Source organism: Onychomys torridus, chromosome 4, assembly GCF_903995425.1.
Source record: "Onychomys torridus chromosome 4, mOncTor1.1, whole genome shotgun sequence".
Lineage (NCBI taxonomy): Eukaryota > Metazoa > Chordata > Mammalia > Rodentia > Cricetidae > Onychomys > Onychomys torridus.
This window is the reverse complement of record NC_050446.1, coordinates 60,890,448-60,962,536: the sequence shown is the minus strand read 5'-3', so window position 1 is coordinate 60,962,536 and position 72,089 is coordinate 60,890,448. Positions and strand designations below refer to the sequence as shown.

Sequence of the window (72,089 nt, the reverse complement as noted above, 5' to 3'; positions counted from 1 at the left end):
AAAGCAAAATTACAATTGACATTTCCCCCACCTCTTGAAATTGGACTTTTGGGGTCAGTGTACTAAAGTGCATTGTTCAACTCCTGTGAGAGATAAACAGGAATCTAAAGTAAGATGGCCAAATTTCTTCCATACAGGGACAGACAATATTGATGGTTAGCTTTGTAGGCTATATGGGCCCTGTCACACTACAGAGCTCTGCTGTCTATCCTACAGAAGTGTGTATATATATCTTTACAAAAATGGGAGTAACCTGCATTGGACCTACTAAGTGCAGTTTGCTGACCTCTGAACTAGGTTGCATTTTCTCTAAATTTCCTCCAAGTGATACTGGCAGCCATTTTCCTCCATGGGCAAAGCCTCCTTCTGTAAATAATCCTTTGCTTTATTATCTTTTTTTCTTAAGGTAGTTCAAATTACAGAAGTCTAATCTGGAAAATTTATATGGGCTATGTGATGGTTCATTTTCATCATCAGATTGACACAGTATGAAATAAGCTGAGAGAAGAGTGTCAGTGAGGGATGATTTAGATTACCTTGCCTTTGTGGGCAAGTCTGTGGGGGATTATCTTGATTGCGTTGGCTGAGGTGGGAGGTTCTGCTCACTGTGGATGGCATCATTCCCTGGGCGAGGAATCCTGGACTATGGGAGTGGGCTAAGTATAAGTATGCAAGTATTATTTTCTCTTGGTTCATGATTATGAATGTGATGTGACTGGTGGTCTTAAGCTTCTATCACTGTGACCTCCCCTTAAAGATGTACTGTAACTTGGAACCCTGAGGTAAGACAGACCTTTTCACCCCTTAAGTTGCCTTTGCTAGAGTATTTTATTACAGCAACAGGAAGTGAAAGTGCAAGTTTGAATGAGAATGGTCCCCAGAGTCTCATGGGTTTGAATACTTGGTCCCCAGTGGTGGAACTGTTTGGGAAGGATTAGGAGGTGTGGCCTTCATGGAGAAGGTGTGTCACTGAGAGTAAGCTTTGACGGTTCAGAAACCCACGCACTCCCAGGTAGCTCCTTTCTCTCTTTTGCAGATAAGGATGTCAGCTCTCAGGTACTGCTCCAGTGCCATGCCTGTCTGTTGCCATGCTTTCCACCATGACAGTTATGGATTCACCTTCTGAGTCCATGTAAGTCCATTGTAAGCCCCAGTAAACTTTTTCTTCTACAAGTTATTTGCCTTGGCTGTGGTATTCTGTCATGGCAATAGAAAAGTAACTAAGGCAGAAACTATGACAGGAATTGGTTCTGAGAAGTAGGGCCTTTGTTGTGATAAGCCCGTGGCTTTAAACCTTGTGGCTTTTAAACCATTGGAACTGTTTTGTGTCTGGAATGTGGAAGGGTTTGGAACTTTGAGTTAGGAAACCCCTTGCATTCTGGAAGCAAAGCTTAATGGGCCATTCTGGTGTGAACTTTGAAGACAAAAATGCTGAGAGAAATGTAGGCAGTGGGGGGTGGGGCTAGTTTGTTTGATTTCAGAGGGAAACATGGGACTAAGGAACTAAGCAAAGGGTTATTTTTGTAATGTTTTGACTTAAGTGTCTGTATTTATTCTGCTCATGTCCTGAGAGCCTTAGTGAACTTGAATTTGAAGATAATGGATTGATTTGTTGGGCATAGGAAATTTTGGGAGGAGAGGGCATTCGTGTTGAAGAAGCAGCTGGAACTGACAGAGAACATCATTTAGAGGAGTTTCCTGGACTGCATTGAGACAAGAGGAGAGTGTGTTCTCAGGGTCAGCACAGAATTGATACAGCTGATGTTCAGTAGAGCTGGGCTACACTCCAAGCTGGCTACAGAGCTTGGCAATGTGGCAAGCATGGTTCACATGGCACTGATTTTTGAGGACATTAAAGATTCAAGACTAAGTGGGCCATGGAGATCAGCCGAGACTAGGTTTGTGTGTCAAGGTCCTGAGAGAACAACTCAGGAAGCTGTGAAATTGCAATGGAGGCACAAGGATATTGGAGATTCCACGGCCATGGGCTAATCCACCAAGGAGAGCTTCAGGGGTGAAGTGGAGCAGGTCTAACCCTGAGAGAGAAGTTGTGTATGCCACAGACAGTAAAACTGGAGAGGTGGGGCTACCCAAGCCCTCTGGAGAGTGGTTGATTACCTTATCAACCCAAATGCTGGGCACAGAATTGCTGGAGTTTGGTTTTCTTTGGTGTGATTGTTTTGTTCCCTGCTTTTCCTATTTTAGAATAAGAATGTTTACTCTGTGCCATTATTTGTTGGAATTATATAACTTTTGTTTATTTTGTAGGAGCTTTTATTTAAGAAACTTTGGACTTTTTTTTTTGTTGTTGTTCTTGTTTTGTTTTTCTTTCTTTTTTTGTTTTCTCCAGACAGAGTTTCTTTGTGTGGCCCTGGCTATACTGAAAGTCACTCGGTAGACCAGGCTGGCCTTGAACTCAGAGATCTGCCTGCCTCTGCCTCCCCAGTGCAGGTGTGTGCCATCACCACCCATCCAAGACTTCAGACTTTTAAAGTGTTGGAATTTTAAAAGACTAAAGGGACTTTTAAAGTTGGACTGTGTTTTGTCAGCTCATCACACTAGAATCATTGGGAAAGGAGTCTTAATGGAGGAATTTGTAGATGAGGTTGGCCTGCGCTTATGCCATTGAGACTGTCTTAACTGGGTTAATTGAAGTGGGAAGACACACCCTGGATGTAGTCAATGCCATTTCCTGGGCTGAACTTTGGACTGAATGAGAAAAAGATGAGGAATGGTGCATTTGCAAGAAGGTATACATTCATTTCTTCTGCTCTTGACTGTGAATGTGATGAGCTGCTTCTGTCCGTCTTGGAATTGCAAGTCAAATAACCCCTTTCTTCCTTAAGTTGCTTTTATTATTACTATTTTTTAACCACAACAGGAAACAAAACTAATGAAGTCTATAAGAAAATGATGTGAAAAGATGTGAATCTTACCCTATCCCCTTAATTATACTCCAAGAGCTGGACACATCTGTAATCCTGCACTTGAGAGGATGAGGCAGGAGGATCACTGTGAGCTGAAGGTCAGCTTGGCTTGCACAGCAAATCCCTGCCCCCCCAAAATTAAACAAAACCCCCAAATATCCTTCAAGAATAGTCACTGTTTACAATTTGAGATTTATCCATTTTACATGTATGTGACTGTAATAAAACACATATTTTATTGTGTGTGTGTGTGTGTGTGTGTGTGTGTGTATTCAGGAGAGAAGTGTTCATCTCCTTTTCTGACTTTTTTTCTTCTCTTCCCCCATCTTTGCTTCTGCTTCTATCTCTCCCTTTATCCCTCTCTTCTTTCTTTCTAGCATACAAGATGTCATGCGGAAGGACTATTCCATAGTTTCCTTTTCCACCTTCAGTTACATCATTGTACACCTTTTGATTTGAGAGGCCCACCTTCCACAGTGGGAATACTGTTGCTGCTAACTGCTGTGACGTTGTTGATCATATCTACCTACACATCCCTCCCTCCAACTTTCCCCAAACTACCCCCAATATATCTTCCTCCTAATGTCATATCCCATTTTTTTTTTTCTTTTTAAATCACCCACTGAGTCTAGGGAGCATACCTATATGCCCATGAGCTGGAGCATGAACCTACCAGAGGCCATAATCCAAAGAAAAGTGACTCACCACCCCCCCTTCAGCACCACCAACTGCTAGTGGTCCTCAGCTAGGGGTAGGGCCCCGTGAGGTCCTCCCCTGTTCATGTTGGAATTTTCAATGGTTTGATCTTGTGCAGGTAACCACAGCTGGTGTGAATTGATGATTGTAATGACTGTAATGTATTTGAGACAGTATCTCATAGCATTCTCTCCATCCTTCAGCTCTTAACGTTCTTTCTGATTGCTCTTCCATGTTCTCCGAGCCTTTGGGGATGGAGGTGGGGATTTGACAGAGATATCCCATTTATGAGCAAGAGCTCATTGTCACTTATTCTCACTATTTTGACTAGTTGTGAGTCTATGCTAAGTGCTATCTATTGCAAAAAGAAGATCCTTGGACTAAGGTTGAGAGTAGTATTGACTAAAGAAACCCACTCTGACCCTGGAGCCCAGAACTAGGGAAAGATGGCTCAGGTCAGGGCAGAAAGAAACACAGTTTGGCTCAGTCAGATCAGAGCCATCTCTGTCCCTGGCCAATCACAGAGCAGGACAGTAGAACCCTGGGCCCCAAGTCAACCCCTGGTTGACTCCACCCCCAAGACATCCTGTGTAAACTGCCATGCCTGGTCAGTTAGAAAAAAAGTCTGTTCTCTCCACCCTGGTAGAGGCAGCTACTCTCCTGGACTCCTTCCCAAATAAATCTCTTTTTTAAAAGAGTTTTGGGTGTGAAGATACTCATTCACTGGCGTAGAGAATATCCTTGCTGAGATGTTCCTCAGTGGACAAAACAAGAGAGAGCTGAAAGAGCAGAGCAAGGAGTAGCTGAACAGATCTTTGCTGAGACATCCCTCAGTGGACAGAGCAAGAGAGAGCTGAAAAGTAATACTTTTTTTCCAGAGTTGAGTCAGAGGAGATTGCTACATTTCTGCAGGGGTTTCCCCTTTTGCAGAGTGAAGTAAAAGAAGCAACATCTGCTAGGAAGCCCCCTTAAGTGGGGGCTGAGCAAAGCTCAGCTGTAGAGGCTCTCCAGGAGGGGAGCAGCATTGTTATACCGTGCAGGGAGACCATCCCCCATCACACCAGGTGTACCCTGACTTTCCCAAACAGTCAGGATACCCTTCCCTGATGAAGCAGTTCCAGGCCTGACTTTCCCAAGAAGTCAGAAAAATTTCCCTTTCAGGATGCTTCTTTTCAATTCTAGCCACAGAGCTGTGCTAAACAGCTCTAGGTATCTGGGACACCTTCAGGGCATAGCTGTTTTTCTGAGCAGCTCGAGGTGTCTGGGATACCTTGCTCTCTAGGGCTGAACTATCTCCATGCAGTTCCAGGCATCAGAGCTGTCCTAAGCAGCTCAAGGTGTTCCTGACTCCCCAGGTAGTCAGGACACCTTTTCCCAGAGTTGTTGTAACCAATTTGCTTATATTGTTGGTGCTGAAACCTGGGACCAAACCCACAGAGTTGCAACCAATTTACTTACAAGTACTATTTTATGTACATAAATATAATTTAAAAAAGGCAGTTTGTCAACATGACCACTTAACAAAATAATAATAATAATAATAGTAGTAATAATAATAATAATAATAATAATAATAATTTTCCCCTAGAGTTCATGACCTTCTCAGGCATGGACTTTAGACTAGGTTTCAAATACCAGGCATGAATTCTCTACTGTGGAGCATGTCTCACTTCAAATCCATTTGTAAAGTGGTTGGTGATCCCCATAATAGTCATGCCAGTTATACCGGTGGACACATTTTGCCTGGAAAGTCGATATACCGAATTTTGAAATCTACTTATCTGTAGACTGATGTAGGAGTCTAAGTGTTTATATGCCATTCCAATGTAAGCTGAAGCATTAAGATTCTTTACTCTTCTCTCCCTTTCGGAATCTGGACTCGGGCTTCTTTGTGGGGTCTCCTGGTTCCACAGGTCCATCGTTGTCATGGTGAAGCTGAGCAAAGAAGCCAAACAGAGGCTGCAGCAGCTCTTTAAGGTCAGCCAGTTTGCCATCTGCTGGGACTTTATTCCTCTCGTGATTTACCTGGGATTTACCAGGGGTGCAGATCCTGGAATGCCTGAGCCATCAGTTTTAAGCCTACTTTGGGGATAAAGGACTGTTTGGTTATCTGGATTTGGAAGCAATCCAACATTGAAGGTGTGTACTCTGGCTGGATAAGAAAGACATCGTTTCAACGCATCTGTGGCAGAGTGGAGTCTGTACTGACTTATGATAGACTGTCAAAATAAATATTTTTAACAATGTTAAAAAAATTCTTTACTCTTAAAATACTGAGAAATAAGACATTCTTTTACATAGCCATAACTATATAATCAGTCCCAAGAAATTTAACTTTGAAATATTGTCATTAATATACAGTCTATATTAACATAAAACTTACCCAATAATGCCCTTTATACCCATTAATTTAAATCTATGATCTTTCCTCCCCTACTCTCCTTCCTTCTCTACATTTCTGTAATGGGGATCAGATTCGAGGGTCTTATAAATACTAGGTCAATTCTCTATCATGTAGCTCTTTCCCAGCCCTATACTGCTCTGAATTTGCTCTACTTTAATTAAAAAAAATTTTAAATGATTTGTTTTTATTTTATGTGCATTTGGTGTCTTACCTGTGTGTATATCTGTGTGATGGTGCCAGATTCCCTGGAACTGGAGATACAAACAATTGTGAACTGTCATGTGGGTGCTGGGAATCGAACCCAGGTCCTTTGGAAGAGCAGCCAGCACTCTTAACTTCTGAGCCATCTGTAGATGAATTTCTAAACAGTCTTATTAAATAAAAAACACAGAGCCAAATACAGGGGTGAGAGCCGTAGAGATCAGAGAAATAGTGAGAGCCACCAACTAACCTTAGCTCACCATGCTGCCGTAGCTTCCCAAGCAACAGCTTCTTCCTGTCTAACCCGAGCCTTTATTGCCTTGCTGTTCTGCCTTCTCATTGGCTCTTAGCCCAGCTACCTCATTTCCTCATCACTGCCTGTCTGTACAGACCTCCAAGTCTCCATGATTGCTACTGCGATTAAAGGCGTGTGTCATCACGCTTGGCTGTGTCCTTAAACACACAGAGATTCTGCCTGCCATGTGATTGGATTAAAGGTGTGTGCTACCACTGCCTGACTTTTGTTTATGGCTGGCTATGTCCTCTGATCTCCAGGCAAACTTTATTTATTAACATACAAATAAAATATCACCACATTTCAGCACAAATAAAATATTACCACAGCTATCTCTCCAGCCCCATGCTCTACTTCAATTAAATTTTTTTTTTTTTCTGTGTAACAACTCTGGCTGCCATGGAGCTCACCAGGCTGGTATCAAACTCACAGAGATCTGCCTCTGCCTCCTGAGTGCTGGGAGTAGACTTGTGCCACCACACCCAGCTTAAAAAATTTTTTTAGACAAAGGGAGTTTTTAATAATCCAGACCAATGATTTTACATAAATGCATAATTTATGCTTTTCCAGTTATGTATATTTATATTGATCTAATTATCAAATTATGATTAGACCTAGGAAAAGCATTTTCGGTAAACATTCTAAATAATTATCTTTCTCACCCACAAGACCCAAAATGTCAGTTTGTCCAATTCCTAGTTCTGTTTATTTATTTGTTAGGTTGGTGTCATGTCAGTTTAATTTATTTCTATTTGCAATTAAATAAGCAATCATGGGTGATATTCTGAGACTGAATCCCTGTTACCCACCTCTTTTACTCAGATCTAGCACTCATCAGTTATCCTAGCCTGGACCAGTCACTATCATGGTGGTTCTCATAAATCACATCTCTTAAACTCAGCATCTCCAAATAAAGCTGTTTCTAATTTTTCTTATGTAATTAGACACTCTTCAGGAAACAAAACATTAATTTATTCACACATGCTACATTGCTTATCCTAATGGAGGTCTTGGTAAATCACTGGGAATAAAATTTAGAGTCTATTTGATCTATTTACTTGGTGATCTGAAGCCATGGGGCTTGAGTTGTGCTGGGCTGAAAGAAAGGCTTCTGGGAGCGAAGGCTCCACAGCCTGCTCTTCTAGCATCTTTAGAACTCAGCAGATATTCTGTAAGACTGAGGCAGTTTCTACAATGATCCATGACCATTTCTAACAGCAACCTTTGAAGTCTCCAAAAGGATGATGGGGCCCCAGAATGATGAATCCACCTGGATTCTGGTAATGCCACTAAGCTCACAACCACCATACAAAGATCAACTTTGGACTACAAACTGCTCAGAACAATTTCAAAGCAGCTAGCTAAGATGGTCCTGTTGTGGAATATTAGTTGAAGATATGTTACATTTGTTTATGCTGTGCAACATTGGTTAAATAATTCCAAGATATATTGTATTCTTTAATGTTGCATTTGTTCAACTCTGTGAAGCTGTGTTACTTTGCCTGTCTAAAACACCTGATTGGTCTAATAAAGAGCTGAATGACCAATAGCTAGGCAGGAAAAAGGATAGGTGGGGCTGGCAGGCAGAGAGAATATATACACAGAGAAATCTGGGAAGAAAATATTGAGGAGCAAGAAAAGGAGAAGGAGATGAGGACATCAGAGGCCAGCCACTCAGCTACACAGACAGCCATGGAGTAAGAAATATATAGAACAGAGAAAAATAGAAGCCCAGAGGCAAGAAGTAGATGGGATGATTTAAGTTAAGAAAAGCTGGTTATAAATAAGCTAAGGTAAGGCCAGGCATTCATAAGTAAGAATAAGACTCATCTCCTTTTTTTTTTTTTTTTGGAGTTGGGTAGTAGGCTCCCTGAAGAGCAAAGAGCCAAAAGAGTAAAAAAACAAAAACAAAAACAAAACAAAACAAAAAAACCCCAACAACATGGTACAGTCTCATAGTCTACTCCAGTTAGGAATTCAGATAAGCCTGCACTTTCTCATTAAACCAAGACTGGACAACAGATAGTTCTCCCAGGACTTGATCTTTATCTCAATTTTTTCAGGGTCCCCTAAAGATGCTATGACCCCCAGACAACAGGAAGTAATTTTAAGAACTTGATGTTCACATTCCCAAGATGTAGGATGTGTGGTTATTTTGGTCATTCAGTGGATTTTTGTCATTGTTTAGGGGGTTGGTTATAAGTTGTTATTGGTCATGTTTAGGGAGAAAATTAAGCAAAGGAAATTAGATTTAGGGATCTTGTTCTGAAAAGAAAAAGGGGGGATGTAGTGGATAGCCATCCCAGCATTGGCCTGGAAGTTCCAACATCCACTGAGGCTTCAGTAATGATCACGCCCACAAGGCGGGGCAGAGGAGGGAGTGGAAGATCGAGGAGCAGGAGGAGGTGGCTCTCTTGGTTCCGGGACGCTGGATGCTGGAAGTAGACCGAGCAGAGTTCTCCAGAGAACACCGCCGGACTGCCCTATACCTTTGCCAGACCCTGCAACCTACCCCTTCATTTGTAAGTTACCCCACAAAATAAACCTCCCTTTTAACTACGTGGAGTGGCCTTAATAATTTCACCAATAGGGGGATATAGAAAAAATAGGATAAAAAGGTAGATTATTGAACCTACTATCAAACTAAAAAAGCAACTACTAGTCTCAAATATTTTATGTTGGTATAGATTTTCTTATATTGATATAATTTTGAGTTAATTTTTGTTATAATGTATATATGTTTCTACTCTTAAGATACTTTTGTATATTGATACATTTAAGGTTATTTTTGCTATACTGTATTATATACTTCTCTATTTCTTATTTAAGATATTCTACCTATGCAGCTCATTTAAAAAATGTAATATAAAATTTTAGTCCTTATTTAGGATAATAAAGAAAGATAGGTTAGCAGTTAGTCATCTACAACAATCAAACTTATAGTCATGCTAGTATGTTTTCAAGGTCAAACAGAGATATATTTTAAATGGATAGTCTTCAAACACATCAGAGACCTACAGAATATGGCATTTAAAATTATTTAACAACATAAAGCTTTTTATGACAGTGAGACACATCTGCTCTTGGAAGCACCAATTTACTTCAAAAAAGGATGATGGTCATTGAAGAACCTCCATATGGAGTTTGCTTTCAATGTGGCAAAGCTAACCATTTGGGCAAGAAACTGCCCTTGCCTCCACTGCTGTCACTCTTGGGTCTCTGATGGGGTTGAGGACTAGACAGTTATAGTTATAGCTTTCCTTAGTTATGATAGAAAGTAAATTAGGTACAAACTTTGGACTCATCAAGAGATGATAGATAATGGAGTATTTTTTCTGAATTTGCCAAATACAAATGGACTGGACATTGCAAATGTACTTCTTACCTGATGATTATTCTTATTGTATATAGTTCCATTTTGTTAGGGTTAATATATTTCCTTTTTATTTATACAATACCTGATAATTGTTCTTATTGTACACATTTTTACCCTGTTAGAGTTAAATCCCTTCTTTTTTATTTGGACAAAAAAGGGGAAATGTTGTGAGAGATTTGTTTGTGTTGCTGCTCCAAGACTGCCAATGGAGTTGGATCTTGGTTCAGAGGGTGGAGCCTACAAATAAGCTGGCCAGAGTGAACACACAGGAGGAAAAGGAGGGGCCTAAGGAGATTTGAGGCCTTTTGATCAGAGAAGGTGGAGAAGAGAGCAGAAGATTGTTTCTCTGTTGCTTTGTGGACCTCTCAGTTTCATTCCCCAATAGTTAACTCCTGAGTTTTATTTTTTGATAAAACAATAAAAGAAGTTGCAATAATTTACACAGTCTTTACAGGCATGACCAGAGGTTAAAGAATTTCTTCCAGATCTGTTTAAGTTGATGATTAAAAGCAAGCATCCTAAGTCGGAATGTTTGGAAACAAGCTTTTTTGTTTTGTGGCATAGATAGTGCTTTGGAATCTTTTCAAAGACACATCAGAGTATGTTTTTATTGTCTTCTCAAACCTTGTTCTCCTAGGGTATAAAATAGAAATAGTAACACCTAAACTTCATAACATAATTAGGAAAAGTATCAGGTTAAATAGAAATATCTAATATAGTAACTGACATATAGTATTTGCCTCATTCATCCTCATTTCTTTAGGTAAAACTATAATCTCTGCCTTTATGGAGTTTGTAGGATGTATATTAGTTAGCTAGGCCTCCCATAACAAAAGTTATGGCCACAATCTGCTATAGCTTAAGCAATAAAAGTTTAGACACAAATCTAGAGTCTAGAAGTCTAAGATCATGTGGTTTATAGATAGTTGATTTTTCCCTTGTATTCCCATATTTATGTGTATGGATGTTTTGCCTGCATGCATATCTGTGTACCACATGTGTGCCCCTGAAGACCAGAAGAGGGTGTTAAATCCCCTGGAACTGGAGTCACAGACAGTGGTGAGCTACCATGTAGGGGCTGAGAATCAAACCTGAGTCTTCTGGAAGAGCAACCAGTACCTTCTTACTACTAAGCCATCTCTTCATCTCCAAGGAGACATTTTTGATTGCTATGTATTGGTTGGGGTAGGAGGATGCTGTTACCTATGTGCAAGAGGCAGATGTCAGAGACACTACAGGGCTCAGGATGGCCCCCACAACACCTATCCCAAACTGTCAAGAGCCAACCTTGAGGAACTATGTTTAATTCTAGACAGCTTCCTTCTAAGATGAGTTGGCAATAATTTAGGGCCACCTATAAGAAAAGTGAAGACATATGTTCTCTTGTTACATTGATGCTCACAAAAAATAATCTTACTAAAAGTAACAAAGAAAGAGGAATGGATATTGAATAGCAATAAAGGAAACTTCAGCTGCATCTTAGATCTGTGCAAGCAGGCTTGCCCATGAAAGACACCAAGCCTGGATGGTGTGTAAGAGATTGCAAGAGAGTGATGTCAGGGCCACAGAAAAAGAAACTAGAGCAACTATTTCTCAGAAACTGATCAGAATCAGCAGAGAGATAGCCTGGTGGTGAACTGGTGACTGCTTGCTATCTGTGACTCAGATGTTTTTATTTCCATCCAACCTAGGGCTCTAACATTGAACATGGCTTTAAAAAAATCCCTAAAATGGATTGGGAGGTTCAGTGATTGAGTTTAGTCTTAACTAACAAATCAATGGACTGTTTAAGCCAGGCAGGATGCTCTTTTGGTGTACTTTCTGGGTTTTGCCTATATCTTTCCTCCTCTTGTTTTTCTTGGGTTGCTGAGATTGTCTTCCCAGGGTTTCTGTTACTTATGTGCTCTTAGAACCTGATGTGCAATTTGTGAGCTCTTGTTTAAAAATGATTAAGGATTTCAACGGGGCTGGATGAAGTTGCTGATGTGCTTGTTGCATAAGCCTGAGGATCTGAGTTAAGATTCTCATTACTCAAATACAAAACTATAAAAATTAGGGTGTACCAGATGTGCCCAGAATGACAGCAGTGGGGAGGCAGAGACAGGGGGATCCCTGGGGTTCCCTGGCCAGCTAGTTTAGCTGAATTAGTGAGTGGTAGGAATCCTTGTCTTAAGAAAAAAGGTGAATTAAGACACCTGACATTGATCACTAGCCTCTGCATGCATGTATGTACACCTGTGCATGAACATCTGTGTGTGCCTATATACACATGTACAACACACACACACACACACACACACACACACACACACACACACAGAGAGAGAGAGAGAGAGAGAGAGAGAGAGAGAGAGAGAGAGAGAGAGAGAAAGAAGGCTGTGATGGCATAGGGAGGCTATGGAGCACACTCATAGGGACATGCAAGAGCAGTGACAGTGGAAACTTGTCTCATTTGCATTTAGTAATGATGACTGAAGGTGGAGTTGGGGATAGGGAGCACCTGGTTCTGTGGGCTGTTCTAACACACTGACTGGAGACACAAGTGACAACAGAATTGTCTCAAGGCACTTGGTGGTAATGTTTCAGATGACAAGGGATAATAACCGGTAGAACAGCCATAGAAGAAATGAGATCACAACAAGATGACTGTAGCAGGAATCTTAGATGGTCTTATTAATAAAATCAAACCCAAAGCCAGTTATTGGGGTGAATGCTGGAAGATCAGAGAAGCAGAACAAGCCACAGCTACCTCACCTCACCAGTTCCTCAGCTAGTCTTGTTTCCTCAGACTGGAAGCTTCTGAGTCCTCATCCAAATGAATCTCAGCTGAACTGTGCTGCTCAAAGCCTAAAAGCTTAACCAGCCAAATGCTGCTAGTTTCCGGTCTCCACGCCTTATATATCTTTCTACTTTGTGCCATCACTCCCTGAGATTAAAGGTGTGAGTCACCATTCTTGGCTGTATCCTTGAACACACAGAGATCCAGGTAAATCTCTGCCTCTGGAATGCTAGGATTAAAGGCGTGTGCTACCACTGCCTGTCCTCTATGTTTAACATTGTGCCTGTTCTCTTCTCTGACCCCAGATAAGTTTATTAGCATGCATAATATTTCGAGGAACACAATACCATAACAGATGACTGTGTGAATGACATTGTACTTCTTACTATTAGCACTGCAATTAGCATGTAGTCAAGAGTGCTCTGTATACTCAGTAAAACCAGGAAGCTTATGTGGTTTAAATAATGATTGAGAGGAACAATGCTGTCTGTCCGGACAGGATTGTTGCACTCATGAACTCAACTATGGGTGCTTGCAAAAGTCCTGCATAAGATCAAGCCAGTCAAAATTCCAGCATGGAACACAGAGAGGTAAGTGAACCTCTACTGAGATGATAGCAGCAACTGATGGCTTCTGGGGAAAGAGAGTCAGTCTTCTTTAAGGATGTGGCCCCTCCGTAGGTCTACCATGCTCCAGTGGGTGGCCCCATGCCATTGTATATAGAAAACACAAATTAGACTGTAATTTCTCTCTCTCTCTCTCTCTCTCTCTCTCTTTCTCTCTCTCTCTCTCTCACACACACACACACACACACTGGACATTAAGTTAGTATGTGAGTAGGGGTAGATCTGAGAGGAATTAGGAGTGAGGAGGTGAATATAAGTGAAATATATTGCATGCATACATGAAATTAGCAAAGATTAATAAAAATATATTAAAAGAAGAATGTTTCTCAAAATGACTCTGAGATACCATCTTACAGCTGTCAGAATGGCTAGGATCAAAAACACTGATGACAGCTTATGTTGGAGAGGATGTGGAGCAAGGGGAACACTCCTCCACTGTTGGTGGGAATGCAAACTCAGACAGCCACTTTGGAAAACAGTATGGTGGTTTCTCAGAAAATTGGGAATCATTCTACCTCAAGACCCAATGATACTACTCTTGGGCATATATACCACAATTACACCACAAGGACACTTGCCCAACTATGTTCATAGCAGTATTATTCATAATAGCCAGAACCTGGAAACAACCTAGATGCCCCTCAGCTGAGGAATGAATAAAGAAAATGTGGTACATAGACACAATGGATAATTACTCAGCTGTAAAAAACAATGACATCATGAAATTTGTAGGCAAATAGATGGAACTAGAAAATATTATCCTGAGTGAGGTAACCCAGACTCAGAAAGACAAACATGGCACGTACTCACTCATAAATGGATACTAGATATAAAGCAAAGGATAATCAGACTACAACCCACAGCTCCAGAGAAGCTAGGAAACAAGGAGGACCCTAAGAGGGACACATGGATTGCATTGGGAATGAGTAAACTGGGGATGGGGGTGGGAAATAGAGGGGATGGGGGATGAGAACATGAGGGAACAGGATGGTTGAGCTGGGGGAGGGACAGAGTGGGAGAGCAATGAAAAAGATTACCTGATAGAGGGAGACATTATGGGATAAGGGGTGCTAGGGAAATTCCCAGGAATCCCCAAGGATGACCCCAGATTAGACTCCTAGCAATAGTGGAGAAGGTGCCTGAACAGGCCTACCCTGGAATCAGATTGGCAAATACCTGAACTGTCATCTTAGAGCTTCATCTAGTAACTGATGGAAGAAGATGCAGAGATCCACAACCAAGCACCAGTCTGAGCTCTGGGAGTCCAGTTGAAGAGAGGGAATAAAGGATTATATGAGCAAGGGCAGTCAAGATCATGATGGAGAAATCTACAGAGACAACTGAACCAAGCTCCTAGGAGCTCACGAACTTTAGACCAACAGCTGTGGAACCTGCATGGGACCAGACTAGGCCCTCTGCATATGGGAGACAGTTGTGTAGCTTGGTCTGTTTGAGGGGCCCTTGGCAGTGGGATCAGAATCTATCCCTAGTGCATGAGCTTGGCTTTTTGGATTCCATTCCCTATGGTGGGATGCCTTGCTAAGCCTTGATGCAGGGGGAGGGGCTTGGCCCTTCCTCAACTGAATGTACCAGGCTTTGCTGACTCTCCATGAAAGCCCTTACCCTTTTGGAGGAGGGGATGGGGGTTGAGCCATGAATGGGGCGGGGAGGGGGGAAGGCTTTTGGGGAGCAGGAGGAGGGATGAGAGGGGGATCTGTAGTTGGTATGTAAAAATGACTATTTTTTTAAAATTAAAAATAAAAGAATGTTTCAAAAGCACGAGGTCATAAAAATGTACCTTTAGGCATCCTGTCTCAGAGCACTGCAGAGAAAGTGGAAAAATTAAGAAATAAACTAAGAAAGAGGAAGATCTTAGATATAACAAGAAGGATTCAAAGAGGAGGAAGGAAAAGGAATTCTCATCCTGAGAGCCAGGGAGAACCCAGTCCCAGGGAGACAGAGTAGCAGGGCCCTAGTGGGTGTGCAGCTAGCTGACAGAGAACAATGAGTGAGCAGGTACCTGTGTGAAGATTTTTTTTTTTTTCTTGAGACAGGGTTTCTCTGTGTAGCTTTTGTGCCTGTCCTGCATCTCACTCTGCAGACCAGGCTGGCCTCAGAGTCACAGAGATCTGCCTGGCTCTGCATCCTGAGTGCTGGGGTTAAAGGTGTGCATCACCACCACCTGGCAAAGAAAGTTCTGTTTGGAGGTAGTTTATGCACTAATTGTAGGTAAAAACAAAACTAAGCAAATGTGGACCAAGGCAATTGAGAAAAAAATTCAAAAAAGATATATGATTATAACATACCAAATGACTTAGCTGTAAATCACATTTTATAGCCAGTGATACAGCATTAAATATTAACAAAGATTTCTACTATGACTTTGTTGAGAGTATAGAGAGAAATAGTGATAATGATGTGTTCTGCAGATTAATACAGATTAATACAGCCAAACTTTGTTTTTCTGAAGTCAAAAGTTAAAATCTTAAGAAACTGCTTAGAAAACCTGTGAGCATATGACCTAGACATATGATAAGAAACAAGAGGAGAAACAAATGCTGGATTTGAAAGTGACTGTGGAAATGGTGTCTGGGCTGAGGGAGGGGTAGGCTGGGGAGGTTTCTTGTTTTAAACCTCATGGTATTACTCAGCTCTTCAAAATGCATAATTAAGTCTTTGACAGTAAAAATGAACTAAGTATAAATCAGTATGGTAATGAAGTGGTGGCATCATAAACCACTTCTGTAATCAGTTGGTCTCATGGTATGGTGATCACAGGAAATGGCTTAAAGGCTGCAGGCATCGTCAGATGGACTGTGGCTTTTTCTTTGAAGTAGTCACAAGCTTATCATGTTCTCTCGGCTGGACCAGAAGGTCTGGGAACCGAGAGTCTCCCACTGTCCATTTGAGTGTAAATAAATATGCAAATACTGCACACATATTGGGTTATTCCTCTCACTGGACACCACACACACACACACACACACACACACACACACACACACACACACACACACACACACACAGAGGAGGGGGGGGGGGGGCAATGACTGAAATGGGGGAGAAAGGTAAAAAAAAGTTGTGTGTGTACAAGGAGACCAGAGGACAAACTCAGGTGCTATACACCTTTTTATATTCTATTTATGTAGTGTGTGTGTGTGTGTGTGTGTGTGTGTGTGTGTGTGTGTGTGTGTTTGTCTCCATGGTCTGCATTTCTCCTTCTACTTTGTGGGTCCTTAGTATTGAACTTAGGTTGTTAGTCTTGGCAGCAAGCATTTTTACCCAATGAGTCAACTTTCTGACCCTATTCACTTTGTTTTTTGAGGTAGCATCTCTCACTAGCCTGGAGCTGATGTCTGGGGAACTCTAGGAATCCACTTGTCTCTGTCTCTCTAACTCTGGTATCATAAGCTTATGACACTATGCTTATCTTTTTGTATTACTATTTTAATGTAATATTTTAAATAATTGTTGATAATTTTGTATGTATTTTGGTCATATTCCCCACTAATTTCTCTCCATAACTCCTACCAGAGCTACTTCTATATCCCTCTACATCCTCATCCTACCAACTTTATGTTCTTTCTCTTTGTTTTTTTAAACAATCCAGAGTCCAGTTTATTCTGACCACATACTCACGGGTGTGGGCCATCTATGATCCAGTCTACACCATTAAAGAAAACAGACTCCCTTCCCTCAGAAGCCACTAGCTAGTTTCATTACCTTTTAACGTGGGTTCTGAGGATCAAATCCTGTGCTTGCAACTGAGCCATTTACACTAACTTGTAGTCACATTTCTCTGTAGTGGCTCACATCATTATCCCCAGTTCTTTTCCTTGCGTTCTCTTTGAATCTACTCCAGGAAGCTTTCATTCCTACCACCCTACACAACCCACGTCTTTCTAAAATCTTTCCCAATCATAATTCAGTTTTCTTAAGTTATTATTATTATCTTAAAATCTTACTTAATGCACTGGCAACCTTCGGCACAGTTGAGTAAGATTTTTCTAAGACAACGTTTCCACTGAGCACCCGAAGAGCACGTTTTCCTACTTTTTTCTTAAATCCACTGCTCCTTCCCATCTCGCTCATCAATTTCTTCTGACCTCGCTCATCTCAAAGCAGAAGTGTTCAGAGTGCAGGTACTGGCCAGGATCACCTTTCTGTCTATGATTTCTCATCTCTCAGGTACTCATAGATCACCATTCAGCCTCAAATATAATCAATAAACTGATGAAATCTGAGTTTCTATCTTCATTTTAGATTTTTCTAAGGACTTCAGGTCTATGAATCTTGATCTTCTACTTAGATGTGTCCCAAAGGAAATTTATTAGAACTATAATTAAACCATTTATTAATTTATTAAACCATTGCTTTGCTTGGCAAAACAGCTCTTCTGTAGACTTTTCTCAAGTACGTGTCTGGCTAGTCCATTCTCCAGAAGGTTCAGGCCAAATTTTCTGGCATCTCACAATCCATAGTCAGTTAACAAGCTCTGTTGTCTCTACTACTTGGTTGTAGAACCTTCTTGCTGAAGACATCAGTCACACACTTTGCACACAAAACACAGAAAAATCAAGCTGTAACTGAATTGGAGACCTCCTCCCTGCTGGATAGCTTTCATGGTGCTGGTTATGAGGGTAACCGACTGCTTTCTGATTCAATCAGAGGCCTGCGCTGTCAGAGGGAACCGGTGCTTGTTACTATAAACTTGGTTAAGAGCCTGGTACTGTCAGCCTGGTTAAAGCTGGGGAGGTCATGTGCCCTAGAGGGGACCTTATTACCAGTTTTTGCTATGTTAGTCAGCCTTCTAATATTCATGTTCACAACCATAGATTAGTGTTTCTCTTCGACATTGTCAGAGGAGCCTCTTAGAGCTACAGGTGGAGGCTGATGCAGAGGCTTATAACTGGTCAAAGTACCAAGAAGAAGTGATGCTGGGATGATTGGCTCTAAATAGGACATCTACATCACTCTCCCAGGCTCCAGGAACATGGAAAAAGAGGGATGGGAACAATGCAAGAGCCAGAGGAAAAAGTGGCGTGCTGCAAAAAAGATGTCTCTTGGATGTGAAATGGTTATTGTATTCAAGGGCTCACTGCAGCTGTGTGTTGGAATACATTGCTGGCTTGTTAAGAGGTCTCAGTCTGCCATAGCCTGGCAGCTTTCTCTAAGCTCGACAATATGGAAACTCCCTCCCTCCTCAGCAAGGTTTCCTGCTCTCTACCTAGCCTTACCTGGAGGATGACCCTGAGCCTGGAGGACTGACCTTATCTGAAAGCTGTCTCTAAACCAAATGCTTTTCTCTAAACCAGATGCCTGACTTATCTTTAGCTTGAACCCTGGCATAGATTCCTGCTAGAAGGCTCCCTTGCTGCACACATGATAGCTAAGACTTGTGCTAACAGCCTTATGATAGGAACGTACCACTTAATGCAAATTAGAGTTTGTTCTCAGGCTTCCCAATCCTATGTATTCTTTATATGCCGGAATAAAATTGATCTGATTCACTGAAATCCATCCCCCAGACAACTGACTCTGTTGGTGCCCATGGGCTACATACAAAGTTTTCTGTTGCCCCTTTGGCCAGCAGGACCCCTGTAGCTGTGCTTCCATGCAGAAGATCTGCACATGGTTGGGCCTGTCAACATTTTGGTATGACTTGGGGAAGAGGTCCTGTCTGTTCCTGAGGAAGTTAGTCCATGGTTGCTAGGGAGAAATGGGTGTCATTTTTCTTAGTGGTGTACCCACTGAAAAGCAACCCATGCTCCAGTAAATGTCACCCTGCCATGCTTGTGTAAGCAGAGGTCATGACATTCAGTCGGCCACACACACATCAAAGATATAAAGGTTAAAGGTGGCTTCCTGTGAAAAAGAGCTTCACAGAAGAGGGAGGGGGTATGAGAGAGGGTAATGGAAGTGAAAACGAGTAAAAAAATGCTATATATATGTATGAAACTTTCAAAGAGTAAATACAAATATAAAAGAAATTAATATGTTTTCATCTTTTTTTCTGCTCAAACTCTTTGACTTCCCATGTGGTTGTCAGTTTTTTCTTATTTTTTTTTTTGTGTGTATGTACATGTGTATGTGCATGTGTGTGGATGGATGGATGTTTGAGCATGCATGTGGAAGCCAAGGTCAACCTTTGGTGGTATTCTTCAGGTGTCATGGACCTTTAAAAAATTTTTTTGAGACAGAATCTCTCTCTGGCCTGGAGCTTACCAAGTAGGCTGGATGGTATGAGCAGTGAGGTCCTGGGAGCTTCCTGTTTTCCCCTCCTCAGTACTAGGATTACAAGCATGGGCCACCATATTTGATTTTTTTTTTTTTACATGGTTTCTGGTCATTGAACTCAGCTCTGAATGCTGGTACAGCTAGCATTTTGCTGACTGAGTCATCTCTTTAGCCCTTTCTTATTTCTTTGAACAGATTTTCTTTTGAATTCATACATTTAAAGTCATAAGATGTCATGACACCTTATTTTGATGGAGTGAGTATAAAATGATAATGTAAAATTTAATATCCTTTTTGGGCTATATAAATCCTATCACATTAGATTATTATCATCAAACATGCTTTCTTTTTAATTTCTTTGCTGTTGCTGTGTTGAGATAGCTTCCACTATGCTGAAATAACATGCAGACCTTCCATTTCTCATCACACAGCAAAGTTCTGTTTCTTGTTCATATGCATCCTTGGAGGGTTTTGGTCTAACAAATGCTTCTGTGGCACACAAGGGTAGAAACTGAAGGATTATCTAGGCCCCAGGTGATTCTCAACCTTCCTAATGCTGTGGTCAACCTTCCAATACAGTGTCTCATGTTATAACCCCCAACCATAAAATTACTTTGTTGCTACTTCATAACTGTTAGGAGTCATAATGTAAATATCTGATATGCAGGATATCTGATATAGGACCCCCAAGGAGGTCTCAACCCACAGATTGAGAACCACTGACCTAGGGTCTTTTTTTTTTTTTTTTCATTCAAAGATTCAGGCTGGAAGAGACATCTCTCTCTCTCTCTTGCTTTATTATGAGAGTTAGTCTTCCTGAACAGAGGAAGTAGGAAAACGAACAGGATCTAGTGAGCAAAATGCATGGCCTTTTCCTCATGTTTCAGGTTGCATTGTCTGAGGTTCAAAGAGAATAAACACACCATCACCAAATTGTAGCCTTACTTTGGTCATAACAGATGGTTTATTATTTAAACCAATTTTATTTATGTAACTCTTCAATCATCTCTCCTGTCTTCCTGCTTCAGAGTTTGGGTTTGTTTGGTTTTTACTTCTGCCCTTAGGTTACCTTGCTGCAGAACTCAGCTAATTGAGAAAAAAAAAAATCTTTATAACAGTCTTAGAGCTAGGTTTGACTATCTCATTTCGGAGATTGGGGGCCACGGCTAGGGAGGTGATGTGCCTTGTCTAGGTCACAACACACACAATGGGAGAACTAGGGTGGTCTCTTGGGGGACACTGGATCCTGACTCGGCTTTAGACCCCATCCAGCATTCTAAAGGATGAAGACTTCTTTTTCATGATCTTTAGAGTTCTTCTCGCCCTAAAGCTCTTTGCTGCCCCCTCTCTACTTCTTTCTGTAGCTGCGACCATGTGAAATGTCAGAACTAACCCTTGCTGCTCTTGTAGTGTTAAGATTCAAATTGAGCCCACACTTCCCGGTATTTTACAGGTCACCCCCATGCCAGAGCACTGAGCAAATAGTAGGAATTAGAAAGTATTGATTAATATGTAAGATGGGAATGTTAAGAGCGGCGTAAGGAACCTTGGAAGCATGCTCCTCAGTGGATTTCTACCATCCGGGGGGTGGCTGAGAACAGTGCTGAGGACCGTTCTGTCACACCTCCTTTACAGTGAGAGGCTTGAGTGCAGACAGAGTAGAGGGATGCGCTCTCCTGATCCTAATTTTGTGAAGACTTATTCCAGCCAAGCACCACACTAGATGCTGAGATAGAATTAAGGTCTGTAAGACGAGTATCTGAGCTTTGAACCCAGAGTTAGTCTGCTTGTAATTATTTTTTCTTTAAAAATTTTTCATAACACTTTTTAAAATTGTGTGTGTGTGTGTGTGTGTGTGTGTGTGTGTGTGTGTGTAGGTCAAAAGACAACTTGCAGAAGTTGGTTCTCTCCTTCCACCTTGTGGGTCCTGGGTCTCAGGCTTGGTAGCAAGCAAGTCCCTTTACCTGTGGAGCCATCTTTCTGACCTCCTTTTCTTCTTCTTCTTCTTCTTCTTCTTCTTCTTCTTCTTCTTCTTCTTCTTCTTCTTCTTCTTCTTCTTCTTCTTCTTCTCCTCCTCCTCCTCCTCCTCCTTCTCCTCCTCCTCCTCCTCCTCCTCCTCCTTCTTTTTAAAATAAAGCTAAGTTACACAGTATTTGCCTTCTTTAGGACATTCCAGTCACTACTTTGCTTGAGAAGTTCTTCCTGGTTTGGCCTCTCTCCCTCCCATTTCAGACATTAAAGAACAAAGTCTTTGTTTCTGGAAGTCTCTACAGTTACAACAGCAAAACTGGGTGCTCTGGCTTGTGATAGTTTCATGTGAGACTACACTTCCCAGCTTCCCTTGTGCACTGTAGAAATCATTTCCTGATGGGGTCTATCAGGAAACTATCTGATTGAAACCTGAGTCAGTACCATTTAGCAGGTCCTGGGTCAAAAACTTCCTGAGTCTGACTTGGTGGTTTATTTTTCTTACACATTTAAACACAGTAAAATTTTGGAAAAAAGTCTCCACATGACAGCACAATGAAGCTTCAGAGATGACTACACGGAAACTCCTCAAGAGCACATTTCTACAGCAAAGCACCTGTGACTCTCTATTGCCCCATGTGTTGGCACACACCTTTAATCCTAGCATTTGGGAGGCAGAGGCAGGTGGATCTCTGTGAGTTTGAGACCAGTCTGGTCTACAGAGTGAGTTCCAGGACAGTCAAGGATACACTGAAAAACCCTGGGGGAGAGGGGAAGAGAAGAGCTGTATTGATTGATCAACAGTGCTCAGTAAGGGTCAAGGGAGGAAAGATTTATAGTAAGTCTAGGGTTTTATTAATGCAAATATGTGGGACTTCTTTTCATAAGGATAGGTTCTAGTCACTGGGAGACAAAGCCCAGGATAAGGACCTAAACAGCACTCACAATTTGGGGGTGGGGCGGGAATCAGGTGAAGGCTGGCTCCTTAGAATAATGAAAGATCACCAGGTTGTTGGACAAAATCCACTCCAGCCTTCTGGGCAACCAGGCATCAGTTATTTTCTTCCCTTAAAGGAAAACATCCCAACTCTGGCATTTTCTAATGCTTTCTGTGAGCTGTGCCTTCTACAGTTTCCTCCCCTGTAAGATGTTGCATCTCATCTTCTACGCATTTTGGCCATCAGCGCAGCACACGAGGGTGACGAAAGTGTCCTGTCCCCCCTCCCCACCGCCATGAATAAACGTTGTTCTACCTCAGGTCTGATCAGTCTTTTCTTTCTGCCTTCCATCTCTGCTCAGCTGCCTTTAATAATCTAACGTAATGACGCTGAAACCCGGGGTGGGAAATCAGCCCATCAGAGGCTCAAACCCAGCCTAGACAGACCTCCGGGCCTCTCCTTTCTCTCAGGGCCACCTGTTCTCTCAGGCAACCTTTTATTTTCACTCTCTGTTTCTGCCCTTTCTCTCTCACCTTTCTGTCCTACCCTGACACAGATGCATCTTCTAGGCAGGAGACCACGCTGCACCAGAACATGCATGCAACATAGCAAAATGCTGGGACAAGGTAACCGTGAACCTACTCAGAGGCGTCCTGGTTAGGTCCGGTGTAGTTAGAGTTTTCCTGCCTGGCCCAGTCAGGACAAATCTCTCTTACCCGCCAGTCCCACAGTCGCTCAGACCCAACCAAGAAAGTACACAAAAACTTATATTGTTTACAAACTGTATGGCCGTGGCAGGCTGTTATCTGCTTCTTCTATCTTAAATTAACCCATTTCTGTTAGTCTATACTTTGCTACATGGCTTGTGGCTTACCAGTGTCTTTACATGTTGCTTTTCATGGTGGCGGCTGGCGGTGTCTCTCCCCAGCCTTCTACTTCCCAGAATTCTCTTCTCTCTTGTCCTGCCTATACTTCCTGCCTGGCCACTGGCCAATCAGAACTTTATTTACACAGAGTGATATCCACAGCACTTCCCCTTTTCTTTCTTTTTTTTTTAAAGGAAGGTTTTAACTTTTACATAGTACAATTACATATAACAAAACAATTATCTAGCAAGAATTACAGTTACAATATTAAAGAAGATATCCTATCTATCTTATATTTGTGAGTCTAAGGTTTTATATCTAACTTATCTTGTATCATAACTGAGGAAATTATAACTATATAGTCTTCAACCACATCAAAGACCTCAGAAGGATATAATATTACTTGAGAACCAGGAGAAGGATGTAAGCATTTTTCAGGAGTCTTGCAAGAGTAGACAGAGACAGCTGGCAGCCTGGACAGTCACCTAATGTTCCTTTGTAAAGTTGGGGCATTTGTCTTCAGTCCACAGGGCTAGAGTCTCTCAGTCACTTCTCTCAGTGTCCTGTAGAATGTCTGGCATTTTCCTCTGTGAAGCAGGAACCTGAAGGACCATTTTGTCAAGCAAAGTTTACTGGTCACCTTTCTATGGGTCCTGCATGTCCAGTCGATCAAGCAGTCCAGGCAAGAACAGTTTCTTGCCCAAATGGCTATTTTTGCCAAGGTGAAGATAAGATATGAAGTGTCTTCAATGCCCATCGTTGTCTCTGAAGTAAATCGGTGTTGCCAGGAGCAGACATGTCTCACTGTCCAGAAAGTCTAAATTTTAAAAATATTTTAAATGCCATATTCTGAAGGTCTTTGAAGTATTTGAAGATTATCTATCTATCTGAAATATCTCTGTGTATACCTAGAAGACTTAACTAACATGGCTACAAGTATGATTATCCTAGATGATTAATTATTAATCATTTTTAATTATCCATTACAATTTTAAATGAGCTATACAAACATAATACCTTAAACAAGAGTAGAAATATATACATAGTATAACAAAATTAACTAAGTTTGTATCAATAGACTAAAATCTAAACCAATGTAAAACATTTTAAACAACTTGTTGCTCTTTAGAAGTAAGTTCCCTAATCTACCCATTCATCCTATTATATCTATATCATATTCCCCTTTCTTCTTTAGAAAGAGATCTCATTTATAATCAACCTGCTTTAAAGAAAAATATTGTTTTTTCTTTGTCCCACACCAGAGGGCTCTTCTGATTTGGGACACAAGAATCTCTTAACCTTTTCTTTTAGCAACATGTCTGGGTTTAGAGAAGGAGTGAGCCAATTCCATCTCCAAATCCAGCTTGATAATTTTGGGAAATTGGGCGTAGTTTCTCTTACTACTTCCTGTTGGAGGGGGGCGCTGTATCTTATGGGGACACAAAGAAAATTTTAGGATTATAGAGTAGTCCATTAGGGTGAACCTCTGAACCAGTTGCCTTGAAACCATTCTGGATGTCAGATCATCTGGGCCATGGTGTCATCGGAGACCTTTCAGGTGGTCTTGGCTGATCAAACCTGATATATCTTAATCTGGAACAAATCCACAGCCTCTGGCTTTCTGTGGAAACAAAAGCAGAGACTCCTTTCCAAAGCAACATATCCTTATATCCAAATTTCAAAGTCAAGGTACCTTTAAAATTTACATTTTTGTTTAACTCAACAGCTTTTATGATCAAATCTTTTTCTGTGGTTAAAAATCCCAAAGACAACATAAACCAGATTCTCTGTGTAATATCCATCTTTGTAAGACTGAAATGCCGCTGGTGGCTGCTGGCTACACCCACCTCAGATTCCCAAGATGGCGGTGGTACAGTTTGCTGCCAGCTCAGTGTCTGGAGCCATGTGTACCATCAACTATCAGAAGCAGTTCTATCAAAGCAGTGCATAGCCCAGAAACTTTTTTTTTTTTTTTTAACTAGCAAAGGCTAAATCCACCATGCAGCAGAGTAAAGTGTCGCTTGTAGATTCCTCATTCCCGCCACACTGCCGGTCAGACGCACACGCCAGGAACCCGCCATAGTAGCTCAAACCGGCAGGCTGCCACTAACTTGAGAGAGACAACTAGGAAGCTGTTTTTAGCTCCTTTTTAGAATCTTTTTTCTCAGGTTTGAGGTGGAAATTCTTGCCAACACGTTGGACGCCATTTGTAGTTAGAGTTTTCCTGCCTGGCCCAGTCAGGACAAATCTCTCTCACCCGCCAGTCCCACAGTCGCTCAGACCCAACCAAGAAAGCACACAAAAACTTACATTGTTTACAAACTGTATGGCCGTGGCAGGCTGCTTGTTATCTGCTTCTTCTATCTTAAATTAACCCATTTCTGTTAGTCTATACTTTGCCACATGGCTTGTGGCTTACCAGTGTCTTTACATGTTGCTTTTCATGGTGGCGGCTGGCGGTGTCTCTCCCCAGCCTTCTACTTCCCAGAATTCTCTTCTCTCTTGTCCTGCCTATACTTCCTGCCTGGCCACTGGCCAATCAGAACTTTATTTACACAGAGCGATATCCACAGCAGTCCAGGGCTCTCACTTTGTTTTTAAGATCTGCAGCATTGAAGGGCCCAGAGATTTTTTTCACTGGTGGTGAGAAAGTTTGGCTGAGAATTCTAATTCTGGGAATTTTCTACTAGACTACCACTTGATCAACCAAAAGCCTGGAGAATCTCCCTCTGGTCCCATGGTTTCTTAACCCTAGAATTGTAGAGGTTGGGGATGCTCCCTAACTTTCCAGGTGCATTTGGTTGATTCAAGATTTAGAGGATGCTCTAAGTGGCTGGATATTGACTCCTGTTTTCACCTTTATCCTGGGTTCCAAATTCTCCATTCCAAGGTACACACCCTTTGCCTCTCTACATGTTAATCTAAAAAGCTCCATTTGTCTTGTGCAATTATTTAAATCGGTTTAGGTATTAAAAATTGAAAGTCTCTGGGCCAGCAGTGGCCATTTGTCCAATGTCTGTTGAGGCCAAGTTTGGACTAAGAGTTGAAGAAATGAACTAGGTACAAGGTTTACCAAATGGAGCTTTTTAGATTTTAAGGGATTACAGTAACATGGTTGCTATTCCATAAATTGGAAAATCCCTTAAAGCATTTGCTAGTATAAGCTGGACCATTAGCAGATTCTAGTTGTAATGGGAGTCCTAGAAAGAAGGTGTTTGATAAATGATTAATGGCATCTGAGGTTGATTCATCCCTGAGTAATTAAAGAGTTCCACCAGCAGATGGCAGTGGTGTGAAGGAAGAGCTAGGTGGTGAAGAAGTTTTGAGATTTTTGAGCAGTCTGAAAAGAAAAGTTATTAGGAGCAAGGAGGAGGCCAGCTCATTGGCCTGAACATTGGCAGATGTTAGTGAACCTGGCAGATGAGAATGAGCATGAATATGAGTTATGAAGAAAGGTTGGGTTCATTGAGAAAGGTTGAGAAAGAGCTGTGAAATAACAGTAGTAGTGGGATAGGCTTAAGTTTTGCAGTTTCTAAAAGAGAAACAGTTTGAGCATAACAAGCAGCCTCAGTTAAAATATGCAGTAGCTGATAAGAGCTGACTGGTTATGGTGAGTTCAGATTGAGTGTGCAACCAGGGGTGGGCACATTTGTGTGTGTGTGTGTGTGTGTGTGTGTGTGTGTGTGTATGTGTGTGATGTAGAATTTGTATATAAAACATGCTCCTAGTCCTTTGAAGAGCCATCTTTAAAAGCACTAATAAGCAATATCTATGGGATTTTTAGATGTGTAATATCAGGTAATATGCATGGGATATCTTAAAAAAAGGTCTTTGGGATAATGATTATCCATAGGTCTCGAGTAATATGCTGATGCTACCTGCCAATTATTATTAGTGTGGGACAAATAATAAACCTGCATTTATTTAGTGGCACAATAACCTCTATAGGCTCTTTACCAGCAAGGTGTTTAAGATGTGCTCTTTCCTTCATTATCAAGTCTATAATTTCTTGTAAATAAGAAGTTACAGACCATTGAGGAGAATTAAGACATCCGTAAATTTCTATACTACTAAGATATCATCCCAGTGGGTGATGAGGAGGAAGGAAGGTTAGGTGATCGATAAGGCAGTAAGGGATTAGTTCTATGAGCTACCACTTTAGCAGCAGCATTGTTTAATAAACTAACAACTCACTCTATTTCAAGTGTTACATTAACTGACTTCTACAAAGCTTCTAGGTACTTGTTCCCTATGCAGGAGTCTGCTGTAACAAACCAATAATTATAGTTACCTCACCCTTCTACAGGACTCTGGTACATGGTCCATTCAGTTGTACGATTACATTCAACCTGGTGCTAATTTTATATTTAACCTTATATTAATTCATGTTAATCCCGTGTAACTATCTCTTAATGTTTCCCCACAAAGCTGTACAGTTAATACTTCCTGATATGTTCTGGATCTTTGCTAACTGTTAAGGTTTATCACAGTCCCCAGGATGGACCTTCTTCTGAGACGCTAACTGCTACCCCTTTTCACCCTTCTGTCAGCCTAGAAGCAGTCACTGAGATTTCCCCCCAAACCTTAAAAGCACTTTGGGTGACCTCTCCAAGGGGACTAAGGGGTCACGGGCCATCCAACTCACCTCTCTTCTTGCCTCTCTGAATGTTGTTACTGGGACTCAGAGAGAAAGCACCTGGACTGAAGCCTCCTTTGCATTGATGAACCTTTCTGTCTCACCCTCTCAGATGGCTTCACCTCTCTCAGGACCAGCCGCTCAACTCCTTGACTGCTGCAGTACTCCACAATTCAAAAGGACCAGATCTGACTGCTGGGATGGGATCTGTGCTCGCCTCTGTGAACTTCCAGGCCAACACATCCTAAGTGGTTTGAGATGGAGCCTAGAGACGGGGACCAGAAAGAAAATCCAACCACAAGCCTCCTGTGTGGCAGCTTCTGGTTCTCTCCCCTTACTCTCTCCTCTTTATTGTCCTCACACTTAGGACATTTTCACCCTGCCTTTACAAAGTCTTCCTTACTGAATTCACCCTCTACCTAAACAAAATGTTCCACACAAGCTTCCCCAATAGCTCTCACCCTACAACAGCTTCATTTCTTCCTGATAGGTCTCCAGAAAGACCCTTTAGATGCTGGGGGGAAGCCCTGGCTACATTCTTTATGTGAGTCCTTTAGTTTCTCCAGTTCTCTTCCTTTGTTACTCTGTAGCCCCCTGCCACTTACGCTAGCTCATTTTGGTGCAACAGTCCCGGCAATAGGGACCAGCCACTGTCACCCTGAGTCAGCTCTGTGCCGACTTTCTCTCAGTGGCCCACTCTGTCTCTCCCACCTCTGCTCCTCCCTACTCCTCAACCTTTCTGGAAAACCTCTCAGTTTTACTCTGTAAACAAAAATCACCTGTTTGCAACCCTCTAATATTATTAATAATAATTTAATATGGAATAATCAATAATTTCTCAAGTCTCCTCAGTAATGCAGGATGACAATTGCATGATCCATTGCAGCTGATCAAGTTCAGAAGATCCCCCTCTTCAATAGACCTGGAACCACCCAGTCCAACAAAGACCCTCCTGAGCAGAACAGTTATAACACCCTTGTCCTGTGGGGTTTTTTTTTTTTTGTTGTTGTTGTTTTTGTTTTTTCTTTCTTTCTTTCTTTTTTCTTTTTTAAATATCCTCTCAGAGGTAGGAATGATAGTATCCTGCTCAAAGACTACACTTCCCAGCTTCCCTTGTGGACTACGGAAGTCATTTCCGCCCCTATAAGGGGCCACATCCCATCTTCTTCTGTAGGCATTTGGCCATCTGCACACGTGAGTGATAAAGTGCTTCCTCGCTGTGAATAAACATGGTCCCATCTCAGGTCAGACCAAGCCTCTCTTTCTTTCCTCCTTCTGTCTCTCTACAGCTGCCTTGAATAATCTAATATAACCTAACAGCTTGCATGTGCTTTGAACATTGAGTTATGAGCATGTTTTCAAAGGCTTGAGCATGTGTTTAATTTTTGTATAGGAGGGGATGCAGTGACAAAACTGCTGGCATGATTGCTCCATGATTTGGCTAAGCTTTTTATTGTAGATATGAGAGAGAGAACAGCCAGAGGCATCTGGAAGAGTCCAGAGCAGAGAGAAAAAGTTGTAGACAGAGCATGGCCAGCAGACTGGACGTGGCCAGGGCTGGGGAAGCGGGAGAGAAGAGTGGAGACAGTGAGAGACAGAGAACAGAGCATAGTGAGAGTTCAGGAATAAGAGATTGTAAACGGATAACAAGAAAGAGTATAGTTGGAATATGAGGTTATAGGAGGGTGGGGAGCTGGGATGGGAGGCCAGGAGACTGGTGTGGGGACTTTGAAATGCACAGCAAATACTTATGAGTCGTGATTGAGGGAGCCTGGAGGCTGGCATGGCTTTGATATGCAGCCACATACAGCTCAATGGAGCCATGTGTCCCTCTGCCAGAGGTAAAGGAAATGACAACTTTTGGCAGATGGGAACTGGTTTCTAAATTTCCCGAGGAGTACTGGCTTTTATGTAACCTCCAGAAAGCCTCCTATAGTCCAGCTTGAGCTCATTTCTGTATATTTGGACAGCTGAGAGAACTAACAGTCCAGCCTTTTGTTGATGATAAGGGGTGATGTAGTGTCTCTCTTCTGTGGCTGCTTCTCGGCTGGGGAGGGTTGTCGTGGCAGTCTAGGAAGACCGGAATTTGAGTCAAAGGCCGGGATAGGGTGGGGGTGAGGAGTAGGGGTGGTGGGGGGTGGTGGTGGAGTGGGGGTGGGTGGGATGGGGTGGTGGCAGCATCTGGTTAGCTGAGTGAGCCTGGAGAGAGAGAGACAGGGAGCCAGTGGTCACACTGGTTAGAACAGTGGTTGGCAAGGGATCCCAGAGTATGCGTGACCTGTCACAGGTGGATCCTCAACACCACCCCCCCAAGTTTACATGAATAGTTTTAAGCTAAAAGAGGTCACAGTTTTAGCTATCAGCATAACCACCGGCTATAATCTGCACATCCTAGTCATTGTAGGGAAAGCAGTTAGTCTACACACAGTGGGAGGAGACACACACCTTTGAGCCATCGCAAAACAAACTTGCAAAGTTACCAGCGTAATGAAAGCACGAGCATTTATTTATCTGTAATAAGACAAATTTCTTGGCGGGGAGGAAAACAAAGAGACAGAGATGTCTTTAGCACAAGGGAAAGCACTTCCAAGTCTATATTTAGAAAACAACCAAAGGAAACTGAAAATTTTGAGCCTGTGACTATGATAATTAAAAAGGTTTAGTAGCCAGTGTTTTTACCAAGGCTAGATTAACACATCAGAACTCCACTGTGTGAACTTTGAAGTCTTAACCTTTGTATCACCTTTACATTTCATTTTCCCATACTTTAAATTCATTCCCCAGATCTTTACAACTTGCATAAACTTTAAATTGTTTTCTTTTTCCTTTTTTTTTTTTTTGAGACATGTTTTCTCTGTGTAGCCCTAGCTGTCCTGGAACTCCCTTAGGTAGACCTAAACTTTTTGTTATCTGGAAATATCTAATCATTTACCACGAGGCATAGGCACTTGATTACTGAGAAAAGTCATTAAAAAGCAAGCTCTCTTAAATAAAGGAGTAGTAAAAAGCAAATTTTTAGTGATAGCAACAAACTAGCTTGAGTTTGCTTTTACATTGAAATCCGCTTTGTGAGTTTATCTTTCTCAGCATGAAGTGGGTCAGCAAGGCAAACTTGTTTGTGGGCTTGGCTGTCTCAGCTGGAGACCTGAAGTTTAGAAAAGGCAAGGCCTGATTTTTAAGTAGGAAGTAGCCTTGGTGGGGAGGAGCTGGCTAAGGTCAACTTGCTGCTCTCAAACTGATAAAGCTAGGGCCACCAACATACAGAGATCCAAGAAGGACAAATTTGAGCAGGAAGTATAAACCAAATGTGTCAGTGAAGAATGACACATTTACCTGCTACCTGGACAGCCAGGATGGTGATGTCAATGGCTTTGTTGGGGGCAAAGGTCGTCAGTGTTTGGCAGTCATCACACAGGGAAGCGTTAAGTCTTCAGCTGTCACACAGGGCAACATCAGCCTTCAGCCACCAGACCAAGTAGGTCTAAGAGATTTTCCCGTAGAGGAGGAACATGGAAAAACTACTTTGTCGAGGCAGAGTTGGGCAGTCAATCCAACAACTGCCATAGTTTAGGCAGGGCCTTGGCGGTGGGGGAGGCATGGGGCAATTCTTACCCGCATGAAGCAAGCTCTAGGTGGAGTCTGTTGCTACCTATCTTTTCTCCTGTTACCAGAAGCTGGTATTTTTGTCTGTCAGGGTCAGTGATCAGGAGTTAAACTTCTGGGTAGGCAGACAGATTGGTAACAAACTGGTAACAAAGGTGACCAGTTTCTTCCTCAGTCTTCTAACCTGAGACAAAGGCCTCAAGAATCCCCGCTGGGGAACTGGCTCAACAAGTTCAAGGCCTGGTGAGGACATGTCATACATATTTTTGGACCAATCAACCATCCTATCTGTCTCCAAACTGACCAATCCTAAAGTGGGTAGGAAGGCTCTTCAGAGCCTTTAAAACCCCAGGCCTCCAGTGGAGACTGGGTTTTTGGGCTGCCTGATTACCCATCTGCTTCGCAGAGGTATTTTTCTCTGTGTGTCTGCTGCATGCCTGTGTTCCCTCACCCTCTTGGTCACCTTCCTTCAACTGCTGAGTCTCTCAGCCGTGCTTGGGGGATCTCCGCTGTTATCTGTTGTGCTTCAGATTTTTTTTTTCTGCCTTTTATTTCTTTAACTGGCAGGAAAACTGAACCCAATCAAGACTCCCAGGCCGTATTATTTCTAGACGGTGTCATTTTGGGGGCTTGCCTCCGGATTTCTTCTGAAGACAGTCTAATTTTGAAACCTCGTCCCTGAATCTCTTTTGAGGACTATCGACTCACCCAGGTAAGCAATCCAGGAGGGAGATGTGTGCTGGTCAGTCCCGTTGGCTCAACCACAGGCGTCTGTCTGTCCAGGTGCCGGTTGTCACACAGTCTCTAATGCCTCCAGGCGGAGATGCTTATTTAAGAGCTTCACAGAAACAGGAACCAGACTCCTGCAGTGGCATTCCTAGCCTCCAGCAAGGGCGTTCTCAGAAGAGCTGATTTAGGGAACCTGCCCAACCTCACTGGTTACTAACCCTAGTTCTCATCACGACTTCAGACAGAGGATCTTGGTCCTAGCCCTTGAGAGACAGACAGGAGGATCGAGGTAAGTTGACAGCAGCCTGCTGTACAGTGTGAGACGAGCCAGCCAGTGTATGAAGTGATGCTGTGATAGTGATGCTCAGACAGCCCTCTCACATTGCTTTCTAGTTCTTTGATTATTTATAAAATGTGCCAGAATATTTCAGATACTTACGAGTTCTTCCATCTCTAGAAATTCATATTGAAAACTGTACCTTCATTTAAGTTTTTAATCTTTTTAACGAAAAAGATTGTTATTCTTTTTCCATGGTTATTTCTATTTGTTTTTGCTTGTGAAGGAGGGGGAGTGGGTTTTTCTGTGTAGCCCTGGCTGTCCTGGAACTTACTCTGTAGACCAGGCTGACCACAAACTCAGAGATCGGCCTGCCTCTGCCTCTTGAATGCTGGGATTAAAGGTGTACGCCACCACCACCACCACCACCACCTCGGCCATTTTTACTTTTTATATTATGCATAAGAAGTTAGAGCCACACAATCTAAAGATTTTAGCATCTTTATCTCAAGAGGAACCTTCTTTGTTTTATAAAATCATTTGTATCAACTACTTTTGTACCTAAAAGAAAAAAATATATTTTAATCAGTGAAATGGTCATAATTTCAAACATGGATGGATATATTATGTCATCAGGGAATTTTATATTGAGCAATTCTCCAGGAAATTACACTTCCCTCTAACTAGAGCCAAATCCAAAAGAAGTTTCCCATTGGATTGGTCAGTCTTTCAGTAAATGGATGACTCAGACCTGGGGACTATGTTGGGAGGGTTGTGTGTGTGTTTGTGTATTTCCATTTCTGTTTCGTTTTAAATCACTCCGTGTTCTCATATTCATTCTCCAAGTCCAAAATGGTTTGCTTCATTGCTCCCCATATTTAATTTCTGGTCTGGGGAATTTTAAAAAATATGATCAGTTTATGGAGTTATTCTCTCCTTCCACTTTTGCATAAGTCCAGTGATTCAATTAGACTGCAGTGTTTGTGCAGCAAAAGCCTCTGCCCGCTGTGCCATCTCCCTGTACCTGCTGTGCATCTCTCTGTATCTGCTGTGCGGTCTCTCTGTACCTGCTGTACGTTTCTCTGTGACCACTGTGCGTCTCCCTGTACCCACTGTGAGTCTCCCTGTACCCACTGTGAGTTTCCCTGTACCCGCTGTGCTTCTCCCTGTACCCGCTGTGCCGTCTCCCTGTACCCATTGTGCCGTCTCTCTGTACCCGCTGTGCGATCTCCCTGTACCCTCTGTGCATCTCCCTCTACCCGCTGTGCGGTCTCCCTGTACCTGCTGTGCATCTCCCTGTACCTACTGTGCATCTCCCTGTACCCGCTGTGCATCTCCCTGTACCCTCTGTGAGATCTCCTTGTACCCTCTGTGCGGTCTCCCTGTGCCTGCTGTGCCGTCTCCCTGTACCCGCTGTGCATCTCCCTGTACCCGCTGTGCCGTCTCCCTGTACCCTGCTGTGCCGTCTCCCTGTACCCTCTGTGCGTCTCCCTGTACCCTCTGTGCGTCTCCCTGTACCCTCTGTGCGTCTCCCTGTACCCTCTGTGCGTCTCCCTGTACCCTCTGTGCGTCTCCCTGTACCCGCTGTGCGTCTCCCTGTACCTGCTGTGCCGTCTCCCTGTACCCTCTGTGCGTCTCCCTGTACCCGCTGTGCGTCTCCCTGTACCCGCTGTGCGTCTCCCTGTACCCTCTGTGCATCTCCCTGTACCCGCTGTGCGTCTCCCTGTACCCGCTGTGCGTCTCCCTGTACCCCTGTGCATCTCCCTGTACCGCTGCTCTCCTGTACCCTCTGTGGATCTCTCTGTACCCGCTGTGCGTCTCCCTGTACTGCTGTGCCGTCTCCCTGTACCGCTGTGCGTCTCCCTGTACCTCGCTGTGCGTCTCCCTGTACCGCTGTGCGTCTCCCTGTACCCTGTGCGTCTCCCTGTACCCTCTGTGCGTCTCCTGTACCTGTGCGTCTCCCTGTACCCTCTGTGCGTCTCCCTGTACCTCTGTGCGTCTCCCTGTACCCGCTGTGCGTCTCCTGTACCTCTGTGCGTCTCCCTGTACCCTCTGTGCGTCTCCCTGTACCCTGTGCGTCTCCTGTACCCTCTGTGCGTCTCCCTGTACCCTCTGTGCGTCTCCCTGTACCCGCTGTGCGTCTCCCTGTACCCGCTGTGCGTCTCCTGTACCTCTGTGCATCTCTCTGTACCCGCTGTGCGTCTCCCTGTACCCTCTGTGCGTCTCCCTGTACCCTCTGTGCATCTCTCTGTACCCGCTGTGCGTCTCCCTGTACCCGCTGTGCGTCTCCCTGTACCCGCTGTGCGTCTCCCTGTACCCTCTGTGCGTCTCCCTGTACCCGCTGTGCGTCTCCCTGTACCTGCTGTGCGTCTCCCTGTACCCTCTGTGCGTCTCCCTGTGCCTGCTGTGCGTCTCCCTGTACCCGCTGTGCAGTCTCCCTGTACCCTCTGTGCGTCTCCCTGTACCCTCTGTGCATCTCTCTGTACCCGCTGTGCGTCTCCCTGTACCCTGTGCGTCTCCCTGTACCCTCGTGTGCGTCTCCCTGTACCCTCTGTGCGTCTCCCTGTACCCTCTGTGTGTCTCCCTGTACCCTCTGTGCGTCTCCCTGTACCTGCTGTGCGTCTCCCTGTACCCTCTGTGCGTCTCCCTGTGCCTGCTGTGCGTCTCCCTGTACCCGCTGTGCATCTCTCTGTACTCGCTGTGCGTCTCCCTGTACCCGCTGTGCGTCTCCCTGTACCTACTGTGCGTCTCCCTGTGCCCCCTGTGCCGTCTCCCTGTATCCGCTGTACTGTCTCACTGCCTGAAACATAGTTAAAGAAAAGAAGACTCTGTCTGGTCTTTATGAGCTATATGGTATTAATTGTCTCATCCTTAAATATCCTCCGACTAAAATTGTTTAAAATGTTGGTTAATAGCTTGTTCATGAAAGTATAAAACAGCAGTTGTCAGGTTATATTTTGTTCCTGAAAGAAAAACAACCATATTAGGTAAATTAATGAGGCTAGTTATTAGCCCCTAATACCTAAAACACAGAGGCGGGGTATTTCAAGACTGGCCACCTCAGCATGAATTCAGGCTCTTTCCATAACATTTCCTTCATTTACAGTAAACTGATGTACTTAGAACCATCTTTCTTAATATCTTATGACAGCTGTTGAGTCACAGATGTGACATCTATAGAACAAGTTAAAGGTGACTTTAAGTGGTTCTTCCTATATAGTGCACTTAGATGAAGGATCATTTTTTAAAAAGCACCTTATCTTCAACCCAACAAGATAAAATACATACCTACAGAGCCCCCCACCCAGACCAGTGGTTCTCAACCTGTGGGTCGTGACCCCTTCGGGATTGCATATCAGATATCCTACACATCAAATTTTTACATTACGATTTATTACAGTAGCAAAATTACAGTTATGAAGTAGCAATGAAATAATTTTATGGTTGGGAGGTCCACCAAAGCATGAGGAGCCGTATTAAAGTGTTGCAACATCAGGTAGGTTGAGAACCAATGCCATAGAGGTTATCATGTACTGACATCTAACTTAATCACAAATCACCATGATGAGTGTAGATTAAAGATTTATTCTTATATTTTTGGTTGTGAGCCTAGCCTTTAATGGCTGAGCCATCTCTCCAGCCCTAAAGATTTATTCTTTAGGTATAGGCAGAGGCTAGCCTCTGTGAGCTGATTTATGATCATATTGATTGTAATGAGTGTCAGTTAATTACTGTCTGAATAGCCAACAAAAATGACAAAATTAACATTTAAAAATTTAAAGGAAAATGGTAAAACTGTGTCCACATTCTCACAAAACTTATGCATCTTCTCTTATCAAATTATGTATCTCTCCTTCCACATCATTCCCTCCCTCCCCACCAAATCATCTTCCAATATACATTTTGTTGTGAGTGTGAGGGCTTTCAAAATTAATATTCTCTTGCTTATTTCCCACATAATCATCAACTTGTTGTCATTACTAATCAACTTCATAGGACATAGCATTCAGTGAATGAAAGTGTCACTATATTTAATACACTTAACTATTTAATATTGTTACAAACTTGAAAATCAACATTGCTTAAGTATATAATATTATTTTCTTTGCTGAAATAAATATGAATGTATATTTAGCCATTTTTGTAGTATTTAGTTCCTAAGTATACTTTTGGTATTTTGAAGAATTGCAGGTATTTCTGAACAGTAAACATTCCTGTGCAGGAAAATGTATGACTTAGTGAATATGCTGAAAACCATCTACATGTTTTCTCTTACCCAACACTTTCCAAAGTTCTGCCGATTTTGTCTTTAATCCCTATTTAGTTGATAAAATCCAGCTGTGAGTGTAATTCAAGTGTCTAATGGGAAGGATTACTGAGATTTAAAGGCAAACATTACCTTGAATTGACAAGTTGAGTTCACAACAGCCTAGAAATCATTTAATGAGGAATGGTTAATACCTTATTTTATGAAGAGAAAAGATCAGATCTTCACAGTTTTAAAAGTTCACAACTACTTGTTATTTTGAAAAATCAACTCTCTCTCTCCCTCCCTCTTCTTTTTCTAGAGTCTAAATGGTAACTTTTTTTCTGTAGTTTCATACAAGTATACAAATGTATTTTATCAAATCCATTCCCCGTGCCCTCCCCTACCACCCTTCCCATAAATCACTGAGTCTAGTTAGGGCTGCTAGTATGCACATGTGTTCTGGGAAAGATTTATAGAACCAGGCCCAAGCTTCCTCCTGTGGAGTGAGCCTTAAAAATCCAATTAGAAAGCTGTTGGCTACCCCCATAACACTTATGCCTCTATTACACAAATAGGTATGTATTGCCAGGCTGATCATTGTTGTATCTCACAAAGTAGCTAGGTAAGATGGCTGATGACTTTTCTCCCTTAGCAGCTTGTAAAAAGGCAGAAGAGCTAGTTCAGAAGGTAAAGTATTTGCTACATAAGCAAAAAGAAGTTTGAATCTCCTATACCCATATAAATGCTAGGTGGTCATGGAGCTCTGTCTATAATAACATCCTGTGGGAGGCAGATCAGGGAATCAACAAGCTGGTGAGACAGACAGCTAAACAGTGAGCTCTGGGTTCAGTGAAGATCCTTCCTGGACCTCAAAGGTGAAGAGTGAAGAAGGAAACAATTAACATTAACCTCACACTTCTACACACATGCACTTATAAACCCCCACCCGGACACTCACACATATGAACATGTATATATACATGCATGAAAAACACATAGATATACATATGGAGGGTGCTATTTGTCTTCTGTGTTTAAACTATTCTCAGAAGGCAACATCTGAAGAGAAATTTGACTATGAAGCTGTGTTTCCATTGTGTTCATGAGATTATGTCAGGACTGGATTCCAGGCATACAGAGGTAATCAGACCCTGGCAGGGGGAAATTAATCAAAAGTTCTCTTTTTCAAGTAAAATAAGTTGAAAATGTCTCTTTAGGAATTATATATGTATACACTAAGAAGAAAGAGAAAGGGTAGAGCCAGGGAGATGGAGAGGGAAGATAATATGGGCAAACTAGAGAGGAATTATACCATTTATTCCTGTGATTTCCACATCTAGTAGTAATGCGATAAACCATGTCCCAAGTTTCACATAGCAGGAATTTTCAGAAGTTGGAAATCTGTAGCTATGGAAAAAGAAAACTGGTTTGAGAAAAAGAGACTCTCTGACTGGTGATGTGTCACTGGCTCCAGGCAACTGATGGATCAGTGGCCCTCACTTCTGACACAAATTCCTGCTCTCGACTGACCTATGTTCTCCTCAGAGTTGTGTGTTGGAGCCTGGCCTCAAGTGTGATGGTATTTGGGAAGACAGGCATTAAGAGGCAATTAAAATTAAATAGAAGTCAGGTTGTGTTTCTCATCCTATGGGGTTGATGGCCTTGTGGTAAGATGAAGGTACAGAGGTTTATTTTTCTCAGTGTCTCTGTGCACAAACAGAGAAGATGCCAGAGGAAGGCTTAAGAGACATTCGTGGCCATTTGCAAGCCAGAGAGAGCCCTCTCCAGGAACCAAACTGCCTAGGAGTAGTACAGGACACAGCAGCGTACACTGTCAAACTCCCCACTGTTTCAGGGGCTCACTGCGTGGTACTTTGTCATGACAGCCCTAGAGTACTGGACAGCATCTGTGACTTAGGCTGTGAAGTCCCCTAGTCTTTACCTATGAAGATGTATTTCAAGCTGTGTTGTCTGGTTTGGAATGACAGCAAAGGAAAGCTGCCCTAAACCAGCCCAATTCCCATCTTCACAGACTAAAATTCATCATCGTTGCCTATCTGCAGTACTTTCTCATTGGGACCGCCAGCTCACAAAAAACAACATGGAGACTTATTATTCATTATTAAAGCTCAGCCTTCGTTTAGGTTTGTCCCACTAGCTCTTCTTATAAGTTAAATTAACCCGCATTAAATTTTTTTTTTTTTTTTTTTTTTATTAATCTATGTTCTACCACGTGGCTTTTTACCTCTCTTCCGTCCTGTGTCTGACTCATGGTGTCCCTCATGCGCCTTGATTACCTTCTTCCTCTCTCTGCCTGGAAGTCATGCCTATTTCTCTGGCCTAGGTATTGGCCATTCAGCTTTTTATTACACCATTCACAGCAACACCTCTTCACAGTGTTCAATTATCCCACAACGCCTATCTTAAGCAGTAAAGGTATTATGTTTTGTTTTGTTTTATACCCACCAACATAAATTTCATCCATAACATTGTATGTTCAAGTTTCAAAAAAGGTCCTATAACTTGGTTTGGAATATAGTTCCACTAGAAGACTATGATGGCCTTTTTGTGATCTTTCCTTCTCTCTATAGATTTTTATTTGGCACTCTCACTAAAACAAATCCACTAATTTGAAAACATATCTATAAGAATACTTAACATTTCCCTACACCGTTATATTCAAGGAGAATTTTGACAATTCATTTTCTTATTTTGAACCAGGATTTGTTTCCTGTATAAAACAGTGATGAGATGAGATTTTTTTTCCCCCTTAACATGAGCACAAGACACAAATGAGAAAATCAAAGTGATGCTAAGGGCGTATTTGCATCACCACTGTTATTTAATGACAAGCTGTGGCTCTAGCACCTCATGGTAAAGAAGAGCATCTCCAGGACTCCATCTAAATAAACTTGACTCAAATACAGTAAGGTTAAGCCAGACAATGCAAAAGCGGATAATGGATAGGTGCTCGCAGGACGCTCAAACGGAGTAGCCTTTGAGTAGTCTTCCCTTTAGCTGATTCTTTTTTTTTTTTGAGACAGGGTTTCTCTGTGTAGCTTTTCGCCTTTCCTGGAACTCGCTTTGGAGACCAGGCTGGCCTTGAACTCACAGAGATCCACCTGCCTCTACCTCCCGAGTGCTGGGATTAAAGGCATGCGCCACCACCGCCTGGCTTAGCTGATTCTTTAATGTGTGAATTTATGGTTTCTGCTTCCACCAAAGTTTAGGGAAATATGATACATGGCACATTTCAAGTCTTTCAAAAACATTCTTTTTGTCTGGCTTAGTCTTGTCTATTTATTCAGGTTTTATCATCGGGCAAACTTCTACACCATTTCCATGTGGAAGAGGTAAATTCCCAGACTTCCTTTCTTTCTTTTATTAATGTGGTTAGTTTAGAACTGGACTGAAACTTGATTTTCTGTCTGTCTGTGGACAGAGTAATGGGAAATATTTTTCATCAATAAATATAGTTGCTAATAAAGCATAGAGTTTAAATTAGAAGAATAAAACATTTCTGCAATCAAATGATAACAATAGTCACTGTATAATTTATGTAATTTAATAAATTTTACTTCTAGGATTAGCATAGTGGAGAGAGCAGGCTTTATCCTGTTGTAACAGATAGAGTTAAGATAATGCTTCAAGAGAAATAAATAGAGATGTAAATGATGTATTTGTTAGTTTTATATTTTCCTGTTAAAATTTGGTGCCTGTTCCGGACATCTCAGTTCTTCTAAGAGTGCTGCAGGCAAATGTAATTCAGGATCCCTTCAGCTTCCGTCACTTAGTCATCTAGGCATTGATATTGGGAAGTAAATGATGTGACGCAAACATCAGTTCAAGTTCCTTAGTTGCACGGCTTTATTGTCAAGATATAGTAAACCAGCAGGTCGGCAATCTCTCCAAAAACATTAAATCGTTACAACAGTGCACAATGTTTTACAGTTATTTACCTTTGTGCTTCTAATACCATTTTTTGAAATGGATGTTTAATCTATATCTTATAACCAGAGTCCTATCTTAGCTTAATTTAAATTTTATGTCATAGACAAGCCTGATGCTCACATCTTGCTTACAGCAGTGACCCTGTGCACTAGGAATGTGGCTCCCAGGGAAGTTAGCAAGGAGATAAATGAGGCCCTGTGTGGCCTCACTAGTCTGTGGTATGTGGTAAACGTGCCGCTTCTCAGCCATGCTCTCCCCTAGAGAATCACCCAAAGGTTTGCATTCCCACAATGTATTTTTTTCAGAAAATACTCTCTTCCTGAGAGTACAAATCTGGTTTGCAGGCTTCTTCCTGAGACTGAGTCGTTCCTCCACTAGGGAATGTGACTTGATAGTTTCATGAAAAAATACTTTTAACAACAATTCATTTCCAGCACATAGTTATTATGGATGCTTTAGAATTTTCAGTTGAGAATACTGTTTACATGAAGTTAATTTCAAAACATGGAAAAGACTGGTCAGGGAAGTCTGTCTCCAACAACAGCAGCAGCAGCAACAGAAAACAAAAATAAAAAACCCCAAACCCTGAAAATACAGAAAAACAAATGAAACAACTACGAGACTAGCTATATAACTTGTCTCTCCACACAGTGTAGTTTTATACTGTTTTTTCCTTTCCTCATTTTCCTTGGCATTAGTGTGCTGCTAGCTCACCCAAATCGAGACACAGCAAATCAAAAGCCATGTGGCTTAAGAAAAGAGACTGCCGTGGTTTCGTGGGCATTACCCTTGGGTTCAGCCAAACTGTGTGGGTAGAAGTAAGCACCGTGAAGAGGAAGCAGCATTAGCTGCTGCTGTTGAGAGAAAATTACATGAATGCAGAAGATGTTTTTTTCAGACCATTCCCACTTCTCTAGTGGTGAGGCTTGTTTCTCATGCCTTTCATTGGTAGACCATAAATAAAGAATCAGCCAAAGTAAAATTTCCACCCTTTTAGACATAGGAAAGTACTCACTAGCTTATATATTCATCATAAAACTTGTTTGTTTGTTTGAGCAGGGTCTTACTATGTAATCTGGCTATTCTGGAACTCACTTTGTAGACTAGGCTGGCCATTAGAGATCTGCCTGCTTCTGCTTCCTGGGATTAAAAACATGTTTCACTATGTCCATAAAACTTTTTTAAAAAGATCAATAATGTGTGAAAAATAAATAAAGGAAGCTCAAACTTACTAGCAGCAAATTTATAATATATGTGCAAAAAAAAAAAAACCACCTTTTTTTTTTTTTTTTTTTGAGACAAGATTTCTTTGTGTAACAGTCCTGGCTGTCCTGGAACTTTCTTTGTAGACCACGCTGGCCTCAAACTCACAGAGATCTGCCTGCCTCTGCCTCCTGAGTGCTGGGATTAAAGGCATGCACTGCCATGCCTGGCTCATGTGCAAAATTGATGCATGAGATTTTTAGATAATTTACAGATGACAAAGTAATATGTGCACTGCAGAAAGTTGAACTAGAGCAATGTGTGTCTACTAGTTGTATCACGCCTTGTCATGAATAATGTATAAGTGCCCTTGAAATTTCCCCTCCCACTTCCATGCTGATCCCTTAGTCTTGTGTGGAAGGGTCATGATGCAGCTATCTCATTTAGAGGTAGCTAATATTTTATGGCCTCTTATTATCTGTACCAGTTATGGGCGCCTCTACCAATCATCATCTGCAAAAAGAAGCTTCTCTGACAAGGGCTTCCCTTGTTTGTTAATCCTTCTGCTTTCAGACTACATTGTTATTTTCTCTTCATTTGTTCGGCTTAGTTTATTTAACATGATGGTTTTCCCTTGTATCCATTTTCTTGGGACTGCCTTGATTTTATTCTCCTTTGTGGATGGATAAAACTCCATTATGCATATGTGACATTGTTTCTTTATCTGCTCAAATGACAAAGGCACCCACATATATCACAAAGTGTGAGGCTTCCAACCTTGCTATTTTGTGTGATTGTTTTAGCTGTGGTAAATAGCTAGAGTCTCTACATGAATTTTAGGATTTCCCTGTCAGTTTTGACAAAACGAAATCTTTCTGGGGATTGTGTAGAAGTTACATGGAATATGTAGACCACATTGAAGAATATTGCCATCTTAATATCTTTTGTTCTGGGAAAGATGGGTATATTTTTTAACCAATTTAGGTCATTATATATATATTACTAGATTAAATATATACCCCAGTATAACAACTAAGACACCTGCAGGTCTCCCTCCTCATTTAACTCTGCTGTATGGTGAAATCAATACAGTTGGGAGGATGTAGATAATACAGAGGAATATGAACACTCAAAAGAATTTCAATCCTCCTATGTTTTCAGAATCCCTTATTCTGTATTACAATCAGGGAGGTTGGTTCTTGAGTAGTTCTCAAATAACATTTTGAAAGAAAATTTCTTCAATGAAACACAGCATTTAAAAATTCATAAACAATACATATCGTATTTACATATGCAGTGCATAAAAGTGTATGCACATGCAACAGCATATACAAGTTCTAGATGAAAACATACTGATTTGTTCCAGTGGTAGTTTATTTCTGGAGAGGAACAGTCAATGGGATGAAGAAGGAAGAGGTTAGGGTTCTACTTGCAATTTTTTTCTATAAGAGTGTTTCCATGTATTTCTGTCATAATTTTCAGTATGTATAATAGTAAATATAGCTGTGGCTTCAGTGAGATATTTTTGTCAACATCTGTTACAACAAAACTAAATAACACTGAACTTGAGATCAGGGGTGATGTTGAGCAGCTGGTTGAAGTTGAGGTCACAGTGAGGAACATTGGTCAACATTAGGTCATTAAAAATATTTCTGGGGGCTGGACAGATGGCTCAGCAATTAACAGCACTGCTGTTCTCCCAGAGGACTGGGGTTTAAGTCCCAGCATCCACATGGCAGCTCACAACTGTCTGTAGCTCTAGTTCCAGTGGATTCAACATCCTCACACAGACGTATGTGCAGACGAAACACCAATGCATATAAATAAAAACAAATAAATAGTTTAAAATGTTGCCGAATGGACAGTATCTTCCACTTGTAATCAGGTGCAGACTACTACTGGCCCACTGTTTAATGAGGGTGGGGCTGTAGAACAGTAGGCGGTGGTGGAGGACCAGGGAGTGGGTGAAGATTCACTGGAAAATACTGAAATTGATTTACTAGTATAGTTAGCATGGCCAGACTATGTTGGAAATGAAATACATGATCACTATTTATAGAGGACTTTAGAATCAGAGTAATAAAGAAGTTGATAATAGTTAAAATTAATACTGCTTCAAAAATTCCATTGAGACCGGACATGGTGGTACATGCCTTTAAGCCCAGCACTCAGCTACAGAGGCAGGAAGATCTCTGTGAGTCTGGGGCCAGCCTGTTACATATTGAGTTCCAGGCCATTCAGGGTTACATAGTGAGACCCTGTCTCAAAATGAACACACAAACAAAACTCCAAAACCTCCCACAACACTGAGTACAAATATATGTAAGGGTCCAAAAACTTGCAGAGGGAAGATTGGTCACCCAATGTAACCAATTTTTTTTGTAGTTTGTTTTTATATATTGTATATTGTAAAATTACTTTTACTTTCTGAGTAATTATATAATTACATAATTTCTCCCTTTCCATTTCTCCCTTCAAACCCTTGCATATACTGGTGCCCCCCTGACTCTTTCGAAGTCATGATTTCTTTTTTTCATTAGTTGTTACATGCATAAATGTACATGTATATACATGTAAAACCCTCAATATTACCTACTCAGTCTGTATAATGTGACTTGCATGTATGTTTTCAAGGCTGACCATTTGGTGTTGGATAGCTAGTTGGTGTGTTCTCCCCTTGGGAAGACTGTCTCCTGCTCTCAGCAGTCCTTAGTTGCCTGCAGTTCTTTGTACAGAGTGGAAGCCTCCTGGGTTTCCCCCGCTCTGTCCACTTTAGCATCTTTATTGTTGTTGCCCTTTTTACCTTATGTTTAGGCAGTCCTGATGGGGAGACTTGATGGGTGTAGCTTCTGACATTTCTAGGATACACAGTCTCACAGCAAACTCCCCGAGCTTCTGGCTCTTATGATCCACAATGATCCCCGGTGCCTTAGGTTCAGGAACTGTACTGTAGATGTATCTATGGGGCCTGGGCTCCACAACGCTGTATTTCCATTGGTTGTAGCTTTCTGTAATGGTCTATTACAAAGAGAAGTTTCCTTGCTGAGTGATGACTGCACTTAACTGTGGGTATAAAAACAAATATTTATCAGTAGTTAGAGATTATGTGGTTTAGTAAAATGCTAGTTTTCTGTTCCACTCCAAGATTTAAGACCTTACTTGCCCTGGGTAGTTGACTAGATTTCCTATACTAAACATAATTTCCCTCTTGTTGAGTAGGTCTTAAGTCCAATTAGAGAGCTGTTGGTTATCATCAAGTTTGTGTGCCATTACTGCCCACTTCAGGTTACTGGGCCATGCTGGGTATTATGTGGTTCACAGGCAACACAGCTGGCTTGGACTGTTGGTTGCTCTACTCCTTTGGAGCGGTTCCTGGAGGAGGCTTTCAGGTCAGCTCCAGCTCAGGGGCCCCTGGACCTTGTGTCTGAAGTGGAAGATGTCTTCAAGAATACAGACTTAAAATCCTTGCCTCTAGAAACCTGTTTAGAAATAATTTATAACAAAGCTCTAGTATTATCTTGCATCAAATTTAGCACTCAGCAGCCAGATCCTGTGAAACTGCTGTCCTTTTTGTTAAGACAATTTCTACTTTTCCCCTAGTGAGTCCCGTTTGAAGCCAGAGAAGAAAGGATTAGAATTTTGAGTGTTAACTGCCTGCCTTCCAGCTTCTCACCAACTCTGTTAGATGTGTCAGTAAACTAAAACGTGTTTGTTAAAAGAAAATAAAAAGCATTATCACTCGGTTGGATTTCAGATAAATTGTTTATTTTTAACTAATGACACTGAATTATATACATAATTTTTTTCTTTTCATAACCATGAAGTTCAAATTATTTAACAATAATCCCTATATGTTATTGGATGCTTAGCTCATCAAAATTATTTTTAATTTTCTATTTTAGGAGTATTTTAGGTATTGCTTGGTGTAGTGTATTGTATAATCCCTTTCTCTTATCTGGAGGCAATAATCTCATCCTTCTTTCTTTTAAATTTTATTTTATATAAAAGATTTTTCTAGTTGTGTTATATATCAGCCATGGATTCCCCTGTCCTCCCTCCTCCCACCCCCAACTCATCCTTCTGGGGACTATATTTATCCTCTACACCAACAAACACACACTTTCATTTTAAGACTGGCCATGTTTGTTTGGGGATGTAAAGATGACTCAGTGGTTAAGAGCCATTGATGTTCTTTCAGAGGATCAGAGTTTGGTTCTCAGCACCCATATCAGGTTGCTTACAACCATCTGTAACTCCAGCTCCAAGAGATCCAACACCCTCTTCCTCCATTCTGCTCCTACCCTGCCACTGTAGACACTTATGTCCCCACCAAAAAGGTCAGCCATGTTGTTGCATACTGCCTTTGTGTATCCTAGAGCCCTTCCAGTTGTAGCATCTTTTGAATCAAGTTTTGGAGCCATCAAATCCCTTTGGGTCCCCCGCGGGCTCCATTTTAAAGGTCCTACTCTAAAAGTTTCCACCTCTTACAAACTGGAATTGCCAGGGCTGTTTACTAGCTGTTTGGACCTGGTGCGTAAAGAAAGTAGCCACACTATTTTGATGAAAGAAGCTTACTGGCCCAGAATCCTGGAATGGTGAGGATCATATTCTGTTCTATGTAGGAGGTGGGGTGGGTGGGTGGGAAGGGGAGAGGAGCTGTATTTAGACACAATAAAGCAACTAGAGATACCTAATGGTGCTCAGTTTCTTGGTTCTAGTTGTTTCTGAGATGAACATAAATTGGACCTTCTAGGCCTAGGTAGTTCTACATTTTCTGAACTGTGGCTAATGACATTGACTTAACTCATCTAAGCTGCTAGCTTTGGCTACTTGCAATTAAGCAAAGACTAAATGATGAAATACACGAAATATTTTAAGCTGCAGCTTATAGTAGGATAACTGGATAGATGTAGAGTCTCTACTGAGTTTTTAGCAGGCACTCAACCCAAGCCTGTACTCTGAACCACATAAGACAAAAAGCCTGCTTTAAGTTACATTCAAAATCCAGCTGCATTGGACTTATCATGGAATTTCAGAGTCTCTGAAAGGGGCTGGGCAGTGGTGGCTCACACCTTTAATCCCAGCACTCTGGAGGTAGAGGCAGGTGGATCTCTGAGTTTGAGGCCAGCCTGGGCGGTTACACAGAGAAACTCTATTTGGAACCCCTCCCCCCCAAAAAAAGGCTCTGTAAGTGTTTGAAAAATAAATGAAAACCTAGAAGTTTAGTAGAAATACTCTTTGTAATCACATGTGCATATCAGAATCACATAATGGCATGTGGTATGCTATATGAGTTACAAATATCTAACATGGCTGCTGACTAAAATTCAGAAATGTTCTAGCATTTTCAATGTGTCATGAGAAACAAGATTACATAGTTTGTCAATGATTTTAATGATGCTGCTGGAAGTAAAACAGCACTTATTACTTTACTATTAATGTATTGGGAGGCCATCCATTTCTATTTATTTATTTATTTATTTATTTATCTATTTATTTATTTATTTATATTTTTCTATTTGCCAGTATCCTGATTCGGCACTTCCGGGACTCCAGAATTATGAAAGAAGTCCCTATACCTTAAAAATTAGCAGTCTTAGGCATTCTGTTGTAGAAGTAAAAACTGACTAAGACAATTACGTCTACAGTAAATGCTGGTGTTCGAAGGTATAGCTGTAGAGCATGAGTTTGCTCTTGACTCTCTGAAGCATCCAAGTCCCATGATCTTTGTTTCTTCCCCCTTGACTGCACAGGGGAAGTCTTTTTTTTTTTTTAAGCTACGTGTTTTTCAACTTCTTTTCCTTTTTAGATCTAGATCTTTCAATCAGTCTGTAACAGGAAATGCCACACTTCCTGCAGGAACTCATTTCCTTCAGGGAGCAAAAGCCTTAGCTCATCACTTCTCCCTCAACTGGGGAAAAGTGAACTGAGGCGTTCAAGACAGGGAGTGGCTGGGATGACAGATACTGGTACTGTGCGCAGTTTCTATGTGCTTATCTCACAGAAAACCTGGCTGGGAAATGGGTTATAAGACAAATACCACAAGAAACAAGGAGAGGAAGGGGGAAAGAGTAGTAAAAAAATTGGAAGTTGTTTTAAGAATGTTAGCAAAAAAGCTGGGAAAGTTAAAACACAATTAGACAATTAGCTCGGACTAAGAAAGAAAAGAGCCGAGTGCCACAGCAAGTGCGACCCTTTCAGACTAAAACCATGTTTTTGTCAAGTCATTTTAGTGTGCATTTAAAACACTGCCCCATTCTTCTGCTGTGTCCTCCCCAACCTATATTGAAATCTAGATTACAACCTGAGAGATAGCACCAATCCGTACTAACTAGCACTTCGGCATCTCTCAGCAGTTCCCTTTGTATTTTCAAGGCCAAAAGATGGCCTCCTTCGGACTATGAGTAAATGTACACTGTATGGAGGTGATTGTGCCTTTATACGTTTCAAGCACACATTTTAAAGGTGAACTTTGGAATGTGTTGACAACAGCATGTGAATATGGATTATATGTGATGTGTTAAGTTCACTTTGACGTTTGTGCACCTCCAAGCCTACAGACACATCTGAGCTGTTTATTTAGGAAGTATGTTTTCGTTCTGTATTTCAGAAATGGCTTCCATAATGAAGAAAGAACATGCCTTTTGGGCAGCTGTGTGTCTGTTGCTTAGTGTTGTCCCCAAGCTTCTTAATGCTCTGCCTGAGGAAGCTGATGGATATGCAGAAATCACAGGTAAAGAATTGCAAAGTTGATCTTTCTTTTCTTTTAGTTCATCAAAATTCTTTATTTAGTATAAAATTCATATTTTTCATTGTGCTAGATTTTTTTACTTTTCTATTATTCTGTGTGCATATGTGTTTTGCCTACTTGTGTGTCTATGTATCATGCATATGCAGTGTCCTCAAACACCAGAGGACAGCATTAGATCTCTTGGAATTGGAGTTATAGATAATTGTAAGCCACTCTGGTGTGCTGGGAATCGAACCCCCATCCTCTAGAAGAGCAGCAAGTACTCTTAACTGTGGAGCCATCATTTCAGCCCCCTTATAATTTTTTTTTTTGTTTATAACAAAGTAGTATTTTCTTTAAAACAGTTCTTGTATTAAGTGGGTTAATTTTTAGACTACCCAAAATAAAGTCATTTCAGCAAGAGAGACTTTTGTTTGTTTGTTTTCAAGACAGGGTTTCTCTGTGTAGCCCTGGCTGTCCTGGAACTCACTCTGTAGACCAGGCTGGCCTTGAACTCACAGAGATCCACCTGCCTATGCCTCCTGAGCGCTGGGGTTAAAGGCGTGCACCACCATTGCCCGGCAAGAGAGACATTTTGTGTAAGACAGTAACACCAGAGCAAGCTCTGGAATATTGTAAGAAGTAAAGAGCTGAGGGGGGTTCTTACCAACACGATTTTATCTTTGAGCCAGGAAAAGTCTGAAAAGGAAAAAGAACAGTGACATGAACATTAGCCGTCCTCTCCTTCTTAACAGTATTTTCAGAGTAAGAATGTCTGTAGGAAACTGATGTGGGAAGCTGGTTGAGCTGGACATCAAAGGAACTAGTGTGGAAGTGAGTTTCAACTCCACCAACTGTGTCAAAAATGAAAATATTAATAAGTGAAAAAAGAAAAAAACTGGAGCAGGCATCTTAGAGATTTATATATTTGCCCCAAAGTAACATTTTGTACAAAACAATTGATAGAACTCTAGTTACTCGTAATGGAAAATATGAACAACTTGATACTCCAAATTATATTTTATTTCTGATGTATACACAGAGTTCCATGTATACATTTTCATCTCTAGTGAATTTGTTCAGTGTCTTCCCATTTAGTGAAGGCCAGGGAAATACATCTTCTGAGCTTGAAACTGTAGTTGATGGGAGGGAATAATGGTGGCTGAGAAGAAAAATCTTAAATTCTCTCAGCTTCATAGAGGGTTCTCACTACATAGTCCAGATGGGCCTTACACTCCCGAGTTTTTTTCCTGCCTCAGAGGGCTAGGACTGCAGGTAGGGGTCCTGCCTCTAGCTACGGCTTGATTTTATTGTAGATTTGAAGTTCTTTTGATCAATGACTTTCATAGTCTTATCTAGGTTTGCTTTGTTTCTGCTTGGTTTTTAATTAATTTTACAATACCCAGAGGCACACAGCAAGTGGACCCTTAGATAGTAAGTTACCTGCAGGCCATAGATTCATGAACAATCTCCAGAGGAGTGATATCCTAGCAGTCAGGGCACCCCATGACCTTGAGCACCCCATAGTCTACTGAGACTTTTTTTTGACATCCAAAGACATAGGGAAAGGAACTAAGATTCAGTACAAGATTCTCTTTTCTTTTCTTTTTGTTGGTTTTTCGAGACAGGGTTTCTCTGTGTAGCTTTGAGCCTTTCCTGGAACTCATTTGGTAGCCCAGGATGGCCTCGAACTCACAGAGATCCACCTGGCTCTGCCTCCCGAGTGCTGGGATTAAAGGTGTGTGCCACTACTGCCTGGCCAAGATTTTCATAGGAAAATGATTTCCAACTTTATAAAGTAAATTCTTAGAATGCTATGGAATGGAAATTACATTATTAAATTGAATTGTTTAACCTAAATGCCATATTAGGCATCACAGTCATACAGGCTTGTGATGACAATATTATTCTTATAAAGATTGTGTAATATACCTGCTATAACAGCATGTGAAGGGCAATTCTATCATGAGTTGGTATAAACAGGAGCAACTTAGTTAATTTCTGCAATTTTTTTTGGTTGTAAGATGAAGATAGCACCCACAACCCAAAGTTGTAATCATCAGATAATTTCATAACAAAGTTCTGGGAAATTGTAATTAGTCAGAAAAAATTCCATTTTTAGTGTAACAACATAGACAGCTTTGAAAAAAACAAAACAATTCTTCTGTGGTACACTGTCACCCTCTGTGGCAAAATTATCAAATAGCAGGCTGAACTTGGGCTCTGTTGTTTTCCTGAACACACACACACACACACACACACACACACACACACACACACACATGAAATTTCAGTAAGATTTTATATAAATCATTAGAGAGCAGAAAGACAAAGTCTGTGCCCAGCTCCCTTACACTGTCTAGTTCCCCAGCCCAGAGAGTGGGAGCCAACGACAGTGGATAGGTTCTCCCAGTCAATTAATCTAATCAGTATAGCTCTAATCTAATCTAATCTAATCTAACCATACCCCAGACCTGCTTAGAAGCCATCTCTCAGGTGACTCTTGATTCTGCAAGTTGATGATTAACCCCAACCACCACAGCTGTCTAACTGTAATTTTATTAGTCCTATAAATGGTTGGACTGGGGAGATTGTAATGTGCTTGTCTAGCAAGACCTGAGTTTCATCCCAGAATCTATGTAAAAAATGTTGGGTCTTGATGGTGCATGTTTATAAGCCCAGTAGTGGGAAGCGGGAGAAAGGCAGATTCCTGGAATCCACTGTGCAGAGAGCAAGCCGGCCAGCGTAGCCTACCTTTCGAGTGCCTGGCTAGTGAGAGATAGATAGTAGTTGAAGAAAGACAGTCAGGGTGTATGTGCACCTCTTCACATGAGAATATCTGCACACATATATGCACACAAATAAAAAAGTAGACAAATAAGAAACAGATAAATAAATGACAACATTCAATTTCTTTGTTAGAATGTTAACATTATTAAGACATGGCTAAAAATGATATTTGTTTAATATAGATAACTGTAATAATAAAATACAAAGGGAAGAAGGTAGTGGAAAATAACCTAAATCAAATTTATATGAGTATTTTCTAAAAGTTCACATTTTAAAATTGCAAGGAATTAAAAATGGATTTATTACTAGATTATCATCTATCTACAAGTTTATACTTTGTTTCAAAATATTTTTATATGAAAACATTGAAAACATATGGAAAATAATTTTATAGTTCAGTAGTGTACGGATAGCTTTCAGTTGATCAGAGTACTGCTGCCCTCTAGAGGACTAATTAATTTATGCCATTTAAAGCTTCTAGCACCTTCTTTAAGGATCATTAAAATTATCAAAGACATGGAAGACATATGCACTCTCCTTTCACTGAACTCATAATAATTTATATTTTCTGTTTCAGTTTCCTTATTTAAAACATTGAGAGTGGAAGTTATACATCGGACAAAATGACAGCAAGGGCATTATCACAGGGTTGGTAGAGAATTAAACGTGTGGTATTTTTATTCTTACTGTGTAGGTTCCGAGCGGCCACCGATGAAACTGAAGCATACGTTTTGTGCCATGAAGATGGATGATGGGCCGTGCAAAGCCATGATACGGAGTTATTTTTTCAATATTGCTACTCAACAATGTGAAGAATTTATATACGGGGGATGCCTAGGAAACGAAAACCGATTTGACACCCTGGAAAAGTGTAAGGAAACATGCATAAGAGGTAGGTTTCCAGGAAGCCTGTCGGGTTACTACTGGTCCTAAATGCAGAGTTAGTAATTTTAGAAGAACAGTGCTGTTTCCCAAGAAACCCCATTGCTTACATTTCTAGATTTCCTCGTCAACTGTTGTTTTTGATTTCTTCGTGTCAGTTATCATAAAATTATGACGCCTCATTTATTATCTTAGAATCCCTCCTACAGGGAAAAGGGAAGGAACCCTGAAGTCGACCGCAGAACTTCATAGGTTCAATGAAATGACTGTAGTTAACTTACGTGGGAGCTGGGTTGGCAGGAAAAGAATTGTTTTTCTATAGACTTGGCTGCGCCTTTAAAAACAATGCTCTCCCACACTCTTCTCAGAAGATAATGATCAGAGAGATGAGTGTTAGGCTCCCAAGATATTTATATATTAACACATACAAATTTCTACTGGGTCAGCTTAGCACTTCTAAGTCTATGCCTGACCTAGAAAGGAATCATTCTTATTGGAATTTTAATACAGAAAAAAAAAAAAGGTCAAAATTTCATCCTTGCTGTATACACTTTACCTAACCTGGCTTTGGTGTTGATTTTCACTGCTGTTGGACTATAAAGCACATGATAATGTACTATTAAACTTTACTGGATAATATTACTTTGGAGTCACATCATAATTTTATAACATTTTAACAAGGTTTACAAATTTTATCATTGGTAGTTTTACCCGATGCTAATGCATAGTCGGGGAGCTATGGGCACCAAGATATTACGCATTCTAAAAGCTGCATGGAGTTTTAAAAGGTTTCAACAAAAAGAATTGATATAGTCCAATGGTGGTGGTGGTGGTGGCAGTGGTGGCGGCAGCAGCGGCGACAGCAGCGGCGACAACAGCGGCGACAGCACACGCCTTTAATCCCAGCACTTGGGAGGTAGAGCCAGGCGAACCTCTGTGAGTTAGAGGCCAGCCTGGTCTACAGAGCAAGTTCCAGGACAGGCTCCAAAGCTACAGAGAGAAACCATGTCGTGAAAAAACAAACAAAAAATTGATATATATATTTGAGGGGGTCGATATATTTAGCCTCCCCTAAACATTACTCAATATACTTGTGTAGTGAAACATGACACAACACCCTATTACTATGTATAAGTCTACTTTTTTCATATATCAAACTAATTTTCAAAAAAAGGAAGTGGGAGCTGGAGGTTCAATTCAGTGGTAGAATTTTTTTGCATAGCATTTATAAGGCCCTGTATTTGATAAACACCACCACCACAAGTAATAATAAACAAAAATGACTGGCTATAATCATCTATAAATAAAAGTAAACTTGAGTTACTAAGACATTCTGTAGGAGGATAATATTAATGGGATTATGTAATTGTTCTAGTTTAAGTTCATAATATTACATTATAAATGATGGCCACTAATTTACATACTTTCTTTTATAGATTTTAAAAAGAAGACTGTAAAGACACCATCTGGAGCAGGTGAACTTTCACTTATGTGAAAATTAGTAGCATTTATCTAAGACAGCCGGATATTCAGTTTATATACCTCTCTTGTGGGTCAACTTTGAATTTACATGACATCAGAGATAATGTTTCTTTAAGTGGATACAGCGGAAACTTAGTCACCACAGACACTGTTCAGCAGGGAGGCTCCATGGACCATGAGTTTTGTACACAGCTCTCTAGAGCGTTTGTTCTCAACCTGTGGGTCGTGACTCCCTTCAGGGAGGTAGAACAAATCTTTCACAGGGGCTGCATATCAGACGTCCTGTGCATTAGATATTTACATTATGATTCGTAACAGTAGCAAAATTACAGTTATGAAGTAACAACAAAATAATTTTATGGTTGGGGTCACCACACCATGCAGAGCTGTATTAAAGGGTCACAGCATCAGGAAGGTTGAGAACTGTTGATCCGGAGCTACACAGGCTATTTTAATAACATGCATATACAGATTTAGCTCTTGATTGTCTCATTTTAGTTCCCAATTTTGCTAGGCTCAGCACTGTGTGACTTTAGTACATGTCATTGCATGGTGTATATTCTTGAGTTGTCACCAGTATGGAAAAATGAGTAGAGATAGTTAACGGTATTTGCCTTCATCATTATTTAGTGTGCATATAGCTTTTTTTTTTGAAGAAAGAATTTTTACTAGATCTAACTCTTTTAAAGGACTTATTATAATAATAGTATCATTGGGTTAAGAGAAACAAGCTCCATTTTTTGCCCCACTCTTGCTATGTCATCCATCTTACTATGTAGTCCAAAGATGTGCCAATCACCAGGTTCAACCGGCTTTAAATAAAGGCCTAAAATGGATGTAACCCAATTACCATTGATGATATTTGCATTAAATAGGACAATATCCAAAAAGTCAAGCTGTTTAACCCAAAATAATGAGAAGATAAAGTCATTTAAAGGAAGCAAAGATGCAAAATCCAAGGTGTGCTTAAATTTTACACAGTTTTAATTCTCACCTGTCTGGGAAACAGTTGAATATATCTTTTACTAATTGGAAATATTCAGACCTAACTTATAAGAACTCAATTAAAAATGCATAAAATAGTTGTCATGGCACATGCCTTTGATCCCAGCATTTGGAAGGCAGAGACAGATGAATCTCTAAGGTTGAGGCCAGCTTGGTCTACAGAGCGAGTTCCAGGACAGCCAAGGCTACACAGAGAAATCTTGTCTTGAAAGAACAAAACAAATAAAAGAAAAAAAAAAGGAATAAAATAAACTCAATCACAATTTTTATAACTAATAAAAGTGATTATTTATAATTTTAAAGGTGTATCCCTTCAAATAGTGGATTATCTTGGTAACAAAGTTCAGTACTCCAATTAAGTAAGGTCATAGTTATTGTTAGTATTCAAGAAAACAGTACATTTATAAAATGAATTTTTTCTACAAGTGAAAGAAGATATTTTTTGTGAAAGGAAATGGCATCATCAAAATATTGAGTTCTTTTAAAACATAAAATTAGAGAAATATTAAATGCCAGAAAATTTTTATTATAAAAATAGAATGTAAAAAATATATTTTGGAATTCAAGAAACAATCACTTTAAATATTAAATATGAAAAAGATTAATGCTCTGAACATATGAATGTTAAAAGTGTTTAGTTGCTTCTATTACTCCATAGTAAAAATTCCATCAAATTGAAGTTGATATGCTTCAATGATAGCATTGAAACAGGATTGAAATTGATTTCATTTCTCAGGTTTAATGATAATGACACTATTACAAGATATCAAAAGAAAATCAAAAGATAATGAAGATTTAGGCCACTCTCTCAGAAAGAAAGATTAGTTTTAAGCAATTTCTTGGGGTGTAGGCATGCATTGTACTTCTACGGCTTATGAAAGATGTTGTATAGCTTGCATCAATATTCTTACCCTATTATAACTGAGTACCATTTACCACAACTGTGTTGTTGATTATTTTTCTTCTTTTGTGTGGGTCCACCACCCAGCTCCCAAATAAATGACACAGGAGGCTTATTCCTTTTTTTTTTTTTTTTTAGCTGAGGATCGAACCCAGGGCCTTACGCTTGCTAGGCAAGCGCTCTACCACTGAGCTAAATCCCCAACGAGGCTTATTCTTAATTATAAATGGCCAGCCTTAGTTTGGCTTATTTCTTGCCAGCTTTTCTTAACTTAAATCATCCCATCTATCCTTTGCCTCTGGGCTTTTTCCTTTGCTTCTGTAATCTTACTTTCAGTCTTACTCCGAGGCTGGCCATGTGGCTGGGTGGCTGGCCCCTAGCATCCTCCTCTCCTCTTTTGCTCTTCTTTTCTCCTCCTAGATTTCTCCTTCCATTTATTTTCTCTGCCTGCCAGCCCTGCCTATTTCTGTCTCCTGCCTTGCTATTGGCTGTTCAGTTCTTTATTAGACCATCAGGTATTGCTAGAGTTTTCCTGCCTGGCCCACAGTCTGAACAAATCTCTCTCACCCGCCAGGCCCATAGACGCTCAGAACCAACCAAGTACACACACAGAAACTTATATTGTTTACAAACTGTATGGCTGTGGCAGGCTTCTTGTTATCTACTTCTTCTATCTTAAATTAACCCATTTCGGTTAGTCTATAAGTTGCAACGTGGCTGGTGGCTTACCAGTACCTGACATCTTCCTTGTCATGGCGGTGGCTGGCAGTATCTCTCTACCCAGCCTTCCACTTCCCACAATTCTCCTCCTCCTTGTCCCACCAACCCTGTCCTTCCTGCCTGGCTACTGGCCAATCAGCACTTTATTTATTTTAACCAATCAGAGCAACACATTTGACATACAGAGCTCTTTATTAGACCATCAGGTATTTTAAACAGGCACAGTAACACAGCTTCACAGAGTTAAACAAATGCAACATAAACAAAAGTAATACACCTTAAAATAATATTCTATAACACAAGTTTGTATGCAATTCCAAAAGAATGACGCTTTAAGGAATATGGAGAATTACTTTACTTATAATCCTGTTTTATTTTTTGTTTTAATTTATAGACCTAAGAGTTATTTTATATGTGTGCATTCTCAGTTTTCTCCTAAAATAAACTCATATAATTTGTAGGGGTCTCAGGTAAAAAAAAGCTTCCATATAGAATTTATTGATAATGGTCATTAGCATAAGTTATATTACAATTTTGCTTTTAATGTGCAATATATCTCATTCATTAACTTTTATGCATAAAATTGGTATATGTATTTAAAAGATTTATCTATCTATCTATCTATTTATCTATCTATTTATTATGTATAGAGTGTTCTGCCTGCATGTATGCCTGCACTGCAGGCCATAAGAGGGCACTAGAACACATTATAGATGGTTGTGAGCCACCATGTGGTTTCTGGGAATTAAACTCAGGACCTTTGGAAGAGCATCCAGTGCTCTTAACCTCTGAGCCATCTCTCTAGCCCCCCAAATTTGTATTTTTTAAGATTACTTAAAATTTCATGAAAAGTTATGTCGTAAAATTAATCAAAGTGAGAACTGAATGTATGTCTTTTTCCCCTTAAAATATTAAAATTTACAGAACTGTTTTTCCCATTTCTTATATATGTCACAATTACATATAGTGACACTCATGGTAAAGGACAGGAATACGATAGAAATGATTATACAACACTAGTAATCAAAGAAACACAAATCCAAACTCAAATGAGCTGTCATTTCATTCCTGTTAAATCCACACAGCAATCAGGGAAAACCATATGGATGCTCTTCATCAAAATTTTAAATCAAAAATTGATGTACCATTTAGTATAGCAATCAACCCCACTACTCAGCACATATCAAAGAGAAGGGAAACCAATAGGTTGCACATGCCATTCATTGAATTATTCTGCAAGACTATGGAATGAACTGAAGTTCAATCTGTGAATAAAGGGATGAAGAAAACGTGTCATATTCCACACAGCGTGAAACTATTCAGCTGTGGAAAAGAAGGAAGTCTTGTTACTTGCAACAACATGGCTGAACTTGGTGAGCATCAGGCTGAATGCAATTTACAGCCTGGTCTCAGTCATGGAGCTTATAAGGGTCATCAAAGAGTAGAGAGTGGCATTGCCATTACTGAAGACTGTGTGGGGGAGAGGTGACTGAGGCGATAAAGCCATCGCATAGGAAGGAACATTCGAAAGATCTATTGGACTATAGTTGACAGATGTATCTTTAATTCTTGTGACAGCTAAGAGAGTGGATGTTACTTGTGTTCTCAGTCTAAAAATGTTATAGTCATGTGAGGGGATCTATTAATTATTCAGATATAACTATTTCATAATGTATATGCTTGAAGCCATTATTTTGTACACAATAAATTCACTTAAATTTGAAAAAGGAAACAACGTAAGCATTTCACTGACATTTACTTTAAGAGTCAATAAGAAACAAAGTTAACTTTTTAATTTGCAAGTTGAGAAGTTATAGAAAATAGGTTTTTATTCTTTGTTAAAATGGTATAAGAACTTTTAAATTGGGGATTCTTCTTCAGATCTGCAACTGCTGTGGCTATCACTAACATTACTGAGTAGGCACTCTTGTTTTATTTCTTTTATTTGTTGAGATTATAAGTACACCTTTACCCATTCCTTTCCCTCCTTCCAAAGTCTCCTGTCCCATATATCCTTCCTTGGTCTCCTTCAAACTCATGGCTGTTATTTTTCATTAATTGCTGATATATACATACATCAGTCATGTTGGTGAGACTTCATGAGTGTAGCTTCTGACTTTCCTAGGAGATACAATCTCATAGTAAACTCATAATCATATATGTATGTTCCTAAATATATAATATATGTTTCTGATCTGATCAGTTGTAATGTAGCACAACACATATATACATATTTACATAATACATACACATACACATGTGTTTTCAGGGCTGACCATTTGGCATTGGATAGCTAATCAGTATGCATGCTCCTTCTGGGGACTATATCTCAGACTCTCAGCTTTCCTCAGTTGCCTGTAGTTGTTTGTGTAGGGTTGAGGACTCATGGTCCTCCCCTAGTCCAGGTTTAGCATGTCTCTTGTCATTGTTCTTGTTCAGCTCATGTTGGTGAGACTATCTGTGTAGCTTCTGACTTTCTAGGAGACACAATCTTACAGCAAACTCTCCGTTCCCTTGGATCTTGTGTTCATTCTGCTCACTCTTTCACAAGGATCCCTTAGCCTTGGGTGCAGGGTTTGTGTTATAGCTGTATCAGTTTGGATTGATCTTCATAAATTTGCATTTAGATTAGGTGTGGTTTAGACATTTTCTTGGTGCCGGGTGAGGATGACACTTATCTGTGAATATTGAGAATGTAGTTAGGGATTATGCAGATTTAGTAAAGTGGTGGTTTTATGTTCTCTAAAATCCATGACTTCATTATCCCTGGGTAGTTAGTTAGGTTTCTGGAATCAGGCGTGATTTATCTCTTGTTTAGTGGGATCCTAAGTACAATCATAGAGTTGTTGGTTACCGTTAAGATGCGTGTATCACTACTGCACTCTGTGTCCTTCTGGTCATTTTTGTTTATAGTTGTTATAGCTGGGTAGGACTGTTGGTCACCTCACTCCTTTGGAAGCTTGAATGGTGCCTTCTGGTACTCCGAGAACTAGTCCCCAGGGAGGAGGCTTTCAGGTCACTTCCAACTTAGGGGACTCTTGGCTCTGTATCTGAAGTGCATGGAATGCACACTCTTTTGATAGTAGAGCACTTGTGAGCACTGACTTCCTGATATATATATATATATATAGTTGCTTTAAGACATGGGAGAGTATCATAGTTCATTTTGCTATCACAGAAATATATTTATAGGAGAAAATGGAGGAATTGGAATTTTGTCCGAAATATTCAAGTGCTGTAAGATGTTTGAGCACAATACATTTGAAAACTAACTCAATTTTTTCACAATATGCACGTAGATAGAGATTGCCATGTAGGTCACAATATCACAAATTTTGTGACAGCTGTGTTCAGCCTGCTTTGGAACATGATCAAAGGAAGGGTATTAGACTTTGCAAAGGCCCTTCTAATCCCCGAACATGTATTTCCTTTCTGCCTCTACATTGTTGGTTCAGTCCAACGCTTGGAAGAAGAAGAAAAGAGAGGGTGGGGAGGGAGGGAGAGACCGAAAGTGGAGGATGCCTTACTGAGCACAGATATCAATTCCAGCATAAGAATTCAGGAACTCCAAGAATAGCCAGGGCAACTTCCGTACCACTAGGATCCTTCCCAGTGTTTAAACCTCTAGAGCATTCTTAATGAACTGACCCAATACTCGTTCCCTAATGATTCTCAACACTTCAGCAGACCTTTCTTTAGTATCAGTGCATTGAACTTATTAGTTCAATAATGCTACTACCAGTAGAATTATTAAAGTAAAACTTACCACAATATTTTGTACTTCTAAAGCAAGGTCAGCATATATCAAATAACCCACTATCCTTTATTTTATTAGTTCATGAAAATGTTGATAATAATTCTCTGTAATCTAATATAAGAAATTTAGAACTGAAATATCAGATAAAAAAATATAAGACATAGTTTCATCTTCCTTATTCCAAGTACGCAAATGGTTAGATAATGGTTCAGTTTTTAATAAAGTCAGTTTATTTATTTTTAATGAGATAACAATTATCTTCTGGTTTAGCCTTTAAACTTTTAAAATTGGTTTTAAGTTTATCTTCCAAATAAGTTAATTATAAATGTCATTAAAATAACTAAATGATAATAACAAAAGAATATTTCTTTGTGATTTTTTTTTTTTTTTTTTTTTTTTGCCATTTCTAGAAAAGCCAGATTTCTGCTTCTTGGAAGAGGACCCTGGAATCTGCCGCAGCCTCATTACTAGGTATTTTTATAGCAACCAGTCAAAGCAGTGTGAAGAATTCAAGTATGGCGGGTGCCTAGGCAACCTCAACAACTTTGAGACTTTGGATGCATGTAAGAGCACCTGTGAGGACCCAGGTGAGTTCACTTCATTAAAATGAGGACTCCTTGAGAATGTAACCAGATTCTGTTTAAGCTGCACAAACAGATAGGAGGTCTGAAAGAGATTCCTAATTGTGTTAAAAATGCCTACTGATAATTAACACATCTCTACAGTTACTTTAAATCTCATAATATTCTCAGATAGAGTAGTTAACTTTCTTCCCTCAGAGTACTGCAATATACATTCAGCAAAATGGTAGGACTGCTGAAATATCTTATTCTTAAAAAATATGAAGGTTAATAATTACTCATAAAAATAAGAAAAGGAAACCTTATGTATTAACTGTTGCAGGATTTTGGTCACTAGCTACAAAATTACTAATGGAAATCTTAACTTGCACATGTATTTAAAATTCCTTGTTTGCTAATTTAGAACAGCAGGGGACTAAATTGCAATGTCTTCTGCTCTTAAGCCAACAGTTGCATTTGCTTGTATATAAAGATATGAAATTCTGTTGTATTTTCAGACTGTAATTGCTTACGTTGTTTTTTCCCCAGTGAACAAGTTACAGACAGGTGACTACACACCTGATCTCAATACTGAAAATAACACTTTGACTCCCTACTCTACCAAAGTGCCCAGCCACTGGGGTAAGAATCTTATTTTTATTATTATTTTATGAATATGGTAACAATAGAAGTGGATGTGTCTTAGAGTTATCTTTTTAAAAATAATGATTTTATTATTTGAGGATATGTTAAAATACAGATATTTGATGAATTTCAGGTATTTCATCTCATAAAAGTAATAGTTTTTCTTAATGTTTTTTAAAATGTTCTTTAAAGAAAGGCTTCTGTGTATGTAACAGGTAGAAATGTGTACATGACACATTCTTTGCTTGTTTTAATTTAGCCTCATTACTTAGTTTGATTAATCTGTCAACATTTTCTGTTAGCTTTTTACCTATCCCAGACTTTAAAAAACTAGCTTTTAAATATAAGACTTTCTGTCTACTGAAATTATTCTTAATCACAAGTTATCCATGTTCATTGCACAGAATATTCTATGCAATTTTTTTCCCAACTGGTATTCACTGGCCTGCTCATCTTCTTGTCTATGGATTCACTTCTGTACTGAAGTCTCCTTGCTCTGCTTTTCCTCTGGCTACCCAATCAGATTCATTTAACATGGCTATCACTTGATGTGTTTGCTTTGCTTGAGTTACTATGCTACACGGTTTTGTGTGTGATCATTTATTGCCTGCTTCTCTTCCAGCATTTGTCTCAATGTTAAGCATAAGGTAGATGATTTACATTTTTTGTTTATTAATTTTTTGATCCACAGTTACAAAAGAAAGAACAAATGGTGGTTGGAAGAATGCTGATTATACTTATCAAGTCTTTTTGAACATCTTCTACATTCACGTACTCACATTTTTTATTTTTAGGATTGGATAGCATTCTATGTATTTCCTATCACATGTTATCTTTGGGTTTATTTAATAGTCAGATGGCATACTTGATCTTCTTATACTTTTAATTAATGAAGTTTTAATATTAACATTCATGGTTAGCATAGTCTTTTACTATGTCTAACTGGTAAACTTATAACTAGGAATGGAAGACTAATATTGGTTCTGGGTCTTTGGGATAGACTTGACAGTTCTTGGAAAAAAATAAATTATTTTCCAAATTCTCATAGCCCACTTTGCTTCTGTACATCATCTCTTAACAGTTGCCTTGGGACTATATCGCCTTTATGATATTTTGAAAAGACTCATCTTTGGTTAGACTTCAAAAGCCTACTGCTAACTCAATCTCAGCACTTGGTCTCTGAATGAGAAAGGGAGCACCTAAGTACTGATCCAGGGCCATACTGCTTCAGGCCAGCCTCCAGGTCCAGGGAGAATGACTAGATGTAATAAAGAAGACCTTGTGGCCACTTGAAACTCTCTCCTGACTCTATCTATGACCTAGTGCCAAACTCCACATATATATAAATTGGTGGAAAAGAAATAAATACATATGTAATTATACATATATGTACATATACTATCATTGGCCTTCCAGAAGAGGAATAATGTTGACAGAGAAGCTATTCAATAATTAAATGTCACCGCTGACGTGTTCGTGTCAGAGATCTGCAATAGAATATTTTCACCTCTATGTTGTCTTGGAAGATATGGATGACATGCAGAGGAATACTGCAATCATGTAAATTTTCTGGGAAGAAACTATCCCCTTACCAACTAAAGAGTTACACATTTAAATGCATACCCCACAAAATCATGAGTGCTGTGGACAGTGCTGTAAACCTCATTTCATCAACAAGCACACACAATTTGAAGCAAATGTGGTGGCCTTCAAATGTATTCTCACATAGACTATATCTCATCCTACGTATTCCTGCACAGTAAATCTGGTAGCTTGTGCTAACACCCTGGCAAGCTGGCTTTCCATAAATAGAGAGCTTTAGCAGAGCTCACATCAGGCCTTCTACTTCCTGGCAGGAGTGCTGGCAAGGAACAAAAATGTGACACTTCCTCTGCCAAGATCGCAGCTGTCACCCTACCTACCTGGCAAATCTCTTCACAGTTTTGAGTCTAATCAAAGATAATGGTTGTCCCAGACAGCAGAGCCCTCCAAAGAAATGTTTCTTAAACATAAACAGATACTTTTACAAGAGATGAAATGGACAATTTCACTGTGTCAACCAAATTAGTTTAAATGACATTTGTATTGAATAATACAATTTTAGAATACAATAATAGAAATTTAAGTGTGTGACAATTATAAAGCCACAACAGAAGTTAGTTGCAGATTACTACAGACCAAACTACTAACTAGCACTGTTAATTTGCTAAGATTTCTTTTTCTCAAAATAGTAGGCGAATCTATATCATAATATGGATTTTGTATTGACAGCAAGAAGATAGACTAGGAATAAGAATTAGTTTAGAAAGATCTGTGCTACTCTAAGTCTTCGTTCTTGAGTGTCAATTTTCTCTCTAAAGATAAGATGATCTCTGCAGAAATGAAGTGAGAAGCACCCATCAAAGAGCCCCCAACTCTACCCTTCACAACACCACAGGACTGTGTTCCCAGTTTTCAATTATATGAATGCCAGGAGCTTACTCACTGGTATGCATCTGATCACAGAGACAAAGGCCTGGGCTGTGTTTTGTGATTTCTAGAATGAGGGCAGGTTGAACACGCCGACCTAATGATTCCTGCCTTCAGATGTTGGAGAGCTATTTGGCTCACCATGTACCCCCAAGGCTGTTTCCCAGCCCCCCTTATTAAGGTTTTTGTTTCAGTCAGGTACCTTCCTCCTGTTCAGACTTGATGAACACTGACTCATACATATGATGGTGCATGCAGCACATTTAGATTGTTTTCATTGGAGATTGATGGAGAGAAGGGATTTGGAGATTAGAAATAATGAAGTTTCATAAACTTTATCTGATAAAATTATTGAAATATTTGCCCAGGAAGTCTAGAAGTATTTTCTACTTAGCTTTAGAATGACGTCTCATCGTGGGCAAGAACACTGACTTTATGAATGGAATCTGAGTTTAACTCCAGTTTTGTAATTTCCCAACTTGTTTTGTACCCTTGAAAAAAAGTGTGTGGTTTCTCTCAGCATCCAGTTCTTTCTTTGCTACATGTGGGAGGCAACATGTCATAAAATATCTAAAAATATGGTGTTGCCATTAACAAGAATAGTGATTTTAAGATTGGTTTTGGTGATGATGGCGCTGACCCAGATTCATCTAAGATACATAGACATAAAAGATGTAGCTCAAAGGTATTGTTAATGCATATTTTATTATAGTTTTAATACAACTAAAGTTGTAACCTTGAATCGAAGAATCTTAATTCATTATAGTTATCTGAATTAACATACAGTGCTTGTAAAATCCTAGCATACTAAACTAAATAAAATTTCATCTTTTGTGCCTCTGGATTTTATTTGTGATCATTGGAGACTTAAGACACCTGTCTGTCCACTTTTATGATCTGAGGTATAGATTTGTGTGCTTTATAATTTAGGTGAAATTTATGAATTGGAGTACTGGCTGGTGGGGATTGTAATAGAATTTGGAAATGGAAGAATGAAAATATGAGGGTGGTTTTGTTATTTGGAGATGTAATTGCCAGGTAGGAGAAGGTTTCAATGATGAGTTATTTTTTATTTTTATTTTTGTTTTTTTTGAGACAGGGTTTCTCTGTGTTGTTTTGGTGCCTGTCCTGGATCTTGCTCTGTAGACCAGGCTGGCCTTGAACTCAGAGATCCACCTGGCTCTGCCTCCCGAGTGCTGGGATTAAATAAAGGCATGTGCCTGGCCAGTGATGAGTTCTTACAGACAGTATGGCAGCATAAGTTGAAATTTAAAACATGGGCACCGCTGGGCGGTGGTGACGCATGCCTTTAATCCTAGTACTCAAGAGGCAGAGGCAGGCTGGTCTCTGTGCGTTCGAGGCCAGCCTGGTCTCCAAAGCGAGTTCCAGAAAAGGCGCAAAGCTACACAGAGAAACCCTGTCTCAAAATACCAAATAAATAAATAAATAAATAAATAAATAAATAAAACAGCTGACAGGGTAAATGTGCTTGCTGCCAAGTCTTCCCTGGAGAAGGCCACCTTTCTCACTCCTGGATTTCCTCAGTTGTTATAGTTCTTCGTATATATTCTAAATCTGCTTTTCCAGTTTTACACTCTTACAATTCCATTTGTTGTTTTCTCTTCTTTAATGAGTCTAGACTTTCTAAAATACTCCTCCAAACTGGAAATATTCTGATTTTTGTGCTCTCGCCCATATTCTATTGTTTCTCTGATTGTTAAAATCCCATTCTATAAAAGCTAACCGACATATTCAACAAGCCGAACACAATGAATGCTCAGCTGCACAGACAAAGCTCTATGATACACATGTTTTGTGTCAGCAATCATGATCTATAGCCTTTCCTACACAGGGTTCTCAATATAGCATTTTAAGTTTATTTAGTTTTATTGTATGTGTATGGGAGTTTTGCATGCATGGATGTCTGTGCATCTCAGGTGTGCATTGCCCGAGGCAGCAGGTATCGGTTCCATGTGGGTCCTCTGTAAGAGCAGCAGGTGCTCTTAACTGCTGAGCCGTCTCTCCAGCCCCTCTGCACAGTAGTTTAAGATGAAAATACTAACCCTCATATGATGGTACTGATTGTAAGTATATTTTTCCAAACATACATTTCCTAATAAAAACACTTGAAAAAAATATGTTCATGAAAAATTTCATAATTGTTTGTCTAAAGCCTTATTGCTTTCTGTATTGTTAAGAAAAATTCTTGAGTATAGATACCTTAATGAACTCTGAGTATGGATTAGCCAACCTCTAGACAAAAGCAAACAAATACCTACTTAGTTTCTCTCTTTCCTTTTTAATTTGTATAGGCTTTCCTGTCCAGGAAAGATTTCTTACAGTCTGTTCCTATGACCTTTCAATCTCAAATTTCTGGCTGCACAACCTCTACATTTTGCCCTCTACTGAGTGGCCTAGTAGACACAGGGAAAGGAAACTAATCCTCAAAGTAATTTCTCAGCAGTCCTTGCCTTCTTTTCCACATTGAACGAAGTATCAGTTTCTGCTGGTTCAGTAATTGCTTTTCTAGTGAATGGATGTGTGTTTTCTGTCAATCAGAGGAGATGGTGGCCTTCCTGTCCATGCCAACCAGAGCAGGTTTCAGTCTGCAGCATTTTATTGACCACCTTAGGGAACTGAATTACCTCTAGTCAATCATTTTTATTGTGTGACAAACATTAGATTTTTAGAAATAATTCATAGTAATTTAATCAGGGGGAGGGAATTATGCCGGTGTTTTGTTTCATATTTTTTATGTTTTGATATTATTTAAATTTTTATAAAAATTGTAATAAAATTATGTTTCTCTTTACTACAACTTATAGGAAAAAAAGAAATGACTTGTTATTCAATCCCCCCACCTCCAAAAAATTTCAGAAAAAAAAAATTCACAGGTCATGATGTGGTTCATAAATACTAATTTGCTTGATACAGTGAGAAGCTACACAGGAAAGTATTGTGGGAATAAGACATTTCAATAATGTTTCAGTTCATTAAGCAAGCCCCAAGTTTACTGTATGAATTTTAAAGTAAATTTACATAAAAAATTTTACTTGAAAAGTGACCCTGGGCTATCACCTTGTACTTTAGCAGTCACACTAGATAGTAATGTTTTCTAACCAAAAAGGAAAGGGAGGTTGTATGCCACAGAACCTACCAAAAGCCCTCTAGATGGAATCCACTCATTTTGTTATTGATGGTGGGATCAAGATAGAATGCATTTGGCTGTTAAAGTCCCTTTGGAACATGAGCAGAAATCAGCCAGGTTAGTGTCTTTTTATCCTATCTTAAATTTCTGTCACTAATCATAATCTAGACCAAAGAAATCACACTATGCAACTACTTCAAAATGTGTTTTCTTTTATTGTAGATACCAATGTCTGGAATTTAAATAGGTGAGTGTCTACCTATGTCTAGAATAAATTTGTTAATTGAACATAGGAAAACTTATCTTTTCAGGGGGTACAAAAATATTTCATTTCTCACTTCTGGAAATTTAATTAGATGCCAGTCAAGGACTCCAAATGTTCAGCAGAAACTGTCTGCTTTACTTTATGTATGATTTATGATAAAAATAATTAAATGGTAGTCAGCATTAAAATTATCTTAAAGACAATGAGTCCACTTCAATATCATCTGCGATTTATGTCCTGCAAAAACAAGTACCTTATAAAAACACTCCCAAATTGAAAATTGTTTTGTATATTTTAATACTTATATTCTTTCTAGTATTAGGAACATGATTGCTGATGTGGTCGAAGACATGCTGTATTGGATCTGTGTAGACAGGGACTGGTGTCAGGATTAACAAAATGAGATAAGTAAACAGCTGCCACTGTTCATTCTTGGGAAGATGCCTCTGAGTGGAGCGAGTGTGTGATAATAGGAGGTATGTGGTGTGCATTGGCACACTAACCTCAGCTCTCGGACTGTGCTAGACACTTACGCAGAAGTCACTGTGTACAGGCAGCAGAAATGTGAAGTCTTGGATGGTTAAATCAAGTCTTTTCTGATGCACCTGTGCTCTTAACTGCCTACTTACACATTAGCCCTGCCTTTTGCTCTCCTGTGTTGCATTAAACCCATTTCCCCTGGCTTCTGAGTTCATTGGCCACTAGTAAGTATTTCTGGATTATTAGATGGTCAAAGGAAGAGAGAGGCTAGAGCCTATGTGCCCATTGTACCTGTGGCATATACTCTGTGACATGTGTTCCCCTAGAAATGCCTGTTCTGGTTCTAGTTTTCACCTGGGATGAAAGGCTTTTGCTTTCTGGTGACATTCTTCCTTCTTACCTCTGGTCTAGGGGCAAATAATCAAATTAGCTTCTCTTCATTTTGAAGTATGTTCGATTTTGATTATGAAGCTAAACTTTCATCAGGTCATATGCTAATGGAGAAGGAGTTACTGTCAGAGAGTGAGGAATTTCTCTCTGTCCTGATGTAAGGGGCCTTAGGGTGGGCATTGCTATAAAAACATAGCAATTAACATTGGTCAAGAAAGGTACAGTTATAGGTATTGATACATTAATATGCATTCTCTGCAACTTACTATGGACTGACACATCTTATATAGGAAACACTAAAGTGAAAGTGATGTATTAAGACAATTTGTTATAAAATATATGTAGTGCTTACTGGGACAAAACATAAAACAAGTAACAAATTCCTCTGTTTCTCAATTTCATTCAATTGCTTCTAGTCTGCCACTTTTGTTTCTGAACCCGAATGGTGGCTTTGGAAGTTCAGGAGACAAAGGAGGTGCAGTTGCTAACTATTCAAATCTAAACTGGTGAGTAATGAGAAAACACAGGCTACCCACTGGAGTTGTTGGACACCAGGAGGACCCAGCAGCAGCATATCTCTTCTACCTTTAGAATTGCTTTCTTGAGCTCTTCATGACAGAAAGTGCTAGCATCTGGTGGAAACTTTAGAACCCGTTCTTATTACACAATCTTAACACCTCAGGCTTGTGATGGGGCACATTCATGTTCAAGGATGCACAGTAGCAGAATATACGCTAATAATCTAGACACTGTCTGAACACTGGTTTCTTTCAAGAGCAGTGTTTCTGTATTCAGCCAAAGACCTAAATGAAATTAAATATTGTCTATGGGAGCATAAATCTTACATTTTGTATATTACCTTTATAAATTTTCTTATATGTTTTTCCATTATCATTGTTCCCTCTCTAATTTTCCAGGTTCTTACCTAGTATGTCAGTTATTATGTCCAGACATTCTGATTTCTACTCATATATCTAGAAGGCAGGAGATGACAAAAATATATTTATCAAATTAAGACTTTTCTGTGTCATCTCACTTTAGTTATCTTCTTTTACAGTCTATTTCCATCTAGGGTTTATGTGTCAAAAGATCGCCGCTTGCTTTCTACACAACCTGCTTGCCTTTGTTGGCCACTGGACTCTTCAAAGTCGTACTTCCTGCCCATGAACATTTATCAAGTTCTTCTGCATGTGCTGTATGACATCTCACCAGCTGCCGAAGCTACTAAGTTTTCCTCCATAGTTCAACCCCATCCAACACCTTACTTGCAGCCTTCATTTATGATCATCAAACAGCTGGACAGCTAAGAAGTACCAGTTTGCCCTTCAGAGAGAGATCACCAAAGAAATTTTAAAAATGTTACTGAGCTCCAACTATTTTTCACATTAGAGTTATTATTATCACTATTATTGTCATTATTATCCTTGTTGCATATTTTTGGTTTTTGAGTGTTTGTTGGTTCTATTGATAGACTAAGCTATCCATTCCAAACCAGTGATTTACTTTACTATGTAAATACGGAAAATTTATTTCACATATACTAATTTATATGTATTAGTAAATATATAGTTGAAGTTTCAGAAGATAAATTGTTGAGTACGACTTGTTTTGATTGTGCATAACTAATTTGTTCACATAAACACTAACCATAGACCTTCCTTTTATCAAATGTGCTCTGTTTTGTTCATTGGAGAAAGATTATGGTATTATGAAATTTCAATTTGTTTAAGCAAATTCTGGGAATTGAAACTCTAGGGTTTTGTTGTGTATTAATCTTTGTAGGATTTTGCTTTATTCAGAAGACATGCCATAAAGCTACTCTGCAAGGAATACATAATAAGGCGGCTCAGATTCACAATGCATAGAGCTTACCAAATGTTCTTGATTTTTAAAATTTCTATTTATTTATTTATTTTTAGAATATCACGGCCCTTCCTGGTGTCTTAGTCCTGCAGACAGTGGACTGTGTCAAGCCAATGAGAAGAGGTTCTACTTCAATTCAGCCATTGGGAAATGCCGCCAATTTAAGTACACTGGATGTGGGGGAAACAGTAATAATTTTACTACCAAAAGAGACTGTGTTAGAGCGTGTAGAAGAGGTATGAAAGATATGCTTCCCATTAAATATTTGGAATGATAATTATGTTGAAATTATGAAATACTTTGTTATGAAATAACAGATACTTTCTTATTTATAAGAAGTACTATAATATCTTGGTCAGTATTTGCCCTCTCACCAACTAAACTTAGATAACACTAGTATGTATACTAGCTGTAATTGTTCTTCATATGTATTGCAGAGCAGTTATCAATTTCAAATAGATTCAAAATTTTAATTTTCTCTTTTTAAAAGATTTTTATTTTTTATGTATGTGTATGTGTGTGCATCTGGATATGGGTCTGCCATGCATATGTGCAGGTGTTTGCAGAATCTAAATAGGATGGCAGATCCCTTGGAACTGCAGCTGCAGGTGTCTATGAGCTGCCTGGAGCGACATGGGGAGCTGAAGTCAGTCCTGTGGAAGAGCAGTGCACACTCTTAATGGCTGAGGCACCTCTCAGCCCCACGTTCCTTTAAACGTTTAAGAGCTAAGAATTTATTTTTAAGAAATATGCTAAAATTCTTGCAAGTTCTCTCTTAATACACCAAAACTTTAACATTTTGACTACTTTTCCCTGAACATAATGATATAATACAAAGAACACAAAGAATATGAAGAGCATAGAAATTAAAGAAAATAATCTGTTGCTCTAATAACCACATATTTGCCACATATCTACCCTTTTATGAAAATAAGCATGTAATTTTAACTGAATTGTAGTATGCGTACCAAGTTTTGGTGACTCTCACACATGCAAAATGGCTTTCTTAAAAATAAATTATTTCACAAATACAGAGACAAATGAAAGACTGAGAAAATTTGAGATAAGTTTCTATGTGTTCTCTTTTCTCTATTGTCTTATCATTTGTTGTTCTTATTGTAGGTTTCATCAAAAGAATACCAAAAGAAGGAGTAATTAAAATCCAAAGAAGAAAGGAGCCTTCAGTTGAAGTAGTTTATGAAGCCATTAATTAGTGTTAAGATATAGCCATATTATTGTTACATTAATTTCACTAAATATTTCTATAAACTATTTTTACTATGGCGTCTATTCTTCTACTACAATAATGTTAATGAACATGTTAATAGTTAATTTTCCAGGCCATTCTGTCTGCTAAGGATGTGTTTTCATTGGTGTTTCTTTTCTAATCTAGCCAATGAAACTTAAGCTATAATTTGTTAACGGGCTACTGTGAAATTTGTCTTGATCCTTTTCCATTTAATTACAAGTTCTCCCACTCCTAACCACTTGAATCAGTTTTTGTCATTTCCGTTGGTGACCATCTACTGGAAGATATATTTTCATTTGTTATGATCATGAACATTATGTACCCTTGAGAGTCTAAACCTTCTCAAATGATTTCATTTTTAACAATGTAAGAAATAAAATATTCTACCCTGAACAATAAGCTTGACTGTTACACTGGTATTTACTAAAGAACTTGTTACTTATCTTGTTACTTGTTTACAGAGTTGTAAATCCAAATAAAAATCATTGTCCCAGCTTTACTCTGCATTTTTTTCCTTCTTTAGAACTGGTTGATAATCTCTTTCAGTTATAAAAGTGCAGTCATACATTGTGGTTTCTTATTTGTCAAAGAAAGTAGTACACAATGCCTTAAGGATCCATGGAAAGGCAGAAGAGATGGGTGAGTAGCTAAGAGCAGGTACTGTAGGTACTGTCCCACAAGACGTGAATTCATCTCCCAGCCCTTATGTTGGGTGGCAGCTAACAGTCACCTGCAATTCCAGCTCCAGATGCTCTGATGTCCTCTTCCAGTCTCCACTGGCACCACACACAT

General features: G+C 40.0%; 2 protein-coding genes across 5 annotated transcripts; both read left to right on the top strand.

The window, feature by feature from the left end:
• Window positions 1-5,483: 5,483 nt before the first annotated feature.
• On the top strand, window positions 5,484-5,878 carry LOC118583072 (mitochondrial import receptor subunit TOM7 homolog). Its single transcript, XM_036186366.1, has one exon. The coding sequence runs from the start codon at window positions 5,550-5,552 to the stop codon at window positions 5,715-5,717; it is 168 nt and encodes a 55-aa protein (XP_036042259.1). The 5' UTR covers window positions 5,484-5,549; the 3' UTR covers window positions 5,718-5,878.
• A 23,239-nt stretch (window positions 5,879-29,117) lies between these two features.
• Tfpi (tissue factor pathway inhibitor) lies at window positions 29,118-71,792 on the top strand. Of its 4 annotated transcripts, none has more exons than XM_036183094.1 (9): window positions 29,118-29,143; window positions 32,120-32,264; window positions 48,572-48,694; window positions 52,176-52,373; window positions 53,800-53,838; window positions 60,639-60,815; window positions 61,338-61,430; window positions 70,105-70,284; window positions 71,171-71,792. In XM_036183094.1, exons 3-9 carry the CDS (start codon window positions 48,574-48,576, stop codon window positions 71,260-71,262), a joined length of 900 nt encoding a protein of 299 aa, XP_036038987.1. In that variant the 5' UTR covers window positions 29,118-29,143; window positions 32,120-32,264; window positions 48,572-48,573; the 3' UTR covers window positions 71,263-71,792. The 4 variants fall into 4 exon arrangements, with proteins under 4 accessions (XP_036038987.1, XP_036038988.1, XP_036038986.1 ...); XM_036183095.1 differs by having other exon boundaries at window positions 29,128-29,193; window positions 32,164-32,264; XM_036183093.1 differs by having other exon boundaries at window positions 29,128-29,193.
• Window positions 71,793-72,089: the final 297 nt, after the last annotated feature.

What these genes read in the sequence shown, in the direction of transcription:
- LOC118583072 (XM_036186366.1), top strand. Translation starts at nt 5,550, where the DNA reads ATGGTGAAGCTGAGCAAAGAAGCCAAACAGAGGCTGCAGCAGCTCTTT.
- Tfpi (XM_036183094.1), top strand. Translation starts at nt 48,574, where the DNA reads ATGGCTTCCATAATGAAGAAAGAACATGCCTTTTGGGCAGCTGTGTGT. An exon ending in TGGATATGCAGAAATCACAG is followed by an intron (nt 48,695 to 52,175) that starts GTAAAGAATTGC and finishes CTTACTGTGTAG; the next exon opens with GTTCCGAGCGGCCACCGATG. An exon ending in GAGCACCTGTGAGGACCCAG is followed by an intron (nt 60,816 to 61,337) that starts GTGAGTTCACTT and finishes TTTTTTCCCCAG; the next exon opens with TGAACAAGTTACAGACAGGT.